Below are 72,089 nucleotides of genomic sequence, written 5' to 3'. Positions count from 1 at the left end.
TTCAAGTAAAGACTCAATGTAGGTTTTAAACCTTGGATCAAGCACAGTGGCCAAAACATACTGATCCGAGTTCAAGATCTTAATAACTCGAGGATCATTGTGAAGCGAATTAAGTACTTGATCAACAAGGCCAACATACTTTGCTAAATTGCTTGCTTTCAGCTCCTCCTTCATTTTCTCAAGCTGCTTTTCCAATAGTCTAATTAAAGGAATGACTTGGCTCAAACTAGCAGAGTCTGCACTCACCTCACACGTCACAACTTCAAATGGTTTCAGCACCTTGCACAGGACTGAAAGGATTCCCCACTGTGCGAGAGTTAAATACATCCACCCTCCTTTCCCAATGTCATGGCTTGTGCAATATGCTTGGATGGCTTTGCGCTGTTCCTCCATCCTCTGAAGCATGTACAGGGTGGAATTCCACCTAGATACCACCTCTTGCTTAAGTTGGTGGCAGGGCAAGTTAAACTGCTCTTGGAGCTGCTGTAGCCTCCTACATGCTGTGGCTGAATGCCTGAAATGGCCTGAAATTTTACGGGCCACCGAAAGCATCTCCTGCACCTCACGGTTATTTCGTAGGAAGCTCTGCACCACCAAGTTGATGGTGTGCGCAAAACAGGGAATATGTTGGAAATCCCCCAGCTGTAATGCTCGCACTATATTGTTGGCGTTATCAGAAATGACATACCCTGGGGAGAGTCCGAGTGGTATAAGCCATGCATCAATCACATCTGTCAGTTTGCGTAACATATTGTCAGCCGTATGCCTGTTAGTGAAGCCGGTGATACAAAGATTGGCCTGCCTGTGACAAATGTTATGTAGTGGTGTACATGCTGCTGCTGTTCCTGCTGGTGAAGGTGAATGACCAACCCAGTGGGCTGTCACAGTCATATAGTCTTTGGTTTGGCCACTTCCACTTGTCCACATATCTGTGGTTAAGTGGACAGTGGGCAGAATGGCATTTTTCAGCGCAATCTCTACATTTTTACACACTTTTTGGTATAGTTGTGGAATTGCTTTACGGGAGAAATGGTGTCGCGATGGAATTCTGTAATGCGGACACAAAACCTCAATTAACTGTGAAAAACCAGCTGCGTTTATTGTGGAGATTGGACGGAGATCTAACACTAACATTGCAGCCATGGCGTCTGTGATTCGCTTGGCGACTGGGTGACTGCTGTCATATTTGCTTCCCCTCGCAAATGATTGTTTCACAGTTAATTGCTGAAATGTAGGACTGCTCATTTTCTTGACCTGCCTCTGGGATGACGATTCACCCCCAGCAGAAGCAACAGCAGCAGCAGTGGGACTAATGCTTTCTTCAGAGGAATCAATAATAGTGCAGGAGTCATCCAGCCTTAAGTGGGATGCCAGGCTAACTCCGAGCGCTACTGAGGATATTGATGAGGATGGTGTGGTGGGTGTATTTTGTAGCCGACGGGATGTCGGTGAGCAGAGAGTCTTAGCTGATGATGGAGTGCTTGTATTTTTTTGGGAAGAACTTTCAGCTTTTCCCAACACTTTGCCATGAACTCTCGTTAAATGGCGTAACATAGACGAGGTTCCAAGATGGTTAAGATCCCTCCCTCGACTGACTGTGGCTTGACATACACTACAAATGGCTATACAATTGTTGTCTGGATTTGGGTAGAAATAATTCCCCACATAAGAAGTGGATTTTTTTGTTTTATGCCCAGGCATGACAATGGCCTTTTTCTTGTCACGTGCCAGAACTGCTGCCACTGGTGCAGGACTTACACAAACAATCTCATCCTCATCAACATCCTCATTAGCGCCCTCGTCGCCTACACAAATCTCCCCCTCATCCTCTTCTAATTCTAAAGTGGCATCCTCAATTTGGGTATCACCGGCTACACTCGGGCTATTAAGGCACACATCAGCAGAATGCTCACGATTAGACATCCCACTGTTGGATGGACTCTCCACAGGGATTGTTGTCATTTGTGAATCAGAGCAAACATTCTCCTCTAATGCCTTACTGTTATCTTGCAGCTCGGCTTTGATGCGTAACAGTAGTTGTGCACCAATTGTAGGCTGGGTAACTTTTTGGGATCTGCCACTAACAGCAAGGTGAAGACCTCATTCTCTCTTTGCCACTGCGTGTGTAGAATGGCATGTTTGCAATTTTTTTTTTAGCGGCACTTAACTTTTGCTCAGTTACACTTCTTTTTCGCTTCAATACAGTAAAAAAAAAATTTGTTTTTTGCACTGATTTGGAAACACTCTGTTGTTTGACATCGCCTTGGCCAGATGACGTACTGGGAACACTAACATCAGGACTGGTGACAGAACCTGGTTGCTCAATCTGATCATATGTGGACTGCTTTGAATCCATTCTGAACACAAAGCACTGGGGAGTGCTAAAAATTATTTGGTAGATACTGCTGACAGATATGACTTTTGACAGCCAGAAATATTTATGCACAATTATGGGGGACCCCCCAAAAGCACTGAGGAGTGCTAAAAATTATTTGGTAGATACTGCTGACAGATATGACTTTTGACAGCCAGAAATATTTATGCACAATTAGGGAGGACACCCCTAAAGCACTGAGGAGTGCTAAAAATTAGTTGGTAGATACTGCTGACAGATATGACTTTTGACAGCCAGAATATTTATGCACAATTAGGGAGGACACCCCAAAAGCACTGGGGAGTGCCAAATATTAACAAAAAATAATAAACCTCTATCCTCCTCTTCTCTAGCGATTTTTGTTAGAGCAATTTCAAGAAGAATATTGGCTTCTCTTTCCCTGCTCTAATCAGCCTGTGACTACACCCTGCTCTCTCCCTCTGTCAAATGGCGATGGATTGCTGTGGAGGCGTGTATTTATAATGTTGAAGTATCGCGAGAACCGAGCCCCGAGATCCGACGACGTCACAATGACGTTCGGCCTCGATTTGGATTTGGAATGGGCGGGAGAGTACCGAGCTACTCAGCTCTGTACTCGGATACCCAAAGTTCGGGTGGGTTCGGTTCTCGGGGAACCGGACCCGCCCATCTCTACATATAAGTGACAAGGTTCCGAGGCTAAAATATATAGAATCACTGTGTCCATGTGACACTAGCTTTAGGCTGGAGTCTTGCAAGTACAAATTATTGTGTCAAGGATTGCTGAACTTTGTATATAATTCTTTTCTGTTACACTCAAATATAAATATGGGTGTCTGCCTTGTTTGTTTGTCTACTGTCTTCTAAAATAGAGCCATTATTATTGTGTTCAGAACACTTCCCTCATAAAATATAAATAAATCAAAAACAATAACTTTAATTCTCAAATAACAGAGAACAATCATGAATAATACAGTATTCAGAAATCAGCTTCCTGAATCAGAAATCAGTTTCCTTATTATTAAAACAAAGTATTTAGACACAGTTCCTCTTTTCATTACCCTGCTATTTAAAGCCTGCATCGCGAAAACATGTCTCTTCCCTTCCCTGATCCCACCACAAGAAGGACAGATAGGTAGCGTGGTCAGGGGGTCATTTAGAATTAAACATATTTGCGTTCAATATGCACACATAAAATATGTGCCGTAAAAATGGAGCATTTACATGTCTTGAGTTGCACATATCTTAAAATACATGTAACCAGGGCCGAACTGGCCATCAGGCACTTCTGGCAAATGCCAGAAGGGCCGATGACTAGTTGGGCCGATCCATCGAGGCAGGATGCCCGACCAAGCAGCGCAGCTCACTGCGCGCTGCTCGGCGGACAGTTTCAATGTGATATCCGCCCAGTAATCACATGGGACGGCATCTGTCAAGTGGTGCGCGTCCCATGTGATTACTGCCCGAACATCACATTGAAACTGTCCGCCGAGCAGCGCGGTTACAAGGTAAGTGTGTCTCTCAGTGGGGGCTGGCTGGCGCTGTGCTGAAAATATCATAATTCCTCCCTGTTCCTTTCTCTAACCTGTGCCCTCCTCATTATCATAGCACTTCAAGACTTTTGAAAGTTTCAACCCAGAAACTATTACCGATTGCCAAAAATATTGTAGTAATATTTTATGTATTGAGTTTCATACTGTATATATAGTATATGTGTGGGGCCATGTATATATAGTATGTGTGGGGCCATGTGTATATATAGTGTATGTGTGGGGCCATGTATATATAGTATATGTGTGGGGCCATGTATATATAGTATATGTGTGGGGCCATGTATATATAGTATATGTGTGGGGCCATGTATATTTAGTATATGTGTGGGGCCATGTATATATAGTATATGTGTGGGGCCATGTATATATAGTATATGTGTGGGGCCATGTATATATAGTATATGTGTGGGGCCATGTATATATAGTATATGTGTGAGGCCATGTGTATATATAGTATATGTGTGGGGCCATGTTTATATAGTATGTGTGGGGCCATGTGTATATATAGTATATGTGTGGGGCCATGTGTATATATAGTATATGTGTGGGGCCATGTATATATAGTATGTGTGGGGCCATGTGTATATATAGTATATGTGTGGGGCCATGTGTATATATAGTATATGTGTGGGGCCATGTATATATAGTATATGTGTGGGGCCATGTATATATAGTATATGTGTGGGGCCATGTATATATAGTGTGTGTGGGGCCATGTATATTTAGTATGTGTGTATGTGTGTGTGTGTGTGTGTGTGTGTGTGTGTGGGGCCATGTATATAGTGTGTGTGTGTGGGGGGGGGGCATGTATATAGTGTGTGTGTGTGTGGGGCCATGTATATATTGTGTGTGGTGGTGTGTGCGTGCAGTATTTTAATATAATATGTGAGGGAATGGAGGTGGGAGGTAGGCTATTTAATGGTGGAGTGTAGATGGGGGCTAATTATTTAAGGTGAGGTGAAGGAACCTTTAATTTCATGCTGGGGTGGTTTAGGGCTATCAATTGAATATGGGGCTGATTTTGGGGAGGAGGGGTATTTATTTAATGTGAATATGAATTATTTATTGCTGGGGATGGTTGTGGAAAATGGCTATATTTATTAAACTTTAATGCTATTTAATTTATTGCTGGGACTGTCTGCAGGGAGGGAAATATGTTTTGAGTAAATGGGTATATTGTTAATTTAATGTTGGGGCTGGTTGGAGGGAAATAGGTCTACTTATTAAATGTGAATATTATTATTGTGGGGACTGGAGGGAGGCCTAATTATAAAACGTGAGTGCTATTGTTTTAACACTTGGGCTGGTTGGAGTTTTCTAAATGTCATGTACCCCATTTCTTTCAGAATTGGGCATCCAATATTCCAGGATCAAGACAAGAAAGAACTGAGCTAAAGAAACCAGCTGCTACAAGTGGTGAAAGTGACCAAGACAGGTAGAAGAGAGCAGGACAGTCTGCCAACTGTCCTGAATCTGGTGGGGCAGTCCTGAATTTGGGTGACTGTCTCACTTAGTCAGGATTTGGTTGACTGCAAGGACAGTTGGGAGGTATGTCCCGCTTCACAACGTACTGCTTGTGAAGGCAGAGCTGTGTGCTTCTAACAGTAGTGCACACAGTATTGCCTATGTATTTGTCTAAAATGATAACCATGTTACATAATAGGGGCCCTGCTGTCTTAAATACCCCGGGTCCCCTGAGCCTTAATCCAGCTCTGGTTAGGGGAAGGGAACTGATAGCTGCTCTCAGTTCCCGAACAGGACACAGCCTGCAGAGAAAGCCGAGGCTCTCTAAGTATCACAAGATCTGGTAATCTCGTGAGACAAAGAGCTTCCCTGCTCACTCTACAGGAAGTTCCCACCCCTATGGATGTCAGCACCACCAGAAGCATCCCCAGTGGAATGGGGATGGCGTGATGTGGCTGGGAGGGCATGATAAATGTTATAATATAATGTATGTATCAATGCCCCATGTTGGCCACACGCACAACACAATGTGGTCACGCCCTTTTCGGCGCCGCCGCTCTGTGGCGGCACACCGTTTCTTTCATGCTGGTACTAAGTTGGGCCTGTGTACTTGAAATGCCAGGGCTGATTTTTAGTCCCAGTCCGGCCCTGCATGTAACTCAAAATAAACACCTAAATATGTCTACATAAAGATATATTTAAAGTGTAGCAAGATGACAAACTGCCAGTTGCATTTCAATGTGTAGCACTGGGGATATGCCAGCAGGATACAGCTCCGGGGAAGTGCCAGCAGGATAGAACACCGGGGATATGCCAGCAGGATAGAACACCGGGGATATGCCAGCAGGATAGAGCACCAGGGATATGCCATCAGAGTAGAACACCGGGGATACAGTCAGGTCCATAAATATTGGGACATCAACACAATTATCATATTTTGAGCTCTATACACCACCACAATGGATTTGAAATGAAACTAACAAGATGTGCTTTAACTGCAGACATTTAGCTTTAATTTGAGGGAATTTACATCCAAATCAGGTGAACGGTGTAGGAATTACAACAGTTTCTATATGTGCCTCCAACTTTTTAAGGGACCAAAAGTAATGGGACAATCGACTCAAAAGCTATTTCATGGACGTGTGTGGGCTATTCCCTCGTTATTTCATCATCAATTAAGCAGGTAAAAGGTCTGGAGTTGATTCTAGGTGTGACATTTGCATTTGGAATCTGTTGCTGTTGACTCTCAATATGAGATCCAAAGAGCTGTCACTATCAGTGAAGCAAGCCATCATTAGGCTGAAAAATCAAAACAAACCCATCAGAGAGATAGCAAAAACATTAGGTGTGGCCAAATCAACTGTTTGGAACATTCTTAAAAAGAAAGAACGCACCGGAGAGCTCAGCAACACCAAAAGACTTGTAAGACCACGGAAAACAACTGTGGTGGATGACAGAAGAATTTCTTCCCTGGTGAAGAAAAACCCCTTCACAACAGTTGGCCAAATTAAGAACACTCTCCAGGAGGTAGGTATATGTGTGTCAAAGTCAACAATCAAGAGAAGACTTCACAAGAGTGAATATAGAGGGTTCACCACAAGATGTAAACCATTGGTGAGCCACAAAAACAGGAAGACCAGATTAGAGTTTGGCAAACAACATCTAAAAAAGCCATTACAGTTATGGAACAACATGAGACAAAGATCAACTTGTACCAGAGTGATGGGAAGAGAAGAGTATGGAGAAGGAAAGGAACTGCTCATGATACAAAACATACCACCTCATCAGTGAAGCATGGTGGTGGTAGTGTAATGGCGTGGACATGTATGGCTGCCAATTGAACTGGTTCCCTTGTATTTATTGATGATGTGACTGCTGACAAAAGCAGCAGGATGAATTATGAAGTGTTTCGGGCAATATTATCTGCTCATATTCAGTCAAATGCTTCAGAACTCATTGGACGGCGCTTCACAGTGCAGATGGACAATGACCCGAAGCATACTGCAAAAGCAACCAAAAAGTTTTTAAGGCTAAAAAGTGGAATATTATGCAATGGCCAAGTCAATCACCTGACCTGAATCCGATTGAGCATGCATTTCACTTGATGAAGACAAAACTGAAGGGAAAATGCCCCAAGAACAAGCAGGAACTGAAGACATTGGCAGTAGAGGCCTGGCAGAGCATCACCAGGGATGAAACCCAGCGTCTGGTGATGTCTATGCGTTCCAGACTTCAGGCTGTAATTGACTGCAAAGGATTTTCAACAAGGTATTAAAAAGTGAAAGTTTGATGTAGGATTGTTTAGTTTGTCCCATTAATTTTGGTCCCTTAAAAAGTGGGAGGCACATATAGAAACCGTTGTAATTCCTACACTGTTCACCTGATTTGGATGTAAATTCCCTCATATTAAAGCTGAAAGTCTGCAGTTAAAGCACATCTTGTTTATTTCATTTCAAATCTATTGTGGTGGTGTATAGAGCCCAAAATATGAGAATTGTGTCGATGTCCCAATATTTATGGACCTGACTGTATGCCAGCAGGATACAGCTCCGGGAATATGCCAGCAGGATACAGCTCCAGGGATATGCCAGCAGGATACAGCTCCAGGGATATGCCAGCAGGATACAGCTCCAGGGATATGCCAGCAGGATACAGCTCCAGGAATGTTCTGACATGAAGGAGAGCTGCCAGTGACCCCACCTCATGATAATAAGTTTAGTCTCCAACTGGCAAACAGGAGTATATGGTGGGATTCTTTTATTTGTTTTGCTACCGACTGTTCAGTCTGTTTTAACAAAATAAAGACCTAGTAGCTGTCCAAGAGGTCACAGATCCTTTTACAATAATTTGAACTTTGTCAACTGAACATACTGTAAATAAGTGACCTTAGATGCTTTACATCCAAGGTTGTTTTTAGTGCAGTTCAGACCATATGACCAGACCCAGATGGTAAAAGTAACTAATTAATTACCAAAGTTCAGTGACACTACTGTCTTACTGTCTTAGAGTAAACTCACTGCCAGGAAAGATAAGCTCCCAAACCAAGCCTCTCTATGAATTCAATGTTTTAAGGATTCCGACACAAAAGGGCCCCAAAATAGAAAAACAATTAATAGTAAAATGAATCTATCATATTAAACACACCCACCTAAAATAGGCGTTTTAGCTTGTATGCATAAATCTGTAGGATGATCTTCACCCGGTGCCAGTGGCCAATTCTGATACATTAGACTGCGTAACAGTCTGTGTGATAATCACCACTGTGTATCATTGCACTCACCTACTTGTTGTAAATCAAGTGTCTTAGAAATAGAAATGGTCACTGACCCCCGTGTTTTGGTTTTGGATTACCTTCGTGTTTTGGTTTTCCAAAACCGCCCCTGCGTATTTTTGCTTTGGTTTTGGTTTTGTTTGGTTTTGTTTTGCAATTTGTTAAAACTATTATTTTGGGGGGCTAAAATAACTTGATTTAGGTATCATTTTGTACCTACATTATTATTAACCTCACTGACACTAATTTCCAGTCATTTCCATTCAATTTTTACCACCTCATAGGTCACAATATGATTTTCATACACTTTCAAAGAAAAATTGCTGCAGTTCTTGCCAGTGATAAGAAAAAGGCCATTGTCATGCCTGGGCATAAAACCAAAAATCCACCTCTTAAGTGTGGAATTATTTTTACACAAATCCTGACAACAGTTGTCTAGCCATTTGTAGCTTTTTTAAAGCCACACTCAGTAGATGTAGGGACCTTAACCATCTAGGATCCTCATCCATGTTACGTCATTTTTCAGCGAGTTCATGGAAAGCTGTTGGGAAAATCAGAAACTTAGGTTAAAAAAAATAACAAGCAGTCCAGCATCATCTACCTCCCTTCTCTCATCTACATCCCAGCACCTGCAATCTACACCCCCAACACCTTCATCATCAATATCCCCAGAAGCAACAATTGACTGTTAAACAATCCTTTGCAAGAGGAAGCAAGTATGAAACCTGTCACCCAGTCGCAAAACGGATCACAGACGCCATGGAAACTATGCTAGTATTAGATCTGCGACCAATATCCACTATTAATACAGTTGGTTTAAGACATTTAATTGAGGTCTTCTGTCCCTGTTAGAAAATGTCATCACTATACCATTTTACTAGAAAAGCTATTACCCACCTGTGCCGGAAGGTTCCTAAACATTTAATTATTGGGCTACAAAATGCCATTCTACCCACTGTACACTTAACCACAGATATGTGGACAAGCGGAACTGGGCAAAGTAAAGATTATATGACTGTGACAGGCCACTGGATTGGTCATTCGCTATCACCAGCACGGACAGCAGCAGCATGCACCCAAGTACATCACATTTTTCAGAAGTAGGCTACTCTGTGTATCAGCGGCTTCACTAAGAGGCATACAGCTGACAATCTGTTACAAAAACTAAGGGATGTCATTGAAACATGGCTAATCCTGCTTGGACTCTCCTGAGGATATGTCATTTCTGATAACGACACCAATATTGTTCAAGCATTACAGCTGGGTGAAACTCCATCACATTTCCTGTTTTGCTCACACAATCAACTTGGTGCTACAAAACTTTTTAAAAATGACATGTAGGAGATGCTGTTTGTGTCCCGAAAAATTTAGGGTCTTTTTCTGGTTTCTGCAACAGCATGTAGGAGAATGCCGCAGCTGCAAGAAGAATAGCATTTGAGGGTAATGTACTTTAGTCCAGCGAAGTAGTCACCTGTGAAGAGAGTGCAGACACGGTTAGCTTGAGTCAAGTGATTGCCTTAATAATACATTTTGAGAAGGAGCGACAGAAACTTAACGGATGAAATAAAACAAAGTAAATGCGCTAACTATATTTTAATTGTAGATTAAATAATTAATTTGCTTCGCCATGATCCAAGAGCTATCAACATCTTGTAATTATGTCTTCTCCTTCAGTTTCTGTGGCAACTGCTTGTTGGAAAAAAAAAGTTGCTTTTCCAAGACACCCAGTGATGATGCAGATGAGTCCGCACAACATTTTGAAATTTGCTCTGCTGTAAAAGAATTGCCCAAAAATCGTGACAGCTCTGGCCTAAAATGAACTGCTAACTCCATTTGGAAGGCCATTATCGGCAATTACATCATAGTACACAGACTTCTATGATGGTGGATTCCAGTGGGGATGAATTAGTATTGTTTGAGGAAGATTAGCACCGAACCCTGCCACCTCTCCTGTTTCGGAGTGAGCTATGGTACAATAAAATGTAACTGCAGACTTAGACCAAATGTCGGCCCTGTATTTATAATGATAAAAAAAAATGTATCTAATCCCTGAATCTACAGAGCTAGTTTTAGAAAATATATGGCTTGTATGGCGAACAGTACAGTTTTTGGACTGTTATTGTCTGGTTTAAATATGGTAGATTCTTTTGTGAATTTACTTGCGTCAGTCCAGCCGTTTAAAATGTAAGCTAGTTTTAATTAATTGGTCTTATTGGTTTCACATACTGAATATAAAATTGTGAACAATTGCTTCTATTATTTATGCATCTCATATTTGAAAGGAGATGAAATTCAATTTATATGAGTCAACTGAAATGAATCAATTGGCTATTGAAAGTCAATGAGTCAAGTGCAATGAGTCAAATTCAATTTAAATGGGTCAACACAGTGAGTACAATTCCAGACCATGGCCTTATCTGTGTGGAGTTTGTATGTTTTCCTAATTTTTTTGTGGGATTTCCCTGCGTGCTCCAGTTTCCTTCCACACTCCAAAAACATACAGGTAGGCTAATTGACCAGGGCCGTCTCTTCCATTGGGCACGATGGGCAGGTGCCCGGGGGCCCTGCAGGCAAGGGGGGCCCGTCCGAATCCTAAAAAAAAGAAAATTAAAAAAAAAAAAAAAATACTTACCTTGCGGTCACATCAGCGGTGATCCGGCTCCCTCCCTGGTCCCCTCTTCCATGCTGTGCTCACAGTGAATGCTGGGCGTGATGTCACGCCCAGCATTCACTGCAACCACAGCACGGAAGAGGGCAGAAGAGACTCAGCGGCGCGGAAAAAAGAAGAGGATCGGACTTAAGGTAAGTTAAGGGGGCCCATATATATATAATTTTTTATTTTTTTTAGGGGCCCGGTACACTGCACTGCCCGGGGGCCCATAAAGTTGTTAAGGTGGCCCTGTAATTGACTGCTATTAAATTGACCTTAGTCTGTGTGTGTGTGTGTGTGTGTGTGTGTGTGTGTGTTAGGGAATTTAGACTGTAAGCACCAATGGGGCAGGGACTGATGTGAGTGAGTTCTCTGTACAGCGCTGCGGAATTAGTGGCGCTATATAAATAGCTGATGATGAATGAGATACAAAGGGAAAGCTGAGTTGTCTTGAAAATTTATATATATTTACACCAAATTTATGAATGGAAATTCAGTAATGGGAATAAGAGCTTCAGTTTTTTTAGTGCAATGTGTTGGCCCTAACGTACACATAAAATGCAAGCTACAATATTGTGCTCTTACATGTGCATTTTCAGTTGCCTGGGATTGCCTGATGCTCGTTGCAAATTTTAACCAAACAACTTATGAGCACAAATGTTGGTTTCACATTTTTGGTGAGGAGGGATATGTCTTTTTTATCTATTTAATTTTTCTCCTTCACTTGCAAAGATCTGTGCAGATATCCATCATTATTAGCACATACCTTTGCAACATGGCTCAAGCAGCTGCAAAATACACACCTGCATATCTGGAGCTCCTACCTACTCAGAATAGGGGGGCATGCCACACCTATGTGTGTACACCACTCTGGGCTCAGATGCGCTTGCACACCCTCAATCATCTCCAGACATAGGGGTCTGCAAGTGCAATGTACGTGACACTTTGCATGCACAGTACAACGCAGCAGTCACTCAACAAAAAACTTTCAGGCAAATCTTGTAACAATGTGGTGGAGAATGAGGTCTAAACAAAATCTTGAACATTTTCACACCACCTAAATAAAATACATTAACAAACCTCCTGCAGTAAAAGAGTTAAAGTATGACAGCAAGCTGCTTATTACAAATGTATTATGACACACACATCCTATTTAGTCAGAAGCCTTACATGGAGACGTGGTTAAGTTACTGACACTGTGCATTGCTCCATTTCCTGACTGGTCTGCAGCTGGTATAACACACATACACAGGAAACCTTAACGCATATAAAAATATGTGTATTTGTGGGATGTGGTTAACTGAACTACATGGCAAATTTCAGAGGGTTGGTGGGAGATATTCAGCTGCAAATTATGGTTTATGTTTAGGCTTTTTTTAAAGAATAAATATGATCTAAGCCCCAAATTTCAGCACTGTATTTAGAATTATAAAAACATGCAACTAACTCCTGAATCTCCAGAGCTAGTTTTAGAAAACATATGGCTTGTATTATGCATAGAGATGGTCACTGACCCCCGTGTTTTGGTTTTGGATTCGGTTTTGGATCTGGATTACCGTCGTGTTTTGGTTTTGGTTTTGGTTTTGCAAAACCTCCATTGCGTGTTTTGGTTTTGGTTTTGGTTTTGTTTGGTTTTGTTTTGCTATTTTTTGGGAAAATCCATGTTTTTGGGCCTAAATTAACCCAATTTAGTGCTCCAACTGTTTTAGAGACAAGTAATCTAATTGTTGAGGTAATAAATCATCCCAAAAAACAGTTTAATTCTTCGTTGGTAGGCCTATTCTACACACAAAACAGATTGTCTTCCTCTCCATCTATGCATATTGGCAATGCAGCCATCGTCTTTGAATGTATATTACACCCTACACTTATAGTTAAATATGTAAAGAAATGGAAAAAGCCAGTTTGGTTTCTGTCTCTCAAGGCCCCCCTCCACTTGTATAAAATACCAAAAAATTCAGCCATTATAGACTGTACAATATTAATTGACATGGAGAAAGCCAGTTTGGTTTCTGTCTCTCAAGGCCCCCCTCCACTTGTATAAAATACCCAAAAATTCAGCCATTATAGACTGTACAATATTAATTGACATGGAGAAAGCCAGTTTGGTTTCTGTCTCTCTAGGCCCCCCTCCACTTGTATAAAATACTAAAAAATTCAGCCATTATAGACTGTACAATATTAATTGACATGGAGAAAGCCAGTTTGGTTTCTGTCTCTCTAGGCCCCCCTCCACTTGTATAAAATACTAAAAAATTCAGCCATTATAGACTGTACAATATTAATTGACATGGAGAAAGCCAGTTTGGTTTCTGTCTCTCTAGGCCCCCCTCCACTTGTATAAAATACTAAAAAATTCAGCCATTATAGACTGTACAATATTAATTGACATGGAGAAAGACAGTTTGGTTTCTGTCTCTCTAGGCCCCCCTCCACTTGTATAAAATACTAAAAAATTCAGCCATTATAGACTGTACAATATTAATTGACATGGAGAAAGCCAGTTTGGTTTCTGTCTCTCTAGGCCCCCCTCCACTTGTATAAAATACTAAAAAATTCAGCCATTATAGACTGTACAATATTAATTGACATGGAGAAAGACAGTTTGGTTTCTGTCTCTCTAGGCCCCCCTCCACTTGTATAAAATACTAAAAAATTCAGCCATTATAGACTGTACAATATTAATTGACATGGAGAAAGCCAGTTTGGTTTCTGTCTCTCTAGGCCCCCCTCCACTTGTATAAAATACTAAAAAATTCAGCCATTATAGACTGTACAATATTATGAAAAATGGACAAAGCCAGTTTAGGGTCACTCTGTCTATGACACCCTACCCTTAAGGATAAATTGCCCTAACAGCAGCCTTTCAAGATGGTATGTGATATGGAAATGCCACAAGTCCCTTTCCTCTTTGGGGGTAGATTGCACCCTACACTTACATAGAAAGTTTTAAAAAGATGTTATCGGCATCATCTTCAGCTTCATCCTCACCCTCATCAGTGTTATCGTCATCATCACAGACTATCAATTCATCGCCGCTTGAATCCGCCATTAGAGAACAGTCAGTGCTTGCATGTCTTGGATGGTGAAGGCCTTCCTCGTGGAAGATGTAGTTCATTTTTATAAACATCATTTTCTCCACATTTTTGGGAAGTAACCTTCTACGGCGATCACTGACTAAGTTCCCTGCTGTGCTGAACACTCGTTCAGAGTACACACTGGAGGGTGGGCAGCTTAGGTATTGCAAAGCAAGTTTGTACATGGGTTTCCAAATAGCTTGCTTTTCTTCCCAGTAAGGAAAGGGACTGTCTGACATTTCCATATCAACTACCTCTTGAAAGTAATCCTCCACCATCCTTTGCATGTTTATACTCATATTGGATGGACTTATGGGCAAAGTGACACTTTTTTTTGAAAAATCCTTCAAACCAGCCCAGATGTTAAATTGTTCTCGTCTGCCCCCTGTGTCTTCCCTGCTTCTTTTTTGGAAATTTAATTTTTTACGAGCAACAGCTTGAGAAAGTGAAGGAGGACACGTCGTCAAGCCGAGGCCCAGTTCAGCGGCCAACTTGCTGAGCAATAGCTCCTTGCAAAAGTTCACATCTCGCTCATTTACAAGTAAAGACTCAATGTAGGTTTTAAACCTTGGATCAAGCACAGTGGCCAAAACGTACTGATCCGAGTTCAAGATCTTAATAACTCGAGGATCATTGTGAAGCGAATTAAGTACTTGATCGACAAGGCCAACATACTTTGCTGAATTGCTTGCTTTCAGCTCCTCCTTCATTTTCTCAAGCTGCTTTTCCAATAGTCTAATTAAAGGAATGACTTGGCTCAAACTAGCAGAGTCTGCACTGACCTCACATGTCACAACTTCAAATGGTTTCAGCACCTTGCACAGCACTGAAAGGATTCCCCACTGTGCAAGAGTGAAATACATCCCCCCTCCTTTCCCAATGTCATGACTTGTGCAATATGCTTGGATGGCTTTGCGCTGTTCCTCCATCCTCTGAAGCATGTACAGGGTGGAATTCCACCGAGTTACCACCTCTTGCTTAAGTTGGTGGCAGGGCAAGTTAAACTGCTCTTGGAGCTGCTGTAATCTCCTACATGCTGTGGCTGAATGCCTGAAATGGCCTGAAATTTTACGGGCCACCGAAAGCATCTCCTGCACCTCACGGTTGTTTCGTAGGAAGCTCTGCACCACCAAGTTGATGGTGTGAGCAAAACAGGGAATATGTTGGAAATCACCCAGCTGTAATGCTCGCACTATATTGTTGGCGTTATCTGAAATGACATACCCTGGGGAGAGTCCGAGTGGTATAAGCCATGCATCAATCACATCTCTCAGTTTGCGTAACAAATTGTCAGCCGTATGCCTGTTAGTGAAGCCGGTGATACAAAGAGTGGCCTGCCTGTGACAAATGTTACGTAGTGGTGTACATGCTGCTGCTGTTCCTGCTGGTGAAGGTGAATGACCAACCCAGTGGGCTGTCACAGTCATATAGTCTTTGGTTTGGCCACTTCCACTTGTCCACATATCTGTGGTTAAGTGAACAGTGGGCAGAATGGCATTTTTCAGCGCAATCTCTACATTTTTACACACTTTTTGGTATAGTTGTGGAATAGCTTTACGGGAGAAATGGTGTCGCGATGGAATTCTGTAACGCGGACACAAAACCTCAATTAACTGTGAAAAACCAGCTGCGTTTATGGTGGAGATTGGACGCAGATCTAACACTAACATTGCAGCCATGGCGTCTGTGATTCGCTTGGCGACTGGGTGACTGCTGTCATATTTGCTTCCCCTCGCAAAGGATTGTTTCACAGTTAATTGCTGAAATGTAGGACTGCTCATTTTATTCACCTGCCTCTGGGATGACGATTCACCCCCAGCAGCAGCAACAGCAGCAGCAGGACTAACGCTTTCTTCAGAGGAATCAATAATAGTGCCGGAGTCATCCAGCCTTAAGTGGGATGCCGGGCTAACTCCGAGCGCTACTGAGGATATTGATGAGGATGGTGTGGTGGGTGTATTTTGTGGCCGTCGGTATGTCGGTGAGCGGAGGGTCTTAGCTGATGAGGGAGTGCTTGTATTCTTTTGGGAAGAACTTTCAGCTTTTCCCAACACTTTGCCATGAACTCTCGTTAAATGGCGTAACATAGACGAGGTTCCAAGATGGTTAAGGTCCCTCCCTCGACTGACTGTGGCTTCACATACACTACAAATGGCTATACAATTGTTGTCTGGATTTGGGTAGAAATAATTCCACACATAAGAAGTGGATTTTTTTGTTTTATGCCCAGGCATGACAATGGCCTTTTTCTTGTCACGTGCCAGAACTGCTGCCACTGGTGCAGGACTTACACAAACAACCTCATCCTCATCAACATCCTCATTAGCGCCCTCGTCGCCTACACAAATCTCCCCCTCATCCTCTTCTAATTCCAAAGTGGCATCCTCAATTTGGGTATCACCGGCTACACTCGGGCTATTAAGGCACACATCAGCAGAATGCTCACGATTAGACATCCCACTGTTGGATGGACTCTCCACAGGGATTGTTGTCATTTGTGAATCAGAGCAAATATTCTCCTGTAATGCCTCACTGGTATCTTGCAGCTCAGCTTTGACGCGTAACAGTAGTTGTGCACCAATTGTAGGCTGGGTAACTTTTTGGGATCTGCCACTAATAGCCAAAGGTGAAGGCCTCATTCTCTCTTTGCCACTGCGTGTGTAGAATGGCATGCTTGCAATTTTTTTTTTATCGTCACTTAACTTTTGCTCAGTTACACTTCGTTTTCGCTTCAATACAGTAAATTTTTTTTTGGTTTTTGTTTTTTGCACTAATTTGAAAACACTCTGTTGTTTGACATCGCCTTGGCCAGATGACGTACTGGGAACACTAACATCAGGACTGGTGACAGAACCTGGTTGCTCATTTAGATCATATGTGGACTGCTTTGAATCCATTGCGTAGATACTGCTGACAGATATGACTTTTGACAGCCAGAAATATTAATGCACAATTAGAGAGGACACCCCAAAAACACTGAGGAGTGCTAACATTTATTGAGTAGATACTGCTGACAGATATGACTTTTGACAGCCAGAAATATTAATGCACAATTAGGGAGGACACCCCAAAAACACAGAGGAGTGCTAAAATTTATTGAGTAGATACTGCTGACAGATATGACTTTTGACAGCCAGAAATATTAATGCACAATTAGAGAGGACACCCCAAAAACACTGAGGAGTGCTTAAAATTATTGAGTAGATACTGCTGACAGATATGACTTTTGACAGCCAGAAATATTAATGCACAATTAGGGAGGACACCCCAAAAACACAGAGGAGTGCTAAAATTTATTGAGTAGATACTGCTGACAGATATGACTTTTGACAGCCAGAAATATTAATGCACAATTAGAGAGGACACCCCAAAAACACTGAGGAGTGCTTAAAATTATTGAGTAGATACTGCTGACAGATATGACTTTTGACAGCCAGAAATATTAATGCACAATTAGAGAGGACACCCCAAAAACACTGAGGAGTGCTTAAAATTATTGAGTAGATACTGCTGACAGATATGACTTTTGACAGCCAGAAATATTAATGCACAATTAGGGAGGACACCCCAAAAACACAGAGGAGTGCTAAAATTTATTGAGTAGATACTGCTGACAGATATGACTTTTGACAGCCAGAAATATTAATGCACAATTAGAGAGGACACCCCAAAAACACTGAGGAGTGCTTAAAATTATTGAGTAGATACTGCTGACAGATATGACTTTTGACAGCCAGAAATATTAATGCACAATTAGAGAGGACACCCCAAAAACACTGAGGAGTGCTAACATTTATTGAGTAGATACTGCTGACAGATATGACTTTTGACAGCCAGAAATATTAATGCACAATTAGGGAGGACACCCCAAAAACACAGAGGAGTGCTAAAATTTATTGAGTAGATACTGCTGACAGATATGACTTTTGACAGCCAGAAATATTAATGCACAATTAGAGAGGACACCCCAAAAACACTGAGGAGTGCTTAAAATTATTGAGTAGATACTGCTGACAGATATGACTTTTGACAGCCAGAAATATTAATGCACAATTAGAGAGGACACCCCAAAAACACTGAGGAGTGCTTAAAATTATTGAGTAGATACTGCTGACAGATATGACTTTTGACAGCCAGAAATATTAATGCACAATTAGGGAGGACACCCCAAAAACACAGAGGAGTGCTAAAATTTATTGAGTAGATACTGCTGACAGATATGACTTTTGACAGCCAGAAATATTAATGCACAATTAGAGAGGACACCCCAAAAACACTGAGGAGTGCTTAAAATTATTGAGTAGATACTGCTGACAGATATGACTTTTGACAGCCAGAAATATTAATGCACAATTAGAGAGGACACCCCAAAAACACTGAGGAGTGCTAACATTTATTGAGTAGATACTGCTGACAGATATGACTTTTGACAGCCAGAAATATTAATGCACAATTAGGGAGGACACCCCAAAAACACAGAGGAGTGCTAAAATTTATTGAGTAGATACTGCTGACAGATATGACTTTTGACAGCCAGAAATATTAATGCACAATTAGAGAGGACACCCCAAAAACACTGAGGAGTGCTTAAAATTATTGAGTAGATACTGCTGACAGATATGACTTTTGACAGCCAGAAATATTAATGCACAATTAGGGAGGACACCCCAAAAACACAGAGGAGTGCTAAAATTTATTGAGTAGATACTGCTGACAGATATGACTTTTGACAGCCAGAAATATTAATGCACAATTAGAGAGGACACCCCAAAAACACTGAGGAGTGCTTAAAATTATTGAGTAGATACTGCTGACAGATATGACTTTTGACAGCCAGAAATATTAATGCACAATTAGAGAGGACACCCCAAAAACACTGAGGAGTGCTTAAAATTATTGAGTAGATACTGCTGACAGATATGACTTTTGACAGCCAGAAATATTAATGCACAATTAGAGAGGACACCCCAAAAACACTGAGGAGTGCTAACATTTATTGAGTAGATACTGCTGACAGATATGACTTTTGACAGCCAGAAATATTAATGCACAATTATGGGGGACAACCCAAAAGCGCTGGGGAGTGCCAAATATGAAGAAAAAATAATAAACCTCTATCCTCCTCTCTGCACTAGCGATTTTGGTTAGAGCAATTGCAAGAACAATATTGTATTCTTTCTCTGTCCCTGCTCTAATTAGCCTATGACTACACCCTGCTCTCTCCCTCTGTCAAATGGCGATGGATTGCTGTGGAGGCGTGTATTTATAAAGTTGAAGTATCGCGAGAACCGAGTCCCGAGATCCGACGACGTCACAATGACGTTCGGCCTCGATTTGGATTCGGAATTGGCGGGAGAGTACCGAGCTGCTCAGCTCGGTACTCGGATACCCAAAGTTCGGGTGGGTTCGGTTCTCGGAGAACCGGACCCGCCCATCTCTAATTATGCACAGTACATTTTTTGGACTGTCATTGTCTATTTCATACTTACCAACCTTTGGAAAGCTAATTCTGGGAGATCCCAGGCAGGGGGGAGGGGCGGGGCGCAGTAATTTGTGTAATTTTGGCTCTGCCCATGACAAAATGCGGGGTTTTTTCGCGGGGTGGGGCTACAATGACGCGATTCACTGTGATTTTTGAGGAACATGTTGCCATATGCAGAATATTTGCCTGCTCTCCCAGGAGCCCGGGAGACCTACCCGAATTTCGGGAGTCTCTTGGACATTCTGGGAGAGTTGGCAAGTATGGTCTATTTTTCATATGGTAAATTTTTTATGAATTTACTTGGGACAGTTCAACTGTTTTAACTAATTGGTCATATTAGTTTCACATACTTATAAAATTGTGAAAATCACATATTTGTTCCCTTTATTTATGCATCATAATATTTGGTAGGACATGAAATTCAATTTAAATGATATACAAATAGAATGCTGAGATTGTCCTGAAAAAAAAAATACACCTACTTTATCAATGGAAATACAGTCATGAGAATAAGGGACTATTTTTTAGCGCAATTTTGTGACCCTAATGTACACATAAAAAAGTTCTTACATGGGAATATTGAGTTGCATGTATCTTAAAATTCTGTGCAAGGAATGCACCGCATACTGGACACGCCAGTCATTATCCTTAACTTGATGCTGATTGCTGGTGATAAAAAGGCTTATGAATATATAAAACTAAAATAATAATGCCCCCCACCCAAAGTGAATTCAGCAAAAGCTCTCATAGCTTGATGGGTTATAGCTAATGTGGCAAATGTCACAATACCTGGACCTGAAACATCTTTTACCCACACCAGTCGGTTAGAAGTGAATTGGAGTTAATAGGTAACGACCCCCAAATCTGACCGGCACCTAAGACACGTATTCTGACCGCAACCCGTGTTTAGTATTATACACATGTATTTCGGCTTTGTATACTCTCGAATTCATCAAGGCACGGACCTCAAGATACGTGTGCTTTGGAAATCGGGAGCAGGTCTGCTGTGCTCTACTACACAAGACCCTGGAGGATACATTCAATACCTGAGGATTATAAATTTGCAAGAGAACGCACAGGAAAACTTTTTAAAAATCTTGACTCATTTCACCTGTTAATAATAAAGGCATTAATGATAAAACAGTTAAAAAAAAGTGTTTTTATCCCCCAGTGGAATATATTTATTAGGCTGTTGTTAATGTCCACTGAACATAAAATACATATTTACAGTTGCTTCTGCAAACACATGTTATAGCATGCATACGCAAATGTTATCACTAGTGATCAGGACTAAGACTAGACCTGTAGCTGGAGCAAGAGATACAGCAAAAAAACAGGTAACTTTGAGATGCCCAAAGGTGGATACGGACGTTACTGCGTGTGCTTGAGTTTGGCACACCCCTACTGTAAATTGTCTATGGCAAAACGCCCCTTCTCCGCCCTGTGCACTCCCAGAAATTGTAGGCCATAGTAATTGTCCTTTACGTCTGATGGCTCAGTGTTCAAGGCTACGTTCACAGACGTATCTCCTGGTTCTGGGCATGCGCAGACTGATTTTGCATATGATACTCTCAAAATTTACAGAAACGTGTCTTGATTAATCAGGCCCATAGTGTCTTCATTGGACTAAATATCCTCCCTAGGCACATTTTTTCACATAGGCAAATGTCTCATAATGAACAAAATAGTATTTATTTAAGACACTAAAATCACCAAAGTGATTATAACACTTTTAAAGAACAGATATCGTACAAGTTATGTAACTATATAACACACAGAAACACAATACACAATACAATAAGAGCAATGCTAAAATGACACTCAAGCTGCCCTTTTTGTTGGCTTGTTCCGGGAAGGGTTCCACCTCTCCTTCTGCCAGGCTCCAGGCAGTGTTAACAGTATTGAGTCCCAACAGTTCAGGCCCCCCAAAAACAGGCTGGGCTTAGCCACGGCCTGTCTAGCACAAGGCTACACTTCATTAGAACAAGAGAAGGAGGCTTGGATGATAAGTCCACCTCCTGGCATTTGAGATAGCAGAGCTTCAGGCCGATGTAGAGGACCTAGATAGCAGAGGCTGCCACAATAATCTTCACATTAGCGGCATCCTGATGACATTCCAAAGCAGAGCATAGCGGATGTCCTTAAATGAAATTCAACTAGACTCTGGAACAAGATGCTAGCTTCAGGTGAAATGAACTATCTCCTTCATAAAAATGATTAAGGAGTTTGAGGGGAAAGAACAGCATATTAAACAATAGATAGTTCGGGCTTTCACTCTTGTTAGCTACATTTACACTCAGTGGCTCATTTATTAGGTAGAAACATTAGAATTTGACGGCAGATAAACACTTGGCCAATCTAGCCCATTTTTAGCCTAATCCCCATTTGATCCTTAGTTCTTTGTAAGGATATCCTTCTGTCTAACCCAAGCATGTTTAAATTGTTTCTTTTAGACTGCTCTACTGTATTAGCCTCTACACCATCTGATGGGAGGCTATTCCACTTATCCACTACCCTTCCTGTGAAGTAATTTTTCCTCTGAACCTACTTCCCTCCAGTGTCAGTGCATGTCCTCATGTTCTAGTACTTCTCTTCCTTTGAAGAATGTTTCCCTCTTGTACCTTGTCAAAATCCTTGATATATTTGAACGTTTCTATCATGTCCCCCCATTTTCTTTCTCTGCTCCAAACTATGCATATTAAGATCTTTCAGTCTTTCTGGGTAAGTTTTGCACTGTAGGCCATGAACCATTTTAGTTGCACTTCTTTTACAGTCTCTCATGTATTTATATCCTTCTGGAGATACGGCCTCCAGAATTGAACACAGTATTCTATGAGGCTGTACTATAATGACCTATACAGTGGTAATATTACTTCCATCTTTCTGCTACTGATTCCTCTCCCTATGTAACCAAGCATCTGACTTGCCCATCTCACTGCTTCGTTACATTGCTAACCAGCCTTTAACGTGAAATAGTGACTCCTATATCCCTTTGTTCCTCAGTAGTTTCCATTATAGTGCCATTAACACTATAATTAAACTTTGGGTTTTTGAGACCCAAGTGATTGATTTTGCATTGTCTGGCATTAAACTGTATTTGCTACACTCTTGACCATTCCTCTAGTCTACCTAGATAATCAATCATTTGTTTTACCCCTCCTGGGGGTAAATGTATCAAAGTGCGATTTTGCAACTCCAGCGATTTTCTCGGGAGAGTTGAAACTCGCCAATGTATGAAGATGAGATTTCATGCAAAATCGCCAGAGTTGTGCTTCTGTCAAAATCGCTATTTGCAAAATCGCCAGAGATCAAACTCCCGACTGTTTGCCACTGCAGCTATACAGCTCTCAAATGTATGAAGCTGCGAGTTAGCAAACTCAGGAGAGTTTAAACACATTACTGTTACACTGCCCTGGCAGTGTTAAAACTGTAAAGAATAGATAAAAGTTGAAAAAAAAAAAAGCGTGAGGTCCCCCCGCTATTCATGCTTAACCCTAGTGCTGCCTGACTAGTGCTGGACCCGTGAAAATCAGGGAAAAATTTTGCGTGGGGTCCCCCCGATTTTCACTTTACCAGCACTAGGCAAACCAGCCAGGGTTGGCGGCACTATAGCAGTGGGACATACGGCAGGGGTCCCCCTGCCATAATGACTAACCAACCCTAGACTGTTCAGCGCTGGGCTGGATTCCCTAGGGAGTGGAGTCCTCCGAAAAAAATGAGCAGGCCCCCCCCCTAGAAAGAACCAGCCCAGTGCTGATAGCACTAGGGCTCTTCCTATTACCCCTGGGCTGTGGGTAGTAAGGAAATACGGCGATAAAGAATGAAAAAAATAAACGGACGCCATTTTGTTTTGTGGAACTACAAGTCCCAGCCAGCCAAGTTGCCAAAAACAGTGTGGCCATGCTGCTGCTTGTATAACTACAAACACCAGCATACCCACGGCAGCCAGGGCATGTTGGCACTTGGAGAACCACAAGTGCCAACATGCCCTGACATCCCTGGCTTGCTGGGACTTGTAGTTCCACAAAACAAAATGGCTCCGGCAGCTGTATGACAGGGGCAGTGTAACAGTGATGTGTTTACAACTCACTGTTACAACACAGGAGAGTTTGCCAAACACAGGAGAGTTAGCTAAACTCGGGAGTGTTTACATTGCACAAAATCGCCAGAGATGACCAGCGATTTTGTGATTTAGTGTCAAAATCGCAGCTTGATACATTTCAGGTTTTTTTTTCAAAACTCGCAGGTAAACACCCGCGATTTGCCGCGATTTAAACACGCTGGTAAACTCGCACTTTGATACATTTACCCCCTGGTGTGTCTACCCTGTTGTCTATCTTTGTGTCATCTGCAAAAAAGGCATACTTTCCCTTTAATACCATTTGCAATGTCACCAATAAAGATATTAAAAACCACTGATCCAAGTACAGATCCTTGGAGTACTCCACTGGTAACCTTTCCCTCCTGTGAATGCACTCCATTTACTACAACTCTGTTTTCTATCATGCAACCAACATCTTATTCATTCAACCATCTTAGAATCCAATCCCAAGCTTTTGAGTTTATTTAACAGTCTGTAATGTGGGACCGTGTCAAATGCCTTACTAAAATCTAGATAAGTTACATCTACGGCCCCCCCTTGATCTATTACCCAGTCAAAAAAGTCAATAAGATTTGTGTGACATGATCTCCCCCCCTTTAAATCCATGCAGTTTGGGATCCTGTAATGTACTGGATTTGAGATATTCTACAACTCTTTCTTTAAAGAGTGTTTCCATCAATTTCCCTACTACTAATGTAAGGCTCATTGGTCTGTAGTTGCTTGCCTTTTCCTTGCTTCCACTTTTGTGCAGTGGGACTACATTCGCTCTTTTCTAGCCCTTTTACTCTTTAAATGTAATTGTATCTACCTCATTTTTATGAGTGTACTTGCAACATAACTCTGGCCTCTTCCTCGTTGTTTCTGTAGTGAACACTGAGCAAAATTAATTATTAAGATGATCTACTATTACCTTGTCTCCTCCGACAATGCTTTCTCTCTCTGTTTTTAGTCTTATTATTCCTCCTTTTGTTTTTCTGCTTTCTCTTATATTCCTAAAAAAAAAAATTGTGCCCCTTTAACCTACTGACTGGGCCATTTTCTCTTCAGCTTGTGCCTTGCCCATCTGATTACCTTCTTATCCTCCTTCTGCCTAGCAAGATACACATTTTTGTCTTCATTATTCTGAGTCTGCAAACCACACTGGCTTCCTTTTCCTTGTCTTTTCCTAACCCTTTTAATGCAATGGACTGTTGCTTTAAGTATTGCACTCTTTAAGTTTTCCTACCTCTCCTGCACTCCTTTTAAATTCCTCCACTCTCCCAAAGAGTCACTTCACGTTTTGCCATCTCGACAAAGTCAGCCTTCTTAAAATCTAACACCTTTGTTTTTGTGTGCAGTCTCTGTGTTTATACTAAACCATACTGCTTGATGGTCACTGGATCCTAGATTCTTATCCACATTTACATCAGAGTTTCTGTCACTATTTGTAAGTATTAAGCAGGGGCGAACCTAGGGCCTGATTCATTAAGGATCTTAAATTAAGAAGTTTCTTATTTCAGTCTCCTGGACAAAACCATGTTACATTGCAAGGGGTGAAAACTAGTTTTCTGTTTTGCACATAAGTTAAATACTGACTGTTTTTTAATGTAGCACACAAATATAAACTTTAAATTTCAGTGTACAAATAAGCTATCAAGTACTTGTGTGCTACATGAAAAAACAGTCAGTATTTAACTTATGTGCAAAACAGAAAGCTAGTTTTTTAACCCCTTGCAATGTAACATGGTTTTGTCCAGGAGACTGAAATAAGATACTTCTTAATTTAAGATCCTTAATGAATCAGGCCCCTAGACTTTACTTTTAGGGGGGGTGATATTGCATAATCACACCCCTCCTTTACCCTGATTGGCTGGGCCGCGTTGGGCCCCGCCCCACCCCGTTTTGATCGGCGTCTAGGACCCATTTTAAAGGTAGGCTTTCTGCTGCTAGGGATGCTGATTGTTCCGATCGCCCCCCCCCCCCCCCTCCCACACACATTTTTTCCACATTACATTGCTACCCCTCGTACAATTGTTCCCACTCTGTCCTTCCTAAATAAAGTATATCCCGGTATAGCTATGTCCCAGGCATGATTTTCTTTGCACCATGACTCTATAATAGCCACCATATCCAGATCATCCCTTGTCACCGCACTTACTTCTGGTATTTTATTTCCTAAACTTCTAGCATTCGCACACTTAGCTCAAAGAGTTTTGTTTGTGCAGCTCCTATTCCTAGCTGTTTTTATCTCTCTGCCTATGTTTATTTTGTTTTGATCTGCATTGTCTTCTGTTGCTGTGGATATGTTTTCTGCTCTATTAGCCTGCAGAAACAAAATCTCCAAATCTCTCCTCATTACACCACTTCTTAACCACACATTGAAGTTTCTGATGCAATGAGTTCTGTCTTCACCTCTGTGTACTATCAATACTGCTGAAAGAGTTACAGTGGTTTCCACCTGTTTTAGCGCAGTCTCTAACTTTTTAAATTAATATTTTACGGCCAGGACTTCAGTATTAGCCAGGTCATTTGTCCCTAGGTGGACAATGACATTCACCTCCCCATCTTTTCTTGCTGCTTCCACAATTCTTAACATGCGCTCTTTATTCCTTGGAGCTGTGGCTCCAGGTAAGCACATTACTTGTTTCTCTACATCAGTAGCCATTCCCAGCTGTATGCCTATTATGATGGAATCCCCCAAGAGAAGTGCAGTCATTTTTGGAGATTTTATTTTCCTGTTCCTATAGCTAGTAAAAGTCCCCATATCCTCATGTTCTGTGTTACCTATAGTATGTGTACATTCCAGCCCTGCAGTAGCAGTATATGAGTTTTGCTATGTCACAGCTTGTGGTATGTATCTGTGTCCCTCTGGTAATCTCCCTTTGAGAGCATACAGTAGTCCAGGCAGAAAGTCTTCTGGGGATTCTCTGAGGCAGTGGTGGCCTCAAGGATGCAGACATCATACATAGACATCATACATACCTCAGCCTGCAGTTTGGCTATCTCCTCCAGCAACAATAAAAAATGTTTACAGATTGGACAGTAGCTGAGTTTCCAGAATGTCTCCCGCAAAACAAAAGCATTACATCCACTGCACTGCACTACTCCAAACATTGTATCAGATGGTAGTGTTAATATTTGTGTACCTGTCTATGTATTCTAACTCACCTGATTCCGTTTCAAACTCACAATTCACTTAAGTATGAAAGCTGTTTCACTTTAGGATGCAAACTACTGTAATGAGCCGTTTCTGTACATCTTTCTAGTACTGATTAGTTCTTCCCCTCCCCCCATTGCCTTCAAAATAGACTGAGATTTTGTGACATGGATTCAACAAGGTGCTGGAAACATTCCATAGAGATTCCGGTCCATGCTGACATGATAGCATCACGTAGATGCTGCAGATTTGTTGGCTGCACATTAATGCTGCAAATCTCCTGTTCTACCACAGCCCAAAGGCATACTTGTCAACATTGGCAAGTTGTTTCCCGGGAGGCAGGGGGGTGTGTGGGGGCGGGGCTCAAAGAATTGCATCATTAGCACCGCCTCCAAACTGTTAGCTAATGGGGGGGGGAAGCTAGATACTGTAAAAAAAAAAAAGTATCATTGAAAGTATAGACCGATGCTTGGTTTCCACTATTACTGGACGTGGAAAAACACAAGTGGCGCAATCCTTTAAGGAAAGGAAAGCAAAAAAAAGAAGTAACTTTGCACCTTGGCAAAACCATGTTGCATTGGAGGGGGAGGCAAATTTAAAATGTGATGGCAGAATTATAGTTGGGGAAGGGCATGTTCTAGATTAACTTTAAATTTCAGTGTACAAATAAAGCTATCAAGTATTTGTGTGCTACATGAAACAACTGGCAGTATTTAGCTTATGTGCAAAGTAATAAACTCATTTGCACCACTTGCATTGTAACATGGTTTTGTCTAGGAGAAAACTGTGTTTTGCATAGGGATGTGCCTTCTCTGATCTTTGAATTTCCAATAATCTCATCCTCCAAAATAAAAAAAAAAAAAGAGGATTTATGTACTTACGTTAAATCCGTTTCTCTGATTCCGTCTGGGGGACACTGCTTACCATGGGGTGTGAAGGGGAGCATGGGAGTTGGTACCTAGCTAGTTAACTTCTAGCATTGCTGACAGACCCCTCCCCTCCCCTTCCCATACCCCCGCCTCTTCCTCTTCCTCCTCAGTTAATTCAAAAAGTCCCAAGGAGAAAGGTCAATCAAACAAGAGCATACAGGAGGAAAGGCAGAAGGGAGGGATCGCAGTGTCCCCCAGACGGAATCAGAGAAACAGATTTAACGTAAGTACATAAATCCTCTTTTCTCTTTCATCCAGTCTGGGGGACACTGCTTACCATGGGGACGTTCTAAAGCAGCCCCCTAAGGGTGGGACCGCTCTGATAGCCCAGCACGTAGAGCACTACGGCCAATTTGAGGCGTCCAAAGACGCAAGGCATTGAATTGGTACAATCTTGTGAAAGTATGGACCAAGGACCCGGTAACTGCTCTGCATAACTGGTCTGCTGAGGTCCCATTCAGTGAAGCCCAGGGCATCCCCACAGAACGGGGAAAATGGGCAACAATACACTCTGGTACCAGACGGTTAGTACCGACATAAGCTTGCCTTATAGTCAGAGTAAGCCACCTAGCAATAAATTGTTTAGACGCTGATCATCCACGTCCAAAACAATCAAACAAGATAATAAGAAACTGTCCTATGAATCATTGCAGTCCTTTTGACATAATTTCGTAGAGCCCTGACCACATCCAAAATTTCATGTTCCCTGTTCCAGATCCCTGAGGATCCTCTGTGAACACAGGAACCACCATTCCTTGGTTTACATTAAAACCAGACACCACTCTAGGAAGAATGATGCATTGTCCCTAGGACTGCTCTATCATCCCGAAAACCAGATAAGGTTCACGACAAAGCCCCCCAGCTCAGATACCGCTCGAGCTGAGGCAATAGTAAGAAGGAAAACCACCTTCCAAGTTAAAAACTGTAACTCTGCTGACTGTAACGGTATGTACTGAAGCTCCTGCAGCATATAAAGGACAAAACAATATCCCAAGATTTGTTGGTGGAACATAGGGAGGATGTATATGCAGCACTCCCAGTAAGAAAGTCCTAACATCCAAACCAAGTATACAAGTATACCACCTGTATAAAAACAAGATAAAGACTCTGAACTGCAGGCTTTATTCCTACACCATGCACATATGAACGGCAATGCGGCGACAAAATTAAGCCGAACTGGCTTTCTAGCCTAGATAAGGGTATCAATTACCCTGGAAGAAAACCCTCTGGATTTCCACAGAATGGCTTCAAAAGCCATGCCTTTAAATTAAATTGGGCTAGATTCCAAAGGGGTACCGAATACCCAGTTCCAATGTCAAAGAAGAACCTCTGGTCACCAGACTCTTCATGTCCAAGCTGGCGCCACAAGAATGACTGGACGATCTCCCTCTTGAGTCTCCAAGGACTCTGGTAATCATTGATATAGGAGGAACCAGGTAACCTCGCCTGAAGTCCCCTGGCATTGTGAACACATACACTGCCATTATCAGATCTCTTCTGGTCTTGCACTAAATTTTGTAACTTCCTGTTGTGACTCAACATCATCCGAGAGACTGTGTCGTCTCCAGAGAAAACGCCATCTGACGATCTAACTTCAGATGGGACCCCGTCCACTTCTTTAACATGTTCCCTTGAAAACACAGAGTGGATCCTGTCATAAGGGAGAGTCTCAAAAGACGCTCCCATGTTTCCTCATACACAGAAGGACCAACGGCCTCTTACAGGACAGAATCCTGTTCATCCCCTCTTGCAGAGACCCTATCTTGTCCTCTGGAAGAAAAATCTTCTGACACACCATGTGCATAATTCGCCCAGAAGAGGAGGATGAGGCTGATCTTCCCTGAAGAGATTGTCTCCTCCTCCAGAAAATCTAGATCTAACCGGATGACCTCTGCCAGACATGCCCCCCTCAAAGGGCTGTCTGAAAAAAACCCAACCTCGGAATCCTAGATCTTGGAGTATTAACTCCAATAGCATAAGGAAGGGATACTACAATCTCTCAGATTCCACATCCGCATTCCATATTTTAACCATAATGTTCTTCTGGTCGCTACAGTTGCAGCCGAAACTAGAGGAAGACTGGATGCTGAATTCTGGTCTGCCTCGTACACTTAACTCGCGTCTTCCTTCAGACACATAGCCAAGAAAAACCGCTTACTCTCTCAACTCTGCAGAGTGAGGGAATATGAACTCTCCTATGATCCTACTAATGAGGAGTCACAGTCCTCTAACCATTCACCTTCTCCCTCAGAGGATCCCTCTGAGTCAGACAATAGAAACAGTGAATTTGCTGATCTATGTCTCTTATTTTAAGGTAAATGTCTCAGGCTCTTCAGTCACCGGTTTAACCGATATAACCTGCCATTCTGAATTCCTGGCCTTCTATCACTGCAGACCATCCAGGCTTCCCGCAGGGGGAAATACCTGATACGCCAGAGAAGATTGTCCTACTACCGAGGGTGAAGGACTTGTTCTCTTTATAGACATGTCTGAATTAATAAAGGCTACCGCTTTCAGAGGCAGAAGGTAACACCTCAACTACCACTGCAACCTCCGATGGGTTAGATCATAGTTTAACCGGGGTACCAACCCCCTGTGTCAAAAACAGTACCCACTCAGGAGGATTGAAGCCTGAATGGAGCCGTTTTTACATTGCGTCCCAACTGACGCCGCAGCGCAATCAGTTCAGAGCGCCCCTGGATCCTAATGTTCACCCGCTATTTAGCATTACATTTGGAACAGGGAAAATACGTGGTACATTTTGCTTTCATTTTCTCACATTTTTAGTAGAAAAATAACACTTCCACAGAGTAAAATACAGGTTCATATACAAAATATATTTACACAGAAAACACTACTAATCTATGAACCGGTCAAAAAGATAGTATTTCTGTTCATAAGAGAGCAATAATCCTTTAGAAACATTATGCTCATCCCCCAAAAATGTGCTCAGAATCTTATACTTAACTATCTACTTATAGAGAGTATACAATATACTTAGCAAGGAAAGGCTGTCAGCTGCAGCAAATTTTCCAGAATGGCTGCAATCAGCCCAGAGCACCCTAGCTAATTTAGTATTGCATTTAGAGCAAGTGAAACACTTTACTTTAGGGCCATTTCCTTTATCTGTCATTTTACAAAAGTAGGCACACCAAACATACAGACTTAAATTTAGCTGTCAGAGAGCGAGAGACAGCATAAAACAGACATAAAAGTTATACTTATAAATTATTAAACCAAAAATAAAATAACTTGGCAAGTGGGAGAACTATAATATAATTTCCACTAGCTCCCCTTGCAGTCAGCAATACAATAATATATGTTTAAATAAATCAGATACTTAGCCAAACAGGGGAGAAGTCCAACAGCAGTGCCTGGTGCCTGCTCCCTCTGATGTGTGTCCTTTCCCGGACTTATATTTGGCGCCAAAAAGGCTGGACTAATCCAACTTTCCATGGAGAGCAGGGGAGCTCTATATTATAGCTCCCCCCCTCTGATAATGCTGTCTCTCTGAAGTGCTTTTCTTGCCCCATTAGCGGGGAGGAGAAGAAAACAAATAGTATATGGCAGAGTAGTGGAGACCTCCTCCTCCGCGGCTATATTTTTTTAAAATGGCCGCCAGCATTCTTTTCATTCCGATAACCGGCTCTCCATGCCTAAAGGCAGCATCGGTTATCGGTGAGGCCCCAAAAGTGACAGCGGTCCGGAGAGACCGCTAGTCACTCTGTATTCAAGCACCCTAATTTGCTCTGCCAGTGAGAGTCTCTGGCTCTCAGCTGACAGAGCAGTGTCTGCGCTGCTGTTCTGTGAGTGTGCTCTCTATCTAGCAGCATCTAAAACAGTGCCTCACTCCATCTTTTTGCATATGGCACCAAGAGTGTGTACCTAAGTCCTGCTTATGCTCTGAGAGCGGGTGACTTGGTACAATCCATCCAAATGGCAGGCGCCATTTACCGAGTAGCGGCGCTCTATGCCCACAGTGGCAGCGCCGGTACTCTTAACTGTAAAGACCTGATGGTCTTTGGTAATAAATATGGCACCAAGAGTGTGTACCTAAGTCCCCTCTATACTCTGAGAGCGGGTGACTTGGTACAATCCATCCAATGGCGGTGTCACGGTCGTCTGTATTTCTTGATCCGATTCGGGACCCATGGGAGTAGCTGGAGCAGGACTGAAACAGAACCTAGCAGCCTGGATGATCTTCCTGCTCATGTTCTTGCTGATTGTAAAATATAGCAGGGGAATGAGCAGTCTAGAAATGTTGACAGGAACAGTGCACTAGTAATGCAGACAGGAACAGTGCACTTTGTAATGCAGACAGGAACACTGCACTTTGTAATGCAGACAGGAACACTGCACTTTGTAATGCAGACAGGAACACTGCACTTTGTAATGCAGACAGGAACACTGCACTTTGTAATGCAGACAGGAACACTGCACTTGTAATGCAGACAGGAACACTGCACTTGTAATGCAGACAGGAACACTGCACTTGTAATGCAGACAGGAACACTGCACTTGTAATGCAGACAGGAACACTGCACTTGTAATGCAGACAGGAACACTGCACTTGTAATGCAGTCAGGAACACTGCACTTGTAATGCAGTCAGGAACACTGCACTTGTAATGCAGTCAGGAACACTGAAGCCAAGAACTATCCTCTGGAGAGAAGTGTGTTGTTCTGGCAATGAACAGATCACAGCAGCAGGTTTAAATAGGATGTCCCAAACAACTATTGGCTGATCAGTTCATGTGATCACAGCTTCTGAATCTGGTTGGTTTGGAATGATCACCTGACTGCATTCAAGATGGCCGCGCCCATGCAGCAGAACAAACAGTATGTGTTTGTTTACAAACGGAGGTGTGGAGAACGGGAATGCTGCAGATGACCAGAAGGGACCCAGGTAGCCGTGATATGACAGCGGCGGATGAGGTAAGTGCGGCTAAGATCCAGATCTGTGACAGGCGGGCTCCATTTACCGAGTAGCGGCGCTCTATGCCCACAGTGGCAGTGCCGGTACTCTTAACTGTAAAGACCTGATGGTCTCTGTTGCAAGGGAGGGGCTCCGGTGTGACAGCAGTCCCTGAGATCGCTGGCAGCACCTGTCATGAAGCACTGGCAGTGAGAGCCGTCCTGCTCACACTGAATTCTGTCGGCTGCAGCTATTTAGAGCATAGGAGTCCCCTTCAGTTCTTGCACGTTTATTTAGCAAAATAAAATAAAATAAAATGTAAATAAAGTAAAATCAGCAAGGTGTAGCTGCAGAGCAGCCACAGTAAGCCAAACTCCTTTGGGCACCTAAAAAAATCTGAGGAGGAAGAGGCGGGGGTATGTAGAGGGGGAGGGGAGGGGGTCTGTCAGCAATGCTAGAAGTTAACTAGCTAGGTGCCAACTCCCATGCTCCCCTTCAAACCCCATGGTAAGCAGTGTCCCCCAGACTGGATGAAAGAGAAATATATGTTTGCACAGATTCATTACTGCATAACAAGGTGTATTCATCCACCTTGCATGCACTCAGAAATGATCCACCCATCTTTTCTGATCAGAATATACAAACTAAATGCTGCCTGCAAATCCATGTGCTTACCTGTAAAAATGGATCCATCTTCTCAAATATAGACTTAAATGGCATGACGGCAATGGCTGCACAAGATGCATGTTTTAGACTGCTGTGAATGACGTTTACTGTCTTGATTAAAATAGGCACCCATCTGTGTCTGTTTTTTTGCTAAGAGACCATGCAAAATGTTGCGCCATGGAACTGCAGGTTATTGACCTTGTGTAATATGCATCAATATAAGCTTTCTGTGTCCTTTCCCCTGCACAGTGCTATTGGAATGCATGTAGGAAGAATGGCTGACTGATAGGAAAGAGAAAAGAGGAACAATAATATATTTGTGTGCTAGACAATGGAAGGAATTGAAGTCATAAGATTACAGTACAGCTACTCAGCAGTTCCATTCCTATCATCAAGACATCTAGTCTGTAAAAAAAATTTACATAGACTCAGAGATAACAAATACAAAAACATATTTATGGCCGGAAAGAATGGCATGGACAGGAAAAACATTGCATAATATGCACATTTACAAGTTATTTTGTTTAATACACCTGAGCATCAACAGAGTATTTCTGCACCCAACAGCTGGTAACAGGGAAGTGAAGCTTATGTAAATGGTAGTGAGTCAACCAACTTTCTGACAATAACATACCAAACAACATTTAAAAATGCGCTGGTTCGCCAACCCCCCTTCCTCTAAGAACGCCCTTTGAATGCCCTCAAATCGGGACTGTGCCACCTAAATAGGGACAGTTGGGAGGTTTGCGATCATTTATACCTTAAGGTGAGGCCAATGGCTGTGTACACTGATCAAGTATTTGTGCTGTTTATATACTACATATAAGCCACACATCAATATGTTAAAATATGTTAAACAGAAGAATAAAATAAATATTATTATTGTTTATTTATATAGCACCACTGTATTAAGCAGCATTTTAAAGAGAAAATCATTTGCGTCAGTCCCTTTCCCATTGGAACTTACAGTCAAAATTTTCTCTCAGACACCCACACATTTTGCTAGCAGTTAATTAACCTACCAGTATGTTTTGGGATTTTTGGAAGAAACTGGAGGAAAACCACACAAACACATGGAGAACATACAAACTCTGCACAGTCAGTTCCCTGGTCAGAATTGAAACCATGGCCCCAGTGCTGTGAGACAACAATACTAAGCACTGTGCCTCCATGCTGCCCATATGTTCCTTTAATTGTAATTCATTAAACACACTGGAAACGTCAAGGAAAATAAATTATTAATTTATTTGAGAAAGTAACATAAAATTACATTTAAAGGATATCAGTGTTGGAAATGTTTTGGAAAAACAAAACAACAGTGCTTCTCTGCCTGAGGGCTATATGTTTAATGGGATCCATACAGTGGGGTTGAACATTTGCAGACACACTTGCCATCTGCCATAAAGACAGTCCCCATTTACAATGCACTAGGTGAAAGAAAGAAATCGTCCTTGATAATTTGATTTCAGTGTGTCTGGTAGGGTCTGGTAGAGGGGGGAACATTATATTTGCTCACTCTCACCACAATGGTATCAGCCCAGCGCTGACCAGCTTTGACCCCACACTCTTGTTCTCCCTGTTATAGTGGAAACCAGTCCAGACTGTCTAGCACTGGAGCTGGTTGAGGAACTGATGTCCATTTTTTAATGATTTAATTTTTACTCCACAGTGCCCTAGGAACTATAGGACCAGAGGTGGAACTCGTGAGGTGCGGGCCCCGGTGCACTGAAGCAGGGAGGAGGGGGCGCACAGCTCACTAGTACCCTGTGCAGCAGGCTCTATTATCTCCATCTCCTGCCACTGTATAGGACGACGCCTGATCTCTATCAGACTGGTGCAGAAATCAAGTCCTTTAGCGGAGGGAGACTGACCACGCACTGCAAAGAATGCCCCTGAAAATGTGCCCTCTCTACCCGTTCATCATGCTTTATAAAATTAATCTTGTTTCTGCTCTGCACCGCAAAAGAAACACATCTCTTCAGTATTTCAGTGGGAACACCTTTACTTCGCCCATCTCCTCCCCTTTGCCTGTGCAAACATCTGCTCATTCATATATGCAGCCATTTTGCTCTGAAAACCTAAGCACCCCAGCACAAATCTACTGTAGGTGCAATACAGCAATCAGTGTTTCAGTGACCTTGAATATTAGAAAAGTTATATATAAAAGGATAGGAATTTGAATGAGAGACATTTATAAATAAAAGACATCAGAAAAAAACCTGAAAAAGAACAGACGATTAAGAACATTGCAAAGGCTGTGTTGCAAATCTATCCAAAAAAGGTTTAAAATAAAGGCAAATATATAAAACAATACCTAATATAAATATGTTAAAAATAAAAACAATTTTGCTAATGAAATCGTGCTGATTTGCTGGTATATATTTTGCTCATTGCTAGCATTCTCTTAAACATTCTGTGTGGTATTTATACAATAAATATGAAATAAAAAGTTATTCTTAAAGCTATTGCTGATTTATTCACAATCTAATACACAAATATTCTGCATTCTTTAGGCCTGAGTCATTAAGTGCAAGGCAAAAAGCAGTAAATTTGCCCCTGGACAAACCATGTTACAAAGCAAGGGATGCAGATTAGTTTATTATTTTGGATTTAGTGAAAATACTGTCTGTTTTTTCATGTAGCACACAAATACTTGATAGCTTTATTTTTGCAATGTAATTTAAAGTTGATCTAGAACATGCCCTACCTCAAATATAAATCTGTCTTCACATTTTAAATGTATCTCCCCCCTCCAATGCAACATGGTTTTGCCAATGTGCAAACTTGCTCATACTTGCCTACTTTTGGCTGGCTCCCTCCGGGAGATCACTGAAGAGGGGTGTAGGGGGAGGGGGGGACTCACGTCATTTTGGCTCCGCCCCAGTGACATAATGCCTGTTTTGGGTCTTTTTACACTAGTAAAAAGACCCAAAGCAGTCATCACGTCACTGGGACGGGACCAAAATGCTGTGATTCCCAAAGCCCCGACCCCTCTGCCCGTACACAACTCAATGCCTGCTCTGATATGGGAGAAATGCCAGCTCTCCCGGGATTCCGGGAGACCTATCCAGAATTCGGGACTCTCCCGGACATTCCGGGAGAGTTGGCATGTATAAACTTGCTCCTTTTTTTGCTTTGCTCTCCTTAATGACTCAGACCTTTTGTGTCTAAGGGCACGTCTAAACATTGTTTTCAGAAAGTACTGGCATGACATCCCAAAGTAACAAACTGCAAGCTAGGTATCTATTGGTCTCTTTCACATTGTGCATGTGTTTTTTACATAGAAGATACCTGAGAAAAGAATGCACATTGTAACAGCAGAAGACTAAGGGTAGATTTACTAATGCTTCTTTAAAGGAAGAATGTTGTAAACAGCAACAAATCAGATTCTATCTATTATTTTCTGGAATGTACTAGAAAAATGAGAACTAGAATCTGATTGGTTGCTATACGCAACACCTCCTTTTTTCCTTCTTAGAAGCGTTAGTAAATATACCTCTAAGTTTAACAAAGTATTAAATATACTAACAAAAAATATACATCTTCATATTTATTTTAACTAATTCACAGTTGCATGAAACAATAAAGATCAAGTTAAACAGTTATTTAACATTGATTTACAAAGTTCTACTGAGTTAACCCCAAGGTAAAGAAACTGCAAAATTACCAAAATTCAATGTTAATGTTCCCTGTTAAAAGTGCTTTACTACTCAAAACCTCTGAGTGACGAGACTGAAAGGAGAAGTGGATCTTCTGTAATTTTTGTTGTTCTGTATGTTGCTGTATTGTATTTCTCCGCAATCTCTACTTTTTTAAACTTAACATAAAATTTTAATCATTCGAGACTTACAGTAAATGGACTAATCATCTTTGGGCTACAAAAGAGCATTGTGTTGCATAACTGTCAGAAGTAAAAAGGTAAATCCCAGAAACCAGTTGTACTGCATCCTTGTAGCGTTGTTTGGTAGCATCAGGTCATACTCTAATATCACATGCTCTGTTGCCATTTCCTGCACCAGGCACTGGTATTTCCCAGGGTTTGTCACCCGCTCGAGAAACAGGTAGCAGATGCCATTTTGACGCATACAACATTCCATTTCCACGTCACCATTTTTCCAGCTGTAGGTGGCATGATTTGACACTGCTGGACATGTCAGAGAATACATAGTCTTACGTGGTACTTGAACATCGGTTCGGGGTGCAAGTGAATCCCCTATAATAGGCTGAGTAATTGCATCTGGAGACAGAGACAGAGACAGAGACAGAGACAGAGAGAGAGAGAGAGAGAGAGAGAGAGAGAGAGAGACTTTGTATTTAGCAACAATCAGATGCATATGCCTTAGTACTGTAAACATGCAGGCATACTATGGGTTATAGTGATACATTATATTGACAAATAAAGTACTGGTGTACCTGTAGCTTTAGCAGCACATGCAGCTGTGTGCAGGGCTCAGATGAACTAGGAGCTCAGCAGAGGTTGGCTGCGATGGCAAGGTGGACTATTGATAATTAAAGGACTCTTTCTACTGCCGGATCTTGTACCTGGCTAACTGCTAATTTATGGCCCCTCTCACAGGCTACTTCTGCTGGGATTGCCATAATTATACCCTGAATGTTTTCTGTTGGCTGGAGTTACAGGAAGACTCCGCTCTCTCCTGTTCCAGACAGTAACTATAGGCTATGGCAGAATACAAGCTCATTAGAATTGCTGAGCCCGCAGATGAAAGAGGGGAGAGAACTGGGCTGTGATGTGACTCTACGTGAAGCGCTGTATTCAGTTCCGGTGAGTTTTCATTTTTGGGGGGTATCTTTCATAATTTTTCTATGAGGTCCACAAAGCTAATTACTCCCCTGAAAATTATATATTTACATATGAAACACTAAAACATGGACTTTTGCTAGTTCTGCTGAATAACTATATCCATTTTTAAGACTGGACCTTAGCTGATATCTGGCTCTTACATGTATATAGTTGCCTGATTCAGAAAACTACTTATACAGTAACTTGGTATATAAATATATACTCACCCTGTTCACACATGGCCCCCTGTGTCAAATTCTGCAATATTCGGTGACTGTTAGGAGTAAAAGACATGCACTAAGTAAAGGAAATAAGTCCTGACATAGATTAAAGAATCAGCAGACCTAAGAGCAGCATAATCATTATAATAAAGCAATACTGCATGTGTAATTTGTGTTACATGAGAGTGATTAAAAAGAAAAAAAACTATCTTATTCCAGAATGATAACATTACAACACAGAAATAAGATACAAGAACTCAGATGATGTAATATAATATATACAATTATTCGGTGCCTTTCTTTAGACATCGGCCCTTTCCATCATTAGCTGCACGGAAGAACAGTGCTGTATTGTTGGAAAAGTGATCAGCTGAGTCGAATATGCAAACCACTTGTCAATGATCTGATCTTATTTCTGTGGTACATATAACTGACTCAAACAGAAGTTCAGTGAGTGATAAGCTTCAGGATATGACACACCTCTTAGTCGTCAGAATAGACTGACATTCACCCTGAAGCCAGCCACAGTAAGGGTCACGTGACTGAATGCAATCTACGCAGCTTGTATTGTAGGCAGTACAGTCATCCAGCGGGAGTCTGGAAACTTCACGGGCAGTACCCACATATATAGCATGCTGTATAAACGACACATAAATATGAGCATTGTTATAAAAATGTTACTAATTATGCATCAATATCCTGTATGACAGCCACCAGTCTCCTACACAACTCTCTATTTCCTCTATTCTTCTTGTAAAACAGAGCCCTCTGCTACTGAAACTTGTGTGAAAAAGAGGATATGTAGAAAGAAGTTAAAGAACCGTGTGACAGTGAGGGGTGGGGGGGGTTTGATTATGACATGATGGACTGCATATAGTGGTAAGGGGGGGCCACTACAGAGAGATGAAAATATGAAACGTGTGGACTAGATTTCTATAGCAGATTGCTGTAGCAGAGTTGGTATGGAACTGTGAAATGCGTGAGCAATAGACAGTACTGTATATACTTATGTGGAGACTGACGTGTCTATGGGTACTGAGACTCCTGCTTAGTGGTGAGGATAAAACGAATATAATAAAGTACACATTTACAGGTAAATTTGTGTTTGCAAATCTGCTTTTCTCTTATCCTCTGTTTAACCAGAAATCAGGGTATTTTGCATTATTGAGGTTTACTGTGTTTCTGTCCCATATTAAACGGATATATTTCCCCTACAGTAACTGTGAGATGATAAAACAATTCTGTCCCTGAACCACAAGCATCCTACAAGGACATTGCTTTACATCTGCTATTTTGTCTCATCTTTCCTGTAACATCATTGCCTCTATGGTGTCCTCATTTCCTGTACATCTCACCTCTCTCTGTTCCAGCTCCAGGTACAGAATCTGCCCTTTCTGGCTGAACGGACGCAGTTCCAGAATATTCAAAGCACCATCGTTCTGCTCTACAACCTTGTGCACAGTTCCATTGTCTAGGGAAAGCAGAGCAGAATAGTGTTTTTACTAAATAATGGAACAAATTATATATTCTATTCAGCATTGCCAATACAGAAGGCCATACACATACATGCTATTGTTAATGCTGTACTATTGTCATGACTGCCCTAAAGCTATGATGATAGCAGAAAGGTCAATATATTATTTAGATATGCAGCTTTGAAGGAATCATAATTAGGTGAAAATGAACCTGTCATGTTTGTGCGTTTTTACATTACCTGTAGCCAATATGAGTACTCTGTAGCTTTCCTGGTTAACTGCTGTGATCTCATCCACCACTATTCTTCTGTAGTGGGTCAGAGTCTGGAAAACTTCCTGGTTTCCTGATGGCCATATCCACTCTGTCAATTCTGGAAAGTTGGATGCCTCATCTGATGTTACCTCTGGGGTTAATTCGGAAAGGCACTAATACAAGAGAGTAAGAGAATTTGAGGCTTGAATATAGACACAGACCTGTGGATAGATGATTAAAAATTGTATTAGTGTTATTAAAAGTTATTCAAAACTTTGATAGAATTTGGCCAGCCAAGGACCTCAAACGTGATCGGAGTATAATTGTGACCTTTGGGCTGGTTCGATTTGGGTTCGACTGTCACAGCTACTGTGCCATAAAAGGAGAACCTCGAAATCAAATTTGTTGTTCAAGTTTCAGATCCCAGCACGCAGTTAAAATAAACCAAGTAAATATAAACTTTAGCATGTTCGGGCTTAAATATGTACATTTTATTATACTTTTTTTTTTTTTTTTGAATAGTGACCTTTTTTGTGTTTGAGTTAAAAATACTATACAATGCAGCCATAGTGGCTCAAACATTATCAAACTTGCTTGCTTTGCTCAAATGTACCTCTATCTAAAGATCGACAAGTTATTGTGAATTTTAAAATTTTGAGATGATTCAACAAATCTATTCAGGAACCAATTAAAAGCAAATTTGAGCAGATCCACAGGTGACAATAGTAGGTAAATAAACAAGTCAAAAGGGTGAGGAAGACGAGGTGGGTAGACAAAGAAGCAAAACACGTGTTAGAACAATGCAGGAAAAAGGCAAGTATAAATGATGTATTGTGTTACTAGTAACAACAGCTTATTTACATGAGAAATATTCTACATATTCAGAAGGGAATAAGGATCAATAGTAGGGAATAGCATATTACCGTCCCAGGACGAATGTTTAGATTTTTCTTTGACGCTCCAAACAAGCTGGAAGTGCTGAAAGCTAATTCAATGTCTTCAGTCTTATAAGAGCAGACAGCACTGTGATTCCTAAAGAGGTAAGAAAGGTCACTGAAGAGGACATGAGTGAGAGTGGAAAACTGTGATTATGTAGGATGTCTTATTAACCAAGTGGTTGTGGCACACACATGCTAAAGTTTTGATTGCCAAGTGTTCCTATTCCGCCTACTCAGTACTGCCCCTCTTACGTTGTATGCTGGACAGTTGCAATTGCTCAGTATTATAATGAGTATATAGACTTTACTGACGGCAGTCAGCATGTTGGAAGCTTGTAGAGTAATATGTCAGTCTAGAATGCACCTTGTTTACCAAGCAAAATTGCATCAAGTGTTTTAGTTATAATATTAACATGTTGACAGCTATGTTTTTGTTATCTCACCATGCATCTGTGAACAGTCCATAAATAACATTCCCCGTTTTGCCTTGCAGAAAGTAGATATCTTGGAGGTCGGGATAATACTGCGCTTTTTTGTTCCCACAAATCAAGCGTGATTTCAATGCTGTACTAAATACATAGCGAGTGCTAGGTTTTTCAGATCCTCTCTCCCCCTGAGAAAGCAAAATTAAGAGAATAAATATTTGGAGTGGAGAGTTTACTAAGAAGCAAATAGAGAAAAAGTGAACCATAACAGAAAAGGAAAAACAGAAGAAGAAGTGTGATAGAGAAAGATACCAAGGGGCATATTCAATTACGATTCCGGTCTGCAGGATCGCGCCGGAACGGGCCGCGAAGTTAATCCACGGTACCACAATAACGTGGATTTTCGTTCGTAGCCCATAGGGTTACGTTCGAAAATCTGCGTTATTGCGGTACCGTATTACCGGCAATACTGCGCACTTTCCGCGGTAACACGATACCGCGGCCCGGAATCGTAATTGAATATGCCCCCAAAAGTGAAAGGAGAAAGGGAGGTCGAATGAATAAAGAAGGAACATTATACTCTACAATTTTCCACAACGAAAACAAATGTATGACAACAGGAGCTCATTTGTTGTGTCTAAAGAGGAACAAACCAACTATAGATAAAATACATTGATGATGATGATACATTGTGCATTTGGGACAGTTCATGTGGTCATTTTTTTTACAAATTGCTCAGCTTCTGGATTATGTGTGTGATCCCATCCTCACAGATCAAAATCTGATCCAGTTGGTTTGGACTCTTCAGGGTGCAAAACAAGCATGGTTGAGCTTTAGTGTGGTCATAGGAGCGTGAGCCAGTTAAATTGTATCACTATAGAATTTTATGGAATATGCACATGTTGCTAATAATATTTTGTGACCACGTTTTCATTTTATTTTGACATACCATATCATGTATCTACTCATCAGCTTGTCTTTTTATATTTATAGGTAGACATATTGGGCCTGATTCATTAAGGAAAGGAAAGCAAAAAAAATTAGTATCTTTTCACCTTCGCATAACCATGTCGCATTGGAGGGGAAGCTAAATTTAAAATGTGGGGACAGATTTATGGTTGGGATAGAGCATGTCCTAGATCAACTTTAAAATTCAGTGTAAAATTAAAGCTATCAAGTATTTGTGTGCTACATGACAAAACAGCCAGTATTTAACTTGTGTGCAAAATAATAAACTAATATGCATCCCTTGCATTGTAACATGGTTTTGTCCAGGAGAAATCTTTTTTCTTGCCTTAATGACTCAGGCCTATTGCGTGAAGGATATTAGCAAAAGTGTCTTGAATTTACAAAACTAACATCTGCTTTCTGATATTCATTACACAGACTCTCCATTTATGGTCTTCTCACAATGCCACCCATCCCCCAGATATACCCTCTCAGTGGCGCACGCAGGGGGGGTTTCTGAGTCTCTAGAAACCCCCCCTGCACTAACTAAGTGGCCACTGTCCTATACAGCAGCCGCGGCGCTGTCAAAGAAGCGTCCGCGGCAGTGCTGTATTGTATACAGCACCGCCGCAGACGCTTCTTAGACAGCGCCGCGGCTGCTGTATAGGACAGCGGTGGCGAAACGGAGCTGCTGCGCATGCGCAGCAGCTCTCTCTCGTGGGTTTTTTTTTTTTTTTTTCGGTCAGCGGGGAGAACCCCCCCCGCCCCTCCCGACAATCCTCCATGCGCCCCTGCGTCTCACCTTACACATTTGAGCCACCATGGACACTCTTTTTTCTGTTGTTCTGGTTATGCTGTTATCCTCAGTGAAGAAGAGAAGTATCTTATCTTGCAATCTGTTTTCTTTCTCCACTACCAGAGACTTCACAAAATGGGGCTCTAATAATATAATATAATATAATATTAAGCGTATTATTACATGCACATAGGAGGCAACATAAAAAAAAAGATATCATGAAATTTTACAAATGCAAACATGATGAGAAATGAGGATCAATGTACTGTAAAGCTTATATCTGCATCCAAGTCAACCTTAACTGATACTTCGAAATAAAGAGTTTATTTGCCCCTTAATGATTTTCTCCAATCCCTACTATTTTGATCATTCGCCTCCCTTGTTCTCACTCTGCACCTGTTGTACTCTTTTGCCGACACTTACTGTTCATGAGGTTGTCCCCTGTGTATAGTAATGGGTCTGTGCCGTTAATCATGCGGAATATTGGTTTCATGATGCTCGCTGCATTGTTGGACTTTCGGGGAAGTGTAGAGTATGTCTGGTTACCTGAGAGAGATGTACATATCGGAAAATTGAGAAACTTTAAAGCTGTAGAAGAGAATAAGAACTGTAGAGAAAAGTGATAGTGAATGCTGGGAGCGGAATGAATGGCTTATAGAAGAAAAGCCAAAATAAAGCAGGAGAGGCAAAGAATTATGGTTGAGACATGGACAATAACGTGGTGTAAAGAGCACAAATGGGCTATAACCCAAAGCAAGAAATTAGCCCTGATGAGTCCAGTATAGTCAAAACTTTGGGTCAGAACACATTTGTGCTATATAATTATACAAGCCTATATGTTAAGGTCACTATGCAGAGTTCTAGGCAGTATAGGGATTTACAGGAATCAGCTAGAGAGAGATTAAATGGAGCAGTAGGAGATGGTGCAGGGATACGATATTTATAGTATCACAAGTGGTTTAGGAAAATGCTTAAATCAGCTTTTAAGGAACTATGAGAAACTGGACAGGTTTTATAAACTGTAAATCAATAGAAATAATCAACACTATTTATTCACCTGTAATTAAAATATTATAATTGGCCCCTGGGATGCGAGGGGCTAATTGTTCAGTCCAAGTCATGTTAATCTTTTGGAATCTTTCATCATCCTGAAATATAGACTAATATATTAATGTTCTCACAGCTAGACACTCTAAGATGCATGCATAGCTTTCCTGCACTAACCACTCTAGCAGAGTGTTGTTCCATAATCTCCTTTATGCAGAGTCATACTGTATCCATGTGTTTGCTGGAGATCTGCAGTGTGCCGGTCTAGCAGTTATCTCTCTCCTGCCATGCAAACACTAAAAGGAAGAAAGTCTTCCAGATGAAACACTTTATACATCAGCAACTCATTGTCAAATGCACCCATTTGGTGCAACGTTGCATACTGCAAAACAAGGGACTGATATATTACTGTTTCTACCATGCAAATTTCCTTTTCAGCATGGAAAGGATGCACAGTGTTTTTTTACTGGGACAGTTTCAAAAAGCAGAATGTGTTTATGGTCTTTGTAATGAGCAAGGGAGAATATTGGACTTTTAGCAAACACACCTGTATTGCACACCTGCATACTCTGAAGTTTGTAAATGACCATTATTGGACTCACAAAAGTTACAGTATAACATTAACCTTTCTGGGACGAGTTAGCAGCAGGTAAACACCGGGTTTAGGGTTTGGTGAAAATATAGGCTAATGGTTCAATAACATATAAACCCTTCCCATTACATTTGTATTATGGAGAAAATAATATTGGTATAGCATGAATTCCCTAAGACAACCCGAGTATTCAAGCCTGGCTAAATTGTTTTAAAAAATAATTCCCATCTTCTCCCATTAGAGGCCAATGCCTATATGTGAAGCTACTGTATATACATTGGGGTGCTGGGGTGTTGAGTTCAATTCCCCACGTGGGCTTTATCCGTGTGGAGTTTGAATGTTCTCCCCATGTTAGCGTGGGTTTGCTCTGGTTTCCTCCCACACTCCAAAAAGATACTAGTAGGTTAATTGTCTGTCTGTGTTTATGTATGTTAGGGAATTCAGACTAAGCTTCAATGGGGCAGGGACTGATGTGAGTGACCAAAAAATATTCTTTGTACAGAGCTGCGGAATTGGTGGCGCTATATAAATAAATTGTGATGATGATGATATATATTATCCCATCTTAAGGGTGTTTATTCCTTGCACTAATGAAACAAGAGAATACCTAAAATATAAAATTGGGGTAACTAAGATAGATTCTACTACACAAGTTCCAACACCTCTGGCCCAGTAAGTATGCTTACAGAAGATCAGGTTATGGACAAATTCACTATTGGGATAATATTGTGATATTTCTATTTTTACTGAGTTTTAAAATCACAAATCTGAAGGGTTTTTTTTATTTAAAAACTGTTTTAAATATAAATAAACAGAAGTAATGAAAGAATGCATAGTAATATTTACCATTCTCCAGCAGCTAGGATTGTATGCGTTGGTACCACAGACAGTGAGATCTCCTAGTAGCTGACCAACAAATGTCACATGATTCTGACAATAAGGCTGCAAAGAGGAGAGGATTGTCAAAGCACTTTAAGAGATCAATGCCTCAGTAGAATGTAGGAGCCTTGGCTAATGAGTGTAAAAGTGATACATTAGGATCATCTAGTAAAAAGTTGCCTTTCTCAGCTCATACAGAATATAAAATGTCTTTAACCATCATTCAAAAAAATAACAACAACAATGTATAAAAATGAGTAATTAAAAGATATACATAAAAATCATAAATTGCAATTATTCCTGTTTTGTCGTCATACTGTATATGTTACAAAAAAATGGGATAGTTACTATCAATGCATAGATTCCAATCTGGCCAAAGAAATAAACCACACTGAAGTCTACTGAGGAACCAAATAGGTGCCACTCCTTTGGTGCTCAATTGGCCAGATACCAGATGAAGATTAATACCACCCATATGTAATATTGGAATGTCCACTGAATATAAACCAGTTCCTCAATTATCACAAATATTTGCCTCCGGTGTGTGTTGGCGACAGGTGCCATTCAAGTGTAACTAGCTACTATGTGTCTTATGTGGTATAAATTAATGCTACTACATTTACTTTTTTAACAGCAGGTATCTTACCTTTCCTTTACAGGTATGAGATCCAGCAGCAATCTGTAAAAATAATATAGATCCATGAGCTTGGTACAGTCATTAATAGATATGTTCATTTTACTTATCTAGTTTTATCTAAGGAGATATACAATACAACCAGTTCTGGAGAACCATGGCATGGCAACTCTAGATTTTCAAGTGTTATTTACCTTGTAGTTCTTCTCTGGGGTACAATTAAGGCGGTTTAAGCGATACAAAGCTTCCTCTCCCCCAACGTACAAAGCGCTCTGTGGCGATAGGTAGAATACAGCATTTTTCTCCTCTTTTGGCAAAGGAACAGACCATACACCTATTGGGAAAATGTAGGGTTTAATAGACATGAAGGTAAAGGAAAGAGTCATTGGGGAAAAATATATGAAAGTAGGTTGAATAAAAGTAATGGTTATTAACAAACATACGAAAAGGGATTCATGAGGTAGAGAAGGTGCATTTAAGTGGTTCCCAGTAAAGCCTCTTTGTTTCACAAAAGGACTGGAGGTGCCAGTAATCAGGAGTCATCCTACACCTTAAATGGGCATATTTCATATTTCCCTTTACATGCACTCAAATACCTTTCCAACACACAATTATGACATGTTACAAAGACAGCTCACTTGTCCCTCACTCTCATGATTAGGTCTAGATCATATTTGGCAACTTTATGTAGCTGGCATCCAGGGAGATCCTGGGGAAGAGGAGTGGTGGCAGAAGGGGGCGGGGTGAGGCAACTGGCGTCATTTTGGCCCTGCCACAAAATCATCATTTTGTTGCAGGGGTGGGGCCAAAATGATGCAATTCCTGTCATTTTGGCACCTGATGGGCAGGATGCAGGAGACTTGCCTGCGTTCCCGGGAATTTCGGGAGACCTACACGAAATTCGGAAGTCTGCCGGACATTCCGGGAGAGTGGGCAAGTATGGTTCAGAAATTACTTTTTACAATGTATATAAGGTGGGAGTGCACCTTATATACATTGTGATAGCAACAAGTGTTTAGACCCCTAACACATCTGTGCTCCTGGTAAGTCTGCTGCTGTTAAGGAGCCACCATCTATCTCAGGAGAATACATCTACAATCCCTTCAGTGACAACATATATAGGAGCAAAGCTAAACATGCATGTCATTGGGTGTTTGTGAATTGCTCGGCTGCATTCTGATATATTGATTAAGCTCTCAAAAATGCCTGCATAATTTTCTGGTTAATTTATTTGTTTAACCCTGTTTTTATTAAATTGATTAGTTCTCTACAAGTGCCAGGTAAGCTATACACAGACAAAGCATAGCACACAAATATACTGTCTTATGCCTGTTATAAATACCTCCTAACGTGTATAGATTTGGAGTCAGGATAGTGTGCACACGCAGCCGCAAAAAAAGGAAGAAAGGGGCATGGCCACGACTCACTCATGTGTCCACCGGTCACGTACCTGCACCTCAGAAGTGCTGGGCTGCCCCCAGTCATGTTCCCCTAACCTAATAACACCCCTTTAATGCTGTGTATTCTGCCCGCTGATACATGCTGCATCCCCCAGAGGGACATATCTCCCAATTGTCTATACAGCGGGACATAAATCCTAGTAACCTCAAATCGGGACTGTTCCACTGAAATCGGGACAGTTGGGAGGTCCCTTTTGATGTACAGTATATAATGTGCATGCAACCTGAGAATTTTGTTGCATCAGACAAACTAATTACATTTAGTGACTGCAAGAAACATACATCATATTCTAAGAAAGTACACCAGAATGATTTGAGGACTCGAAACTGCAAGTGACTGTAGGTAGTTTTCACACAATATCCCCAGCAGATTTTTGTCCAGAATTGGCAAGTAGAACACTGGAATTGATTTCAAAACACATTTACAAAATCTGGCAGTTCCCATAGCTGTTGTGAGCGCGAACATTAATTAATGATGATTATCACATCACTCTTTGTTTAATCACTTCCTGTTATTTATACTATGAAAAAAATAGGTGGTCACATGAGTGGAAACATGTTTTATGTTATAATGTATTCAAAACACTGGCCAGCTTCAAGCGGGACAAGCAGTGCACTCAGAAAGAGAGTAGTCAGAAGTGCTAGCCCGTCCCCAACATCCATACCCTTGCCTGAAAACACCTTTGAATTGCCACGTGCACCAGTGGTATGTGTGTACGGCCATGGTGAATGGAAACATACCTCTCAACTTCAGGACTCACCCACCTAAATTGGAACAGTTGAGAGGTATGAGTATTTAATTATTTGCCTTTAAAATAACCCTTAAAAAGGGTTATTGTTGTCACCTTGATATCTGAAGCCAACGCAATCAATGGCTCACTCCGACTCCTTCCATTCATAGCTCTGCAACAAAGTTTCATGGAAGCTGCGGGGAAAGTGATCATGATTCAGCACTAGCCAACTGTAAGCTTCAGGTAATGGGCGACCCCCTTATTTGCCATATGTTGGGGCATGTTTATATAAGGAGGGATTGTCCAAAAGTGAATACTGATTTAAGCTTGGATAATGCCCAGTTCCAAATGTAGTGTATTTAACTTCACTATCCTTTGTTCTCCACACTGACTCTATATCTAAATTATGTAACTTACATTAAAAAACATTTCCAGAATACACACTGAAAAAAACTCAGTTGTTGAGAACTAGGCTGCAGTGTCTGTGAATATTATGCTCACATATGCTCCGCAAGCAAAATGCCTGCTTGTAGAGCATGTGAGCAGGTTCAAAGAAAGTGGGAGGAAGAAGTACCAGATGTAACAATCCTATCCAGGTTTGCTACTTTCCCTGTCTGCTCTGTTCTCCTGTGATCACATGACACGCCCTCAGGGCGGGTCATTTTAACCTGCTCTATTTAAACTCAGCACCTGCTCACTGTCATTGCAACTTGTTTGCTACTCTGATTCCATGGACCCTTGTGTATCCTGACCCTGTGTCTTCCTTGTGAAAGAATACAATTTTACCCAAGTGCTGGAGCACTTCTCCTGGGACTTCCTTGTTGCAAGTATCTTCATGTGCATATTACAAGACTCCGTTTACTCTCAAGTGTGACTCTACTGTGATACACAGACTCTCATTACCTTCAACCCTGCTGTATAAGAACCTTTGTCATACCTAACAGGCTGGTTCGCTTACACTGCTCATTTCTGGACTCTGCGGTGTATAGACTTTACCTTGCATCTCTGTGTAGTGTCATCTACTAATTACTCAACCCTGTGGTATCCTGAACATTGGTTATTGCTACCTTTACTGTGGTGCACAGAGCGCTGACTATTCACATCTTTGCTGTGGTTATTGTAGCTGATATCATTTGTGTTGTGGACAAGACTGCTGTTGTGTATATTTGACACCTGCATTGTATCACTACCTCTGCTACAGTCATGGCTACGCTCCGCCGTAGCTAATTACCAAACCTCCTGTGTGCTTTACCTTGCCAGATTCTCCATCTCTGCACTGTGACTTATCGTGTCTCCCTGGATTGCTGTATGTCGTGTTCCGCTCTGGATTCCTCTCTGCCTCAGTCCCAGTACTATGCCTTCTCATATATTGATGCTTCCATTGCTATATGCTCTCCCTGTGATTTACAGCACTTGTCGCTGCTTCCATTAATCTAACCATTCTCGTTATTCTGTATTTATGTACGTTACTAATTAATTCCACTTATTAGCTGTAACATCTATACATATTTAAGCTTCTCCATTACATGTGATATCTGTATTATACATCCCCAGACTATACTTCATTCCTGTCAGCTGTGCATATTTATATATATATATATATATATATATATATATATATATATATCATCATCATCAGTTATTTATATAGCGCCATTGATTCCGCAGCGCTGTACAGAAAACTCACTCACATCAGTCCCTGCCCCGTTGGAGCTTACAGTTTAAATTCCCTAACATACACACACAGACAGACAGACTAGGGTCAATTTTGATAGCAGCCAATTAACCTACTAGTATGTTTTTGGAGTGTTGGAGGAAACCGGAGCACCTGGAGGAAACCCACGCAAAACACGGGAAGAACAAAAACTCCACCCAGATAAGGCCATGGTTGGGAATTTCGAGCAGGGTTCTCTTACCTCTCTGTCTGTATGTATTACCCAGTATTGTCTTATTAATGTTTGTTCCCAATTGTAAAGCGCTACGGAATTTGCTGGCGCTATATAAATAAATGTTGATGATGATGACCCCAGTGCTAACCACTTAGCCACCATGCTAAGTGGTTAGCACTTAGTACGATTGTAATAGTAATACTTAAATACCCTAAAAAAACAACAAAGATTAAAGGGACTGATAAAGAGTATGGGAACAGATATTTTGTCTTAAGGCTGGGGTCTCTTTGAATTATCTGACTTCTTTTTATCTCTGGCTGTGATGGATGGAGGAACCAGGGTAGTGTTGTTAGTGGAAGGCATGTTATTTCCTTGAGAGATCTGTTCTGTTAAGAAAATGTGTATTGGGTAAATAAGTAATCTCCACTGCATGAGACAGTAAGCAGCCAATTAGTTCATCATCATAATCATTTATTTATAACAAATTCCGTAGCACTTTTACAATTGGTAACAAACATTAATAAAACAATATTGGGTAATACATACAGACAGAGAGGTAAGAGAACCCTGCTCGCAAGCTTACAATCTATGGTGTGCACAATTGTAATTGTAATAGTAGATAATAAACATATATGTTTATCTACTCATTAAAGTATTTAAAAAGCAACATCCGTGTCTTGCCTCCTTATTCTGGAAACCCTAGTTAAGACTCAGCACCAGATTGTGTACAGGCTGGCTCTGACTAATCAGGCCTGTATCAAACCAGATTCGTAACACCAGAATACCATACCAATACATACTGCCCCCACGTGCGCACACAGGATTGTTAGGAGAGGTTTCTTCCCCCCCACCCCCCTTCCCCGGAAAAAAAATCCTGAAAAAAACAACCCCCCGAGAGAGATGCGCAGCAGCTCCGCTTCGGCAGCTCTGTACTATACAGCAGCCGCGGCGCTGTCAAAGAAGTGTCCGCTTCTTTGACAGCGCCGCGGCTGCTGTATAGTACAGTGCCGCTATGTGGAGCACTACGTTAGCGGTGGGAAGGGGTTTCTGGAGACCCAGAAACCCCCCCCCCCCTCTGCGTGCGCCACTGGCCCCCACTATGATAGATACATATAGATATCTAGAACCTAATGAATGTATGTAACAACATGCATACACCCAACATCCTCTTTTAATTATTGTGCCTATCATTCTGGTTACATGAATTAGGGGGTAAGATAAACAGCTGTTTATGTATTGTGAAAAGCGTTCAAACAGATGGCTCCTCATGCAGGTTTTCTGAAGCACTTTGACGTTTATTTTACTTGTCAGGATGGATAAACAGTCTTGCCAGTGTCTTCAGCAAACAAATGACACATTCACAGCAATAAACATGATTCAATAGCCCTCAACTCTGGCTATAACAGTTAGGTCCCTAACTGGTCACTGGCCACTTTTTGGCACCAGTCTCCCACCCACAACCCAAGATAGCTATTTATGCCTCCTCCCCAGCACTACTCTAGCTGATTCCTTGATTGCTTAGACTCAGGTCCTCCACCTGGTCTCCTGTGCTGTGTGTGTGTGTGTGTGTGTGTGTGTGTGTGTGTGTTCGTGCAGATCATATGTTGCTACTATAGGCTGTGGTTTCCCAGGGAAACCACCACTCTTTCCTCTAGTAGAAGGTGGCAAAGAATTCCAATTGCCATTTGTATATATTGAATAAGTAGGTTTGTCGGTGTATGCAATACTGTAGTCTTGTTGAGACCGTTATTGCAATGGTAGCCAGACATTAGTGTGAAGTACTAAGGAAAACATGAGGGGCCTGATTCATCACGGGACGCATACTGAGCACAACCTGCGTCTGTTTAAAAACGCACGTATTCAACAAGGAGCTGATCTGAAGATACGTGCGCTGATGAATTCAGGTGTAGGTCTGCTCTGCTCTACTACACAAGAAAGTGCAGGATTAGTTCCAATATCTATGTGAAATATACACTCGCAAAAGAACTTGCTCATTCTACTATGTCGCGCCCAAAAAAAGACAGGAGGTCTAGCCTTACCAGATCTAGTTAAATACCAGGAAGCGGCCATTTTAGTACAGCTACGAGTTTGGTCTCCTCCAGGTCTCCATAAACCGTGTGTTGACCTGGAGAGGGGTCTTAACTATGCATTCCAATTGACTGACCTTCTTTGGGTCCCTAAATCCTGGAGGCCCTCTCAGTCTGACCTACCCGTAATCACGAGAGATGCTCTCATAATTTGGGGCAAGTTTTTAAAGACATTTAATGCGGTCACTCTCCCCACTTCCAATCTCTCCCTCCTTGCCTTAGCTAAACTTATACCTAATAATAAAAGCTCAAAAGCAGACCTGAGGGATTTTATAGGTGCAGCAGGAATCGTTGTATTACATGCAAGTGGGTTGAACATGGAGCTACAGACTTCACTTCATTTGTTACCAAAGAAAAGTTTTCCATCACGACCATTATGGACTGTAGATTTAGTTATGTCGTATACCTCATCCAATGCGGATGTGGTGTACAATATGTGGGACGCACGACTAGACCTTTATATGTACGTTTTTTGGAACACCGAAGGAATATTGTCAAAGGTGTCAAGACTGATACACTTTCGGAACATGTAAATAAGTGCCAGAATGGTGTTTTAAAAAATGTTAAAATTAAAGCTATAGAACAGATCAAAACAACAAAAAGGGGAGGTGATAGATTTGACCATCTTTGTAAACGTGAAGCATTCTGGATTTTTAAACTCAAAACCCTATTACCTTTTGGTCTCAAAGACACTTTAGAGCTCAACAATATATAATATATAGGGTATACATATGGGCAGAATAGATACTTTGTATATATATATATATATATATATATATATATATAATGTTCCTCCCTCATCATAACAATATATACCTGCGGGATATTCTTACTGCTTGTTATTTGAGTATTATATCTGTCAATTAATGAATATAGATTGTAATTTTTCTATATTGATTTTCTGTAATTCCTGAATTGTTACATCTCAGACCGTCATAGCTATATTTTATTTTTATTGTCATTCAATCCATAAAAAGCACTAGTTATAATGTTGAAACTCTACTATTTATGAATAGAAGTATTAGTTTTTATGTCTATTACAATTATATCTGATCAAGTGAGAAATTATAACCCTTTAATAAATTGCTCCTCCTAAGAATCTGTAGGAGTGTACTAAACTTGGATAAAATAATTATTGGTTGCAATCATACAAAATAATATCAGTATGGACAATAGGCGACCTAAGGGTTAACCTTCAGATTGGATTCAATATTTAAATAGGACAGAGTCTGGACACGATACTTACCTCTGATGAAACCGTCACGGATGATGGAGAAACGCGTCAGGTGACCTCCGATACGTCATTTCCGGGAATTCCCACTAGCAGCAGTACGTACATCAGCTGCAGAGTATACTCTGGTTGCTATCCAGACTATTGAATTTACAACCTAATACAGACCAGGAAGCCGCGGAAAACCAGTGCCGAATCAAGCTAAGTTATAGCTATATTGTTTACACACTTTGGGCACATTTGTCCTTAGGAATATGCAGGCTTGGGACTGGTAACCGATGGAGCCTTTCTCCTAGATTATACTGCTACCTATATATTGGCTGTTATTAGGTTTATTGAGGATCGTCGATTGAAAACTAAAGGTCACACATTACGGTATATTGTGGAATTATCCACTCAGGACATTGTAATACCTCATGCCATATGGTTTATATGTGCATATACAACGAGGTGTATATTCCTACTGACCTTGGAATAATCGCTATACTCTATGATCTTTGACCATTATTGATACACATACTTAATGCAATCTGGATTGCTCTAGATTTGGGATATAGAATGCCAATGTAGCATATGTGTTCTATTTGTATTTATCTGTGCTTTATGGTACATATATTTAATATGTTTTAATAAATTGCTAATTTTAATCAGCACTTCCCATTTTTTTTATTATTCTTAGCTATTTTTGAAGCAACCCCAGCAAGTTGCTTAGTGGAAGCTGCAAATTAATTGGCTTAATATCCTAGGGATATTTACTTTAAGCGCCTAATTTGTTTGTGTCTAAACTTATACCTAACCTAAACTTGTCCTTGTGGTATTGCCAATATTAAAACGATCCATTCTGACTTATCTTTATTACCCTTCTCACATTAGAGAGAGCAATTCCAGACTCCTAATCAAGTCCGACATTGGTTAACCTCCCTACGCACGCAACACCTTTCTTTACAACACCCGCCAGCCTCTCTTTACCAGACTGTCAACTGGAATTAACAAGGCGGCCATCTTATTTTGGTACATTCACCTTAATTTAAGGAATCAACCAGTGAAAGCCTCCTCCCAAATACTTTGGGAGAGAGGTCTTGGGCAGGTATTTAACCCGACTCAATGGGACATTATTTACCAAAATGCCCATTGGATGTCAAAGTGTTTGAACCAGATGGAGATGCTCTACGAATTACTCCATAGACTCTATATGACTCCAGATAGACTTCATAAGATTTGGCCAGCCCAGACCAGGGCCTGTTGGAGAGATAGGGGACATTTTTCATATCTTCTGGAGCTGCCCGGTTGTCCGTACCCTCTGGGCCGAGGTTTTCACCTTAATATCAAACTCTGGTTCATAATAATCTGGAAGTGGCACTTTTACACTTTTCTCCTCCACAAGTCTTATCAGGAGACCAGTACGTTATAGGTGACATTTTTATAGCTACCCGTGCAGCGATAGCCCAAGCATGGAAATCTCCCACTCTACCACCTATCGCCAAGATATTTTCTGAGGTTCAGTTAAGTTGTGATATGGAAACCATGGGAGTGCCATACGCCTCTTCTGTTTCCTTTCCCCACATCTAGTGGTTTGCCTTGAATCAATATGTCTCCAAAACTCCAGCCTTGCCAGACCCTTTGAGTTTCCCTCAAAATTTGTTGCAGTAATCCCTAGAGATTGTTTCCAAAAGTACAGGGTGATTCAAAAGTCGCAGTACACCCTTTTATTTTAAAAACTCTACAGGAATTGGGCCGATTGGCCGATTTCAAGATGGCGCCCATGTTTGGTACATACCGTAAAAGATAGACCACGTCACCCATACCTTACTGGAGTATTCAGGTTTCCCAATTTCCTGTAGAGTTTTTGAAATAAAAGGGTGTACTGCGACTTTTGAATCACCCTGTATAGTCCGAATGAGTCTCAATATGTTAATATGATGAGATTTACATTTTCTGGTTGTATTGATATGTACTGTCCTGCCTTTTTCCTACCTGACTATCCTCCACTTTCCCTCATATCCCTTACGCTTTATTGTTTATTTTCTGTACCCTGTAATTAAAAACTTTAATAAAAATTATTATTGAAAAAAAGTGAATATAAAAAAACATTATTGGGATAAGAAGTGGAAGCTATATACCTATTATTTATGATAAATAAAGAAACTTTGGGGAAGACCTCATATAGACCTGGGTCTGCCTTAAGAAATGTTTAATAGGTTATGGCAGGAGAATATCTAGAATTTCTCCTAAGAGAAAACTGTTGTATTATGGATGATGGCACTTTAATAAATAGACCCGTCATGGTATTCTGGATGAACTTTCACAGAATTATGTCAGCAAATTCAGAATGATGTTCAAGTATAGCTTAGTCCAGAATTAAAAAAAAAAAACTTAATTGTATACTACCACATTTTAAAATATATATGTTCAGCTGGTTTAGTTGCCCTTTACGGATTTTTTTAAAAATAGTTTTAGTTAATTTCCCATAATGAGTAGTTAAGACATTTTAAGACACAGATGTAAATGAAACATCTATTGCCATATAATGCCACAACAAAAATGGCCAATAGAAGTTCCAATATTTATCCAATGTTTATATTATTATAGTAAATGTAGGAATCAAATAAGACATTTTTCAGGAGCAATTAAAGTGGTGTATAAATATCTACATAAATTACCCATGGAGAGGTATAACAGAGAAGAAAAAGATGAACAGAGGGGTTCTGTGAAACAGAGAGAAACAGTTGAACTGTTCAGAATAATCCCACATAGCTCAACCAAATACTGTATAACCAAATAAAACAAATATGCCACCACACTCATGTATATGTGTTACTTGGTCCATCAATACTAGTGTAACCAAGAACGCATTTTATCAAACATCGATTTATAAATAGACTAGTACAACACTGCAATTCTGCAAAGTGCTAATCCGATTACTACAAGTACAACCTTCTGCTCATTATCTTTCTCAGTACGCACATTGCATTAATCGTTCCCATACATAAAGAGCTGGGATAGTTTAAGAGAGAATCATGCTCAGTGATACATTTTCAAGAGTCAGGACCATCCTGGAAATTAGAAATAGTTTACATCCGTGCCAATGGTAAACTGATTTCACTTACTTGAATTAGGGTGAATAATTCTTGGAGTCATCCTCAAATTCTGATAGGCAAGGCAGAGAGAGATCAGAGCGCAAATATTCAGTATAACAGGTACATACAGCTCCATGTCGAGGTACTGAATGTTGAATAAATAGACAAGCGTGTTAGTATAGCGATTGGTTGATAGAGCGCCCCCTTGTGGTTTCTATTCATTATGTTTATTGCACACGAGACAAGCTAGCTTCTCATTCACTCCAATTCATGCTCCAGCTTCGGATTCAGAAAACGTTATTTTTAAGGGATTTAATCAATTTGGGTCACTTGCTTAACATTGGATTAGCATAATAGGGTGTCCCTTAGACAAATTGCTATTTTTCCTGGCATGTATTTTTCCTGGGCATGAAATGTCAAAGCAAGGTGGGCATTAGTGACATTTTGATCGATTTGGAATAATTTTAAGCATACCTCCCAACTGTCCCGATTTCAGCGGGCAGTCCCGAAGCGGTACCTCCTCTCTATCTGAAACTTAAGAGTGTGTGTGTGAGCAAACAAGCTGGTTCAATAGCGGATCCTCCAACATGAACCTATTACACAAATGCTCTGCAACAAAGCACGTGGAAACAAAATAATCACACCATGTGGTGTGAAGACTTTCAAGCCTTTCTACCCCACACAGAGATCCTGGACTTCCTATTTTGCTAGTCCATCAGAATACCTGTCTGGGATGCAGGCAGTACTAATGTGGTCCACTTCAATACCAATATTAGTACCTTATACTAGGCCAGTGATGGCTAACCTGTGACACTCCAGGTGTTGTGAAACTACAAGCCCCAGCATAGTTTGCCTTGTATCAGCTAGTTATCTACTGGCAAAGCATGCTGGAACTTGTAGTTTCACAACACCTGGAGTGTCACAGGTTAGCCATTACTGTACTAGGCTGAAAGTTTTAAAACCAGAGCTTCTCAACTCCACTAATCAAGTATCTCCTAACCATAAGGCCATCTGTTGGCTAGGTCAGTAATAATTCAACCTGTTTTCAGAGAGCTACAGTGATGCTAGAAAGCTGGTGAACTCTTTAGAATTTTCTGAACTTCTGCATAAATGTGACCTTAAATCATACTTGCCAACTCTCCTGTTATGTCCGGGAGATTCCCGAATTCCGGGTAAGTGTCCCGGACTCCCGGGAGAGCAGGGCATCCTCCTGCATCAGCCCACTTCCTAGTGAAGTAGGCAGCATTAGAGCCACCACCCACCTCCCCTCCTGGACAGCAACAGCCAAAAGTTGTCAAGTAAGCCTTAAATGTGTTTAGCTGTGCAACTAACACACAAAAGGATATACGTTCTCATTCATTATCCAACATTACATTCTTTGTTGAAAAAAGTATATGCTTTCAGTAACTGGTGTGATCCCTCGAGCAGCAATGACTACAAGCATTTACAGTAATTGTTGGTCAGTCCCATACATTATCTTGAAGGAATTTTGGCCCACTTCTCATTACAGAACTATGGGGGAGAGGAGGTGGAAATTCTGAGGTATATGTTTGCATATATGTACAAAATAAGTACAGATACAATTACATCTGACATATATAAAAATATTAAACTCTCCTAATTAATTGCCTTTAATAATTATAGTAAGAACTCACGTTTTATCACCTATTCAATAATAAATAACTCCCTCTGACATTCTTTGATAAAGTCAGTCTCAGTTAAATGCAATAGGGTGTTGGACATCTGGGTTAGCGAGCTCGTACTACAGATTATGAGATGAAAGCCATTTGAAGCCTGAATGGCCTAACATGTGTATTCCGCGTTTCACTTATCTTAAGATACATGTACTGCAACCTCATCAAGATGAGCATATCTTGATGCAGCTGGGGTACAGATAAGGCAGATTGATTTTGAGGACTACCATTATTACAAAAAAATAAATATATTTATAAAAAAAACAAAAAACAGAAAACAAAAAAACACAATGCCCCCTAAAATAATTAGCTAGCACCAGTACATAGCTCGAGCTGGTTACTGCTAATACAGGAAAATAAACAGGCTAAGCTAGGCTGGTCGAGGTTTGTGATTCATAATGTCCTTTGCAAATATATATAATATTCTGTTCTCCTTTAACATTGTCAGTGTAAGAAAGCTTTAGAATATAGTTTATGAAAAAGACCTTGCATTCCACCACAGCCAGATTACTCCTAGTATGTGATTGGAAAAAGACGTCTTTCGAGACGTTCTGTGCCCTTGAATGAAACAAACATTTGAATATTCTTTATTATAGCACTGCTTCCATCTACGGTCATATAACTACAAGAGCCAGCATGTTCAATCAGTTAGTGACTGATAAGGCTCGCGGAGTCTTTTAGTTCTTCAAAAATATTTTCGTTTTATTCAGTATGGAACTGGTTTTCCCTAGGAAATTGTGCTCTATGCTGACCAGGCTGGAGCTGCCATGACATTATGACAGGAGACCCCACGTTGCAGGTCTCCCTCTTCTAGTGTGACCAGCCTGGTTGCCACTTAATAGACACCACTGGTGCTTAATTGTTTAAGAAGACAGCCACAGATTTATTTTATTTTTTAAAACAGTAAATATACATTCTAATGAACATTAGTAGCAGCATGTATCTTCTCCCCAACACATATACCTCCTAAATGGCGTATCTGAAGATGTGACCTAGGCCACAGCTCCTAGGTGTGTACTACAGTTACATGGAAGTAATGCATGCCTTCCATCCACCTCTCCAGGCATAGGGGACTGCAAGTTAGGTTTATTTTAAAAATCCATTGTTTTACTGCAGAGTTTTGTGGCCCAGAGCTGGACTCACATCTGGCTGGGAATTAAGAGTGTTTTGTAGTTGTTAGGCATGGGGAGCACTTTGCTTGGTTTGGGGAAGACACTGCTTCGGACAACTGTGTCGGTTATGATTGTCTGAGCAGAAGAATGCACACGTCAGCTTGCACTACGAACACTGAGTAGACTAGCTATTTTGAAGGTCAGTGATGCAGACATTACCAGGTCTCGCAGGTATATGCAGCTCTGCTCTTGGGCAGAAGTGTTCAATCAGCTGATTACTTTTTATTATGGAGTGAAGAGTCTGTAGCTGTGGTGCAGACCAGAACAATGTGAACGAGAAAGTGTAAGATAAGATTCCAATACCATCTCCACCTAAATACCTACATTAGCAATGAAATGGAGGCACTGGTGAGGGAACATAAGATAGGAAAAGTGTACAATAAGGCAGCAGGTACAGTCGTGCAATATAGCATACTTGCCAACTCTCCTAGAATGTCTGGGAGACTCCCAAATTCCGGGTAGGTATCCCTGGAGAATAGGGCAGTCTCCAGCATCTGCCCACTGCCTACTTAGTGGACAGAATTAGATCCCTCGCCCACACACACCTCTCCCCTGCAGTTCTTGGATGCTGACTTCAGAAAGATGGCAAGTATGCAATATAGCAAAAACTATATTGAAACAACTATAGATATGGGTTATATAAATAGCCAGTAAGCAGATATTCTAGCAACAATCATATCCTGTAAGTTGCTCAATCAATTTATAGATTCACAGCAGGTGCTTGAAAGGGTGGGGTTATCCAGCAAGAAAAACAAGAGAAAAATCCCCCAGTACACTGCTATGAACTAGTAAAGGAGCTGCCATTTCTACTTGTACATAAAAATGCAGAATTCGCAGTTACATATATTTGCAAATGTACGATAAGCCACCCGCCCCATCTAGACGCTTTTGCTAATAGGGTGGTCCTAACGCTAAACAATGAGAGTCCCTACATATATGTGTGTTTAAATGGAGTGCTAACTTACCAAGAGGTACTCCAAACTCCTCCAAGTAGCAATACAGCGCCAGCACTCCCCATCAGCTACTGATGCCAACATGCCTCTCAGACAATACAGTAGTGGAAGTTTATCAATCTATAGGAATCATATCCTAACAAGAACAGGAGCCAGATGCTTCAGAGACTGAGGCTGACAGAGTAGGATGTAAAGGCAAAGTCATAAATTAAATCCGTAAAAATTATCATAGTTTATGCCCTATCCCTAGTACCCCTCAAGGCAAAATCAGCTACAGTGCTGACAGTGGAGGCTGGTATCAGAAAAATCAGAGATAAGAAGTGGGGGTTTCCCTGAAATTACCCTTACCAGCACTAAGCTACCAGTAGGAAAACCTGCAGTCCCACCGAGCCCTGGACTGGTCAGTACAGGGCTTAATTCCCTAGCGGAAAAGGGCCTGTAAATAATATGCAGCGCCCCTTCCTCCCCAGGAAGGCATGAGAAATTCCCTGGTTTTAAATATTACTGCACTACCCGAGAGCTCATCTGCTGCGGAGCGCTCAGCTAGTAGAGCGTTGTCCTATGAGGGCTTTTTGTTTTGTCAAGACCAGACTGCCAGAAGATGCCCGAGGTGACAGCCAAATACGTAGGTGGGGAAATAAGAGGGTCTAAAAAGGGTTGTGTAGGGGGTATAATTCTGTCAATTAAAGATTTATTTTTTTTAATCCGGTCTGTTATTTTTTAAAATTTTTCACAGTGTACTACAAGTCCCAGTAGGCCCTGGATGACAAGACATGCTGACACTTGTGGTTCCTCAAGCGCCAACATGCCCTGGGTATTATGGAGTTTGTAGTACTACAAGCGCCAGCATACCCAACCACTTAAAGGAGTCAGGACATGATGGGACCTGTAGTGCACCATGCAAAAATGATCATTAACATTTTTATACAATTATACACAATTACATTTATGCAAACATATGCACCACCGAGGGGTATAGGAAAAGCTCTAGTGCCATCAACATTAGCATTATGTTAAATCAATACTGTGCTAGACTAAGGCTGTTTGGTACTATGGCAGATGGGACCCATGTTGTGGGTTTTTCTGCTATAGGAATAACCTAGTTTTTTTTTTTCTTTACAGGTGGTGAAAGGTCTGTGCTGATCAGCATCATAAGTATGGATCTTATAAGCACCAGGGGTGAAACAAGCGCATCTCCTAAGCTGTGTAAATGCCCTGCTTCCACACCTACATACTATGTATGGTGCGCTAACATGCGCTTATTGTATAACTATATAGTGTACAATAAGCTACAGAGCTGGTAACGTCATATTAAGCCAAGTGGTGTAGAACATCCATATTTAATCAGGGTAAAAAAAAAAAAAAATCACAAGGCTGACAGGACAGTGTATACATTTGCTTTTATTGTCAAACATTTTCCTTTGCAAAACATGTTCATATTAAATAAATACACATCCTAATATACAACACATTAAAGATGTAATTTTCACCAAGTACATTATCTACACAGGATCACCTTTTATTGTCCGGCATTGGAGATCTGCACAATTATAAACATGTATTAATACATACATATTCAAAATCTGAAAATAATAACCTTTATATGTTACTATTATTAAATATATACATGCAAACCAACGATACTGCAGAATACTGTAACTACTCATCGTTGCAATAAACTTTTTCTTAAGTCTTCAACCCATATCTAAGACTTCAGTCTTTTTGGGACAGTAATATTTCTATGGTTTAAGACAAATTATAGGCGACAGTGAAATGTTATAAAAAAAAAAAAAAAATTAGATTACAAAGCACCCCCAGCAAAGATCAGTTCCAAAGCAGCCTGGATATCTCCTCCAGTAGCTTGTAAAGCCCGCAGGCTAAGATCCTCATCACGGATGCCCATATCCCGCAACTGTTGAAGCTGAGGCTGCCACTGACTCTGCAAAAGATAAAAAAGCAAATTTAACAGAAATGAAAAAAAAAAAAAGTGAATGAATGGAAAATACTCATTTTATATTGAAAGATTTCTCTCTTTTGGGACGACCACCACCCTTTGCAGGATGCAGCTGTACTTGTTCTAGAGCCCTCTCCTGGAGAGAGGGCATAAGCAATGTAGGAAAACTGCAGGATGTAAAGAATTCCACCCACTCTCTGTAATTAAAGTAGTTTCCAGACTGAATTGCAGCAGTGCTTGTCCAACCAGAAAGCGTCCTCCTTACCTGCAGCTCTCCCCAGTACAAGGGAAACAGGGAGACAGCTGTATCACACAAATGGCAGCATTCCCAACGGAGCAAGTCATTTGACGAGTGGGGCAAGCCACAGCGATGCTTAAAATGCCCAACACAAGAGTCTGTGACAAAATAATCCTGATACCTCTAGTGTAGACAGTTTGGAAATAGCAACTTACACAGAAAGTGTCAGACACCAATTCCGGCAACCGTGCTGTGAAACCCAACTGTAGACAGAGTCACGTCACTTTACAGGGCGACAGTTACATTCGTAGTACTAAGGGGACAATGTGACGACCCACTGGCTCTCTAATGTTTTTTTTTCCCCAAAGGATTTCATATTATAGAACAGTTGGGTCCTCACATTGCCCCCTTAATACTACAAATGTAATTGTCGCCCTGTAAAGTGATGTTACTCTGACTGCTGGCTTCTTCTACAATCGGACTTGGGCTGGAGAGGAGCTCAAGAGCAGTACACACCTACTCTTCCATCAGTAGATGTGCTGCTCTTGAGCTCCTCTCCCACACCTACTCTTCCATCAGTAGGTGTGCTGCTCTTGAGCTCCTCTCCCACACCTACTCTTCTATGAGTAGATGTGCTGCTCTTGAGATCCTCTCCTACACCTAGTCTTCTATGAGTAGATGTGCTGCTCTTGAGAGCCTCTCCCACACCTACTCTTCTATGAGTAGATGTGCTGCTCTTGAGAGCCTCTCCCACACCTACTCTTCTATGAGTAGATGTGCTGCTCTTGAGATCCTCTCCCACACCTAGTCTTCTATGAGTAGATGTGCTGCTCTTGAGATCCTCTCCAGCCCAAGTTCAAACCTATTACTCTGCCCTATCCCTTTCCAGCTGATGCAGAGTGGGAGACCACAGGCTGTTCGGGTAGTTTGCGAGAAACCCATGCTATACACAAATACCATGGCCCAGAAAACACAATTTGAAGGGGGAAGAGTGAAGTTATCACTTCTTAAGAAAGACATACACAGTGTGAAAACGTACACCACTGCTGCTGCACCTATAATCAGTACATTAGGCGACACCCTCCCTCTGATCAGTGAGGATATAAGGGAGTTCAGAAAACAATGCATCACTTACAGAAACAAAGTAGAGGTCAGTTTCCGGAAGGTGCAAAAGGCCAAACCGCAAAACATTTGCTGTATCCTGGTTCCATTGGAAACAAAGCACTTTTCCTCTTTACTGATGGTTGAACATGCTCCCAGGATACCTACATAGCACACAGCTGCAACCGTTAATTGGGAGTCTCAAATGATAGAGACTGCATTACTGTGCAAGGTACTGATCCCAGCAAGTCTCTACTACATTGTTAATGCCTGTGATATGGATGAGCATAACTGAGGGAACAGACTTGTCCATGTTCAGTTTAAGTTATCCATCAGCTGGATCAATTCTTAAATAACACTATTGTTATTTCATTTCACCAATTTATTACCACTAAAAGACACTCCACCGTTATCGATGTTCTGTTCAGGGGTTTCAATCTCATCAGAATTAGGTGAGCAGCAGGTTTTGGGCCAATTTGCTATTTTAAAGCTTTATTTTGTGTGCGAGCATGTGGCAGCTTCCAGCAAATGAAGGTCATTACATTATGAAACTGTGCACCTAATATTAACATACTTAATGCTATAAATACAATGTGGACCAAGAGGTTCCGTTTCATTACTACTGCTGTCTACCAATGGGCACATGGCAGATTTAAGAATATCTTAGAATGTAAGGGGTTTGAATGCCAGTTAAACAATCCTTTGTGTTTGATTTCATCGCCCCATATTGTTCTACTGCATGAGACACATTTGGCGGGATCATCCTGGGTCATGGTCCTTTTTCCCCTGGGTTACTAGAATATACACAATTTAATCTATCTACAGTAGTAGGGATTTAAATTTTATTTTTGGTGTGGGACTGCCCAAGTGTATATGGACACTTAAAACATGATCCAATCTGATTCCATATTGATCTATAGACCGACCATGATTGGTCTTTACATGGTTGTAATTATGCATATATATGCATGATCAGCAACACACGATACTTAAAGCAGCAATGCAATGAGAAAATTGAGTGTGTGATTATTTTTCGTGGCAGGCTATAAAAAGGATCTTGGCATTTAAGAGTTTTCCTTGTTTTTTTCATCAGTCTACTATTAATGATTTAGGCACAGTGCGCAGACTTTTTTATTGAAAGGGGGGAGAAAAAAAACATCTGTGTGGGATTGCTGCTTTAACCTGTACACACCACCTCCCGTTGATTATTCACTACTCAACAAATGAATGGTTACGATTAGCTGTGTGGCACAATGACGGATTATAATAGTATTATAACTCTTATGATTTGTCAGGGTCTGAACAGGATTCCTGATATATTCAACCTACCAACATGGGTGTAGACTCCTAGCTTAGTAAATGTTTGGAGAGGGAAATTCTTAAATTAAGAAAGCTTCTTCTGTGACGTTCTGCCACCAGATAAAGTACCTTATCTTATTGACCATTCCTCCATACTTATTACTCTATGTGCCCTCAATGACACAGGAATTAGAACTTGGAACTGGAGTCCTATGTGGTTAAGAATCATATGGGACCTTCAGGTCTGAGAATACTCCCTATGTGTCACCGCTATGGACATGGAATGCTTTCAAGGTATGTGCCCATAATTCAACTATGGCTAGCTATAGCAGGTCTTGGTCACTCTTTGCTTGGATTTGGTAGATGTTCTGAGTTTAAGGTAATTGAAGTACAATTCTCATATTTCCAATTGAAACATATGCCCCAGTGGTTACACTTCTTCTCTACCCCGTGTGCCAGTCCAAAATACCAAATTTTCTACATTGTATTAGTATAATAAAAATTATATTTTTACTAATATTGATTCAAGTGCTGCATTGTTAACAGGGTTTTAGGTGGCAGTATAAGCAACAAATTATACCATGAGAAAGGAGCAGTCAGTCTTGCTATATGCAAGATCTTTTTCTATGTGGTCATTATATCCGGCATATGAGTTGGCAAACTACTTATTATTTATTATCTATTATGCTGAGGAGCAGACTTTATTAAATGTCACTCTTTGTATGGCTATGAACTGCATGGAGATATTTATCATATGAATTTGATTATTGATCCTATATCAAGAATTCTGTTATAAGAATTTTAATAGATCTATATAAATAAAATATATGATTTTAAATAAGAAGATTGGAGCCAGTGTTGTTTTTTTCCTTGTGTTTTTACATAATGTCTTATATTGAATGTATACATATTATTATACCTGCAGCACCAATAATATTCATACTAGTGTTAAGTAATTAAAGTGATTAGTTTTGAATATGCAAGCGGCCTGTACAGAATAATTATGTGATATGAGTAAGGTTTGTTTATACTGAATGGACACTGGGGGCCAATTACAGCTTGATGAGACTCATCCACCTTACACCTGTATGTAAGCATGGAATGGCAATGTTAGGTCTGTGTATATACTAAATATGATTACAATTTAGTAATAAAAGTTATTTTACACAATAAACCTTAATGTTCCATCTTATGGCCCAAAGGTCTGTAGAGCTGGTCTCAAATAGAATACAGCAAGATCTAACATAAGACTACTGTATAATACAACTCTCGTCTGATCATATACTATCCCGGCTGTACGGCACTGAGGAATCTGTGGAGCCTTATAAATAAATAAAGATGATGATCTGAATTGTTATCCCACGGGAAGCATAAGGAAAAAGTAACTGATTGGCAAAGTATAGCTTTAGTTTTCATTCCACCCATTGCAACACATTACAATGTCACATCAGAGCTGCTGTCCTATGGTGGGAACCAGTGAGATTTGAGCCCTTGAGCATGTTATACACGTAAGAGAAAGAGGCCATGACTGGCAGGGTGCTGACATTCTATGCCACACAGTATATAACTCACCTGTGTTGTTTGGCTGGAAGCTTGTAGTGCATGTTGTAGAGCTTGGCTGAATAAGTCATTAGTGATGGGTGTTCCTGACTGGACGCTTGACGACATAGGGGAAGTTCCTGAAGAATGACCCTACAAAAGAGAGAAATATTACAGTCAAGATTTCCTTAGTAGTAAGAGAACACTTCAAATTATCTAGTGACATATTTCACTAAAACAGGTTTAAATCATCCAGTATTCTGAAATGTGTAAAATAACAGTGGAGGTTCTGACCTGTGTTCCAGGTGTGGGTGTATGAGAGCTGCTCTCTGGGGTACTTGCAAGGGCTAGAGCCGTAGCCAGTTCACTTTGGGTGATGGGCCGAGGACCTGCTGCTCCAGTGTATCCAAGAGAAGCAGGACGGGGACCTGAAGTGCTAGTAGAGGATCCTGAGCGAGACGTCTGGTACACATTTTAGTGAAAGAGAAAGAAGCGGTTTATTTATTTATAAATAAGGTGCTTTGTAGCCCGTTCTCCTAAAATACACACGTTCTAACACATTGTTATCTCACCTGTGGAAATTCATCCTCTTCATCTGACAGACCATCAAACAAGAATCCGCCTAACAGAAGACACAAAAAAGTGAGAACAACAAGTTGAGTGCCTGATTAAGGAATGCAAGTCCCTTTATGTGCTCTATTTTGCATAAATTGCTCTGCGCATGCTCAGAAACGCACTATATACCAGTGATCGCAAGTGCATGCAATTCATCTCAGAATGCAAATGCCACTTACAAACACCCTGCAATTTGAAGGGCAGAACAGGGAGGGATGGGGTGTATGCAATGTACAGTAAGGGCATGCCAAAGTCGAGCGCACACACATTCGTCCGATTCAAGCTCTAAAGTATGTGATTTTCAGCTGTATCATCTGCATCAGCTACAGGACAGATTTAAGTGCCGAATGATAGTGATGACGGTCACATATGCATTCTAGAACGTGTTTGTAATTAAGAGCAACTGTAAAAATGCATATTATGTACAACTGGTATTAAAAACACCCTGATAAATATATTTCACATAGAAGAAAAAAAAAAAAAGTAATTTGTTTTTCCAATGTATTATTTTATTAATGATTATATTATTAACTGGTGTAAATCTTATGGGACTTTCTATTGCACATATGCATTGTTCGCATTCTGCAGTGTTGTGTCTGTCTGCATATGGCAAGTGTCGTACAGTCATAGCGTACTTGTACCCGTATTCTACTGGAAACGTTTCTTGAGATCCGCCTGTACTTGAATACTGTCGTACATGCGTGTAATTTCCATCAACTTTTTTTTTAAAAAAAATGCAAATTGCTTTCACTTTTCGTTCCTTGATGAATCAGGCCCTGAACATCAATGCCCAGACTGACAGGAAGGAGATAAGATAAATAGAGACATGGCGCAAGCAGTGTCTGTTCTCACCTGGCATGTGCAAGGTTGCAGGGGGAACTGTGTGAGCAGCGCCATCTGGTGTAGGGAGTGAAGAGGATCCACTCACCGAGTGTAGGATGAGTATTATGGCATTTACAAGTGCAGGGTGAGAAGACACCAGCCTAATCAAAATATTACAGAGACATTAAACTGAAACATTTCAATACAAGATTACTACTCTGTTACAATCTATGTGTATAATAACCTATCCTCAAAAAAAACATTTCAGGTCAAATTAGTGCATTAAAAAGGGATAGATTCAGTCTAAAACATTTAAATGTTCCCAGAATAAATGAAATATCAATGTTGTATTTTGTGTGTAAGCATCACATATCTCTGCAGCACTGGACAGTCCGTTAAAAACATGAAGGAGAAAATGCTGGAGGCACTGCGGTATATATAAAATGTTTGTTATCCTAGGATCCTGAAACACATATTTACACACAGTGTCTTTCAATAGTATTCAGCCCACAAACTCTACCACAGATTCTGAATGTGAATTAGGATTTTTTTTTGCAAAGGTACCCGAGACAAAACAAGGTACAGACTAATAGAACAATTCAAAATAAATATTCCAAAACCTTTCCAGAAATTACTACATGTCAGAAATACACTTAACATTAAATAATCATAGCTGTAAGATAATCACATTTTTTCACACTACACTAAAAATAGTATGCTTGTTGTTTTTCTAAGTGTGACGTCAAGTGCATGCCTTCCAAAATAAATCAAGATTGTATCATTTTATGCACATTCTCCAAGCTGTACAAATCTAATACAGCTCCAGCCATCTGTCTATTACCTTGTGCCAGCATGACTTATGGAGTTATACAGCTATGTGAAATGGTTTCACGATATACAAATTTAAATTCCGAAAATATTTCAGTTACACTTACGTGTCCAACATACTGGGGTCAGTGAACACAGTGAACAGATCTTTGTCCTGCAGGACGCCTATGAATACAGATGAGAGACAACTGTAACCACTTGTACTAGTCCCATCCCTGCCAGAAATCTAAACCCACATCATGCTTATTATAATTCCCTAGTAAATAGTCTGTTTCTACTACAGAACATTAGTGGGTGAACTCCAAAAGCCCCAACATTGGTCTGAATATTTTTCTTTTTTTTTTTTTTTTTTTAACTTTAAATATTAAACTCACCCATGGCTACAGGATCAGAGCTAAGGCCAGGAGTAGCCACAACTATTTGTTCCAAGGATTCACGGCTCCCAAGCAGCTTGAACACCTGAAGGACAATAGGATTAGTGACTGGAGTTTCCGCAAATACAAACAACACGTGATTTTACAAAGGTTCAGAAGAAACCAGTTCTCTAGTAATAAAGGAATTCCTTACACCTACAGCTTCCTACACCAGACCTGGGACTGGGATTCATCTCTCTGGTATGAAACAAACAGGCCAAGTTTGCTTTGTTTACTTTAAAAGTACCAACAAATGCAACAAAACTATGAATTTTCAACCAAAAACCTTCACAGATTATATTTTTATTGAATGCTATCTACATACACAGAACACTCTAAACCTGATAAAGTTCACATGTGGGAGCTGTGCACAGAAGGTGATTATTTACTCTGCCCAGACACATAGCAATACAATTGTTTCAAAATATTGGGTGATCAGAAATGTGATCTTCCAAGTTTGAAAATAGTGAACAATCTTTTTGATTAAGGTATTTCGATAAGATATGTTGTGTGCTATGTATGTAAACATTGCTTGTGCAATAAAATTGTTGTAAGATCACTATGAACAGAACACACAATAAGGAACACTTGAGAGGAAAAAGCAGGGCTCACTGAGCTCTATGATAAGCATAGGCCAATGCTAAGGGCTAGTCTTCCCTCTTCACCCTATAAGTGCCAGAATGTGAGAAGGACTGGGCTGAGCAAACCCCATATGGGTAATACACGTAAGCAGAAATCATTAAGAATGTTCTTTTGGTAGTCAACAGCATATTATGGAAGTCAGCTAATCTACCAACAAAAAAGACCATGCAAAAATGGTTAACGTAATGATAACAGAAGATATAAGGTATTCTTCAGGCTAACCAACATAATACTCACTGCGTCACGGTAGGCAGAGCTGGTATGCAGGGCTGTGTGCAGAGCTCGGAACTCACGGCTAGCAGCAACTTTATCTACAGGTTCTAAGAGAAACAGATGAAGATAGAAAATACAATAGGGAAAGTGTCTAAGCATATGTATAGTTCCTACACCAGAAACAATATCTAAGATCTGAAAGCTTATTACTTACCAGGTCGAGGTGGAGGCTCAGGCCATGCTCTGCGCAGTATATGGACAGTGCTGCCTGACTGGACTCCATAGAATTCCAGAGTCTGATCATCTCTCAGCCGCCGGCCACAGTGTATCAGATCTGTGCAGAAATATCAGGATTAAAGAGGTCTTCTGAAATTGTGTTATCTGAACCACCAACAAAGCATACACTCTGCTGCTACATGCTGATCTAGCCAAAAGAAAGTGCATTTCAATATAATAGTAGTGCTCAGTGTGTAACTATAAATCTATTGCACGTAAAGGAAAGGCATCAATGTGTACAGGTGTAGTGTAATGTACACTTCTTACCAATTAGCTCTGGGTCAGGAAGTGACTCTGGCAGTGTGGCAGTAATAAACTGTTTCACAAGGGACACTCGGTGCCCACATGGAGAATCCCCATCACTGGTGGAATTTACTGGGAGGTGGACAATGGATTTAGGAGAGAGAGGCTGATCGGCAAGCTGAACACATATATGAAGCTCTGACATGATCAAGTTGCAACGAAATCCCCACTTGTAAATTTCTGAAGGACAAAAATGAAACTAAATTGAAGTTACACAAAAATAATTAAATACACTGCATAACAGTTTCCGGTAAGACTGAGGCTAATGGCTGATGGATGGCAAAACACACTTCTGTTCTACCACACATGATGTATCAGTTTGGCTTAATCAGAGATCACAGATAAAAAACATTACGTGCTAAGCTTACAATTACTCTTATAGCTATTATTTTGTGGTATTGTTAAGGCTGTTGTGTCTATTAATTTAAAAGGGTTGTTAAAAAATGTAATCGGTAGGGAATTCTATGGCTGATAAGGTTAGGGTAAATAGATAGATTGGTTATTTATAACCGAAATGTTTAGCAGCACGCAAAATGATAATGGAGGTCTCATGGCTACATGGCCGCTATTAGTTGTTTCCTCCCCCTCCCTTAAGCACAATCCAATTTCAGAATAAAACTATTTGTTTATATATTCCTCTGATAATCTTCTTACTTTGAGCTTGTAGGTTTTGGGGGCTATTGTTGGGGATGCAAGTATACCCTAATCAGGGTTGGGTATACAGGATGGGGATGGTGTTAGGGAATTTTTGATATAGGTTAGGAAAGATAGGCAAGATTGAAAGCACATATTGTTAATATCACAGTCTTACTTTGTATTCTTTACACACAATGGTAATTGTGTGAAATTAAACATCTAGGAGATTGGGCTGAGGTTCGCTGGGAGATCAATTCTTTCAAAACCATATTGTTAATATTATATAAAGATATTTCAATGGTTAAGGAGA

General features: G+C 40.8%; 2 protein-coding genes across 2 annotated transcripts in view; both read right to left on the bottom strand.

Moving 5' to 3' along the window:
• Window positions 1-34,823: 34,823 nt before the first annotated feature.
• On the bottom strand, window positions 34,824-57,574 carry SEMA7A (semaphorin 7A (JohnMiltonHagen blood group)). The gene is made up of 15 exons (XM_075208294.1): window positions 57,556-57,574; window positions 57,112-57,226; window positions 46,801-46,940; window positions 46,619-46,651; window positions 45,940-46,035; window positions 44,512-44,602; window positions 43,878-44,000; window positions 43,461-43,597; window positions 41,729-41,898; window positions 41,271-41,379; window positions 40,334-40,520; window positions 39,975-40,090; window positions 39,100-39,254; window positions 38,626-38,672; window positions 34,824-37,834 (listed from the first exon to the last, which is right to left on the bottom strand). Exons 2-15 carry the CDS (start codon window positions 57,215-57,217, stop codon window positions 37,473-37,475), a joined length of 1,872 nt encoding a protein of 623 aa, XP_075064395.1. The 5' UTR covers window positions 57,218-57,226; window positions 57,556-57,574; the 3' UTR covers window positions 34,824-37,472.
• Window positions 57,575-62,285: 4,711 nt separating this feature from the next.
• The window catches only part of UBL7 (ubiquitin like 7), a 13,730-nt gene continuing 3,926 nt past the window's right edge, over window positions 62,286-72,089 (bottom strand). The window contains exons 2-11 of the mRNA XM_075208295.1: window positions 71,108-71,323; window positions 70,779-70,898; window positions 70,589-70,671; window positions 69,671-69,755; window positions 69,404-69,461; window positions 68,499-68,629; window positions 67,604-67,653; window positions 67,326-67,493; window positions 67,065-67,184; window positions 62,286-62,839 (exon numbers count right to left, since the gene is read on the bottom strand). Coding sequence (XP_075064396.1) covers window positions 62,702-62,839; window positions 67,065-67,184; window positions 67,326-67,493; window positions 67,604-67,653; window positions 68,499-68,629; window positions 69,404-69,461; window positions 69,671-69,755; window positions 70,589-70,671; window positions 70,779-70,898; window positions 71,108-71,288 — 1,134 coding nt within the window. The 5' untranslated portion in view covers window positions 71,289-71,323 and the 3' untranslated portion in view covers window positions 62,286-62,701. The remainder of the gene's footprint in view (window positions 62,840-67,064; window positions 67,185-67,325; window positions 67,494-67,603; window positions 67,654-68,498; window positions 68,630-69,403; window positions 69,462-69,670; window positions 69,756-70,588; window positions 70,672-70,778; window positions 70,899-71,107; window positions 71,324-72,089) is intronic.

Source organism: Mixophyes fleayi, chromosome 4, assembly GCF_038048845.1.
Source record: "Mixophyes fleayi isolate aMixFle1 chromosome 4, aMixFle1.hap1, whole genome shotgun sequence".
Lineage (NCBI taxonomy): Eukaryota > Metazoa > Chordata > Amphibia > Anura > Limnodynastidae > Mixophyes > Mixophyes fleayi.
The sequence above is the reverse complement of the archived record's forward strand: the minus strand, read 5'-3'. Positions and strand labels throughout refer to the sequence as shown.

What these genes read in the sequence shown, in the direction of transcription:
- SEMA7A (XM_075208294.1), bottom strand. Translation starts at nt 57,217, where the DNA reads ATGGAGCTGTATGTACCTGTTATACTGAATATTTGCGCTCTGATCTCT. An exon ending in AATTATTCACCCTAATTCAA is followed by an intron (nt 46,941 to 57,111) that starts GTAAGTGAAATC and finishes TTTTCCCAATAG; the next exon opens with GTGTATGGTCTGTTCCTTTG. An exon ending in AGTACTCATATTGGCTACAG is followed by an intron (nt 40,091 to 40,333) that starts GTAATGTAAAAA and finishes TGCTTTCCCTAG; the next exon opens with ACAATGGAACTGTGCACAAG.